The sequence below is a fragment of the Martes martes genome (genome assembly GCF_963455335.1).
Source record: "Martes martes genome assembly, chromosome: 3".
Lineage (NCBI taxonomy): Eukaryota > Metazoa > Chordata > Mammalia > Carnivora > Mustelidae > Martes > Martes martes.
The window spans coordinates 104742393-104814481 of record NC_137890.1 but is presented as its reverse complement, the minus strand read 5'-3'; the positions used below and the strand labels follow the sequence as shown (position 1 = coordinate 104814481).

At 36.4% G+C, this 72089-nt stretch overlaps 1 protein-coding gene across 2 annotated transcripts; it reads right to left on the bottom strand.

The window, feature by feature from the left end:
* Positions 1–18715: 18715 nt before the first annotated feature.
* HNMT (histamine N-methyltransferase) lies at positions 18716–62882 on the bottom strand. Of its 2 annotated transcripts, XM_080798820.1 has the most exons (7): positions 62812–62882; positions 62447–62593; positions 49895–49947; positions 29982–30089; positions 28822–28952; positions 25123–25216; positions 18716–19284 (listed from the first exon to the last, which is right to left on the bottom strand). In XM_080798820.1, the coding sequence occupies exons 2-7, from the start codon at positions 62581–62583 to the stop codon at positions 18929–18931; spliced, it is 879 nt and encodes a 292-aa protein (XP_080654946.1). In that variant the 5' UTR covers positions 62584–62593; positions 62812–62882; the 3' UTR covers positions 18716–18928. The 2 variants fall into 2 exon arrangements, with proteins under 2 accessions (XP_080654946.1, XP_080654947.1); XM_080798821.1 differs by lacking the exon at positions 62812–62882 and having other exon boundaries at positions 62447–62671.
* Between the last annotated feature and the right edge of the window lie 9207 nt (positions 62883–72089).

Sequence of the window (72089 nt, the reverse complement as noted above, 5' to 3'; positions counted from 1 at the left end):
GGGGTGAGGGGCAGAGGGAGAAGCAGACTCCCACCTGAGCAGAGAGCCTGAGGGGAGGCTCAATCCCAGAACCCTGGGATCATGACCTGAGCTGAAGGTAGATGTTTAACTGACTGAGCCACCCAAGTGCCCCAGGAGCTATCTTCTTTACTCAGTCTGCCAACTAAAATGCCAATCTGTTCCAAAAGCACCCTTACAGACATACTCAGAAATAACTTTTCACCATTTATCTGTGCATCTTTTAGCTGTCAAGTTGACACTAGAATTAACCATAACAAGAGCCTTAGAAGTAGTGGCAAATGAGGTATGAAGCAAGACATTTGAGAGGGATATCCTGAAAGACAAGTGAAGAAAGTGTTTGAAGAAAGGTGTCAAATACTACTAATAGATGGAATAAGTTGAGAACTGAGGGCTTACTATCATATCTAGCCATCTGGAGGTCACTAGTGATGCTGAAAGGAGAGTATCAGTGGAGTATTGGAGATAAAACACAGAGTGAGCTCAAGGGAAAATGAAATGACATGGCAATGAATGACAGAATAGAAAATAGAGGAGAGATACGTAATAGAAAATACCAGGAGAGTTTCTGTAAAGGGAAAGACAGAAATGAGTGGCAGCTAGAGAATGAAGTAGAGTTAGTTGAGAAGAATTTTTTTTGGTAGGAGAATAAATAGTAAGTTATTATGTTGATATGAAAGCTCTAATAGACAAGAGACAATCATGATTCATGGGGAAAAGTGGGGATAGATAATTGCTGCTGCGTGGTCTTTGAGCAGACTGGGGGAGTTGGTACCTCAGGCAGAAGTTAGCTAAGAGCATCGACTGTGCATCCATAGTACCAGCAGAGAAAAAAGAGTGTATGGCCACAGATAGAGGTAGGTGAGTAGATGTAGTAGGAATTTATACAATTCTATTCTGTTATTTTTTTTCTCAGTAAAATATGAGCCTGAGGAAGCCTCAAATCATTAAGTAGGAAAGGAGGATGGGGAAGAAGTTATCAGAGGTTTCAAGTATGAAGTAGTGCACTAGTAGATGGAAAATAAATGGATATGGAAATATAACTTCTAGTTAGTCTTAAGAGCCCACTTGAGATTAATGGTCATGAGTTTAAACTGAGGGCCTTTATCATGGTTTTATGCATTTCATTAGTCAGTTTCAGTTGCACAGTTGCATGCATAGAATAGGTAGAGAGTTGGATTTAACCAGGAATGTGTTTTGGCCTATGAGGAGGATACAGAGGGGCAAAGAAGTCATTAATATAAGCAAAGGAGGGATTATAATTATTGGTCACAGAATTAAGGCTGGATAAGAAGGGGAGTGAATCCAAGATGGGTCAGAAAAAGTGAAACAAAAGTTAAACATACCATGATGAGTTTTGCATCCTTGATAGGTTCAAAGGGAGACTGAAGAGAAGATCATGGAAGGAGTGATCTGGAAAGACAGCAGGTGGTGGTTAAAGAGTATGATGCTGGAAATAGATAATATGGAAGGGACGTAGTTCAGATGATGACAAAAAATGGTATAATCATGGAAAGAGAACATAGGAAGTTAGGAGGAGGTTAAGAAGCCAGGGTATCAGAAGGATCGTATTAACTTGGAAGGATGTTGAAATCACCAAGAAGCAATCGTGGTATAAAAGAAAATGACAATGAAGCAAAATAAAAAAATCTTCAAAAATTAAGAAGTGGCCTTAGTATGAGTTGATAACTATAGCGAGAAGGAGTGGTGTGTAGAAGCACCTGATCATTTGAGATTCAAAACTGTTTCCATGGAGAAAGAACAGAAAATAAACAAGAAGGAGCAGTAAGGTGGTAGGAGGGCACATTTCCCTCCTGCAATGCCAGTGTCTGAGAACACACAGAGGCTAATAGTTGTTATCTGAAAGGGCTATGGGGGAAGCGGTATTCTCAAGAAAGTCAGGACCTAGAGCATAAGTTGTCTTTCATTATAATGAACCAGGAGTTCTAGAGGTCATATTTGAAGAGGTTTAGGAACTGGGTGCAGATGGAAGACGTGATCAGAAAAGGATTCCATGGGGCACTTGAGTGGCTCAATCAGGTCTGTGTTCAGCTCTTGATTTTGGCTCAGATCATGATCTCGGGGTGGTGAGATAGAGTCCTGAGTAGGTTCTGTCCTTAGCATGGAGCTGGCTTAGGATTCTCTCTCTCTCCCTTTCATTCTGCTCCTTCCCCCTCACTCACATGAGCTCTCTTAAAAAAAAAAAAAAAAAAAAGACATGGGAACTTGGTCAGAGCAAGGAGAAGAAATCATTACTTACTAAAATCATAGGCAAGAGTAAAACACTTGATGTCCTTGTACTGTGTGGTTCCCCATGAGGAGAAAACTTGGAGGATATCATTGGATAAGACATATAGTAAGTTTTTACTTTCTCCTGAATTATCTACTTTTATTTTACTGAAAAGCTTGGGTTGGTAAGTGAAATAATACACATGACAATGGCCAAACTCTTTGAAAAACAAAGGTGCGATAGGAACGGAAATATTTGTTTTAAATTTTTGATTATAAGAAGGAAGGAATGAGCAGATGGCTCGTCATGCTTTCATTGGTTTTCAGGTTGGTTCCAAATGGTAAACTATTGCCTGGGCAAATATTTGGAATCAAAATGACCCTACTCCATTTGTTCAGAATATTTTAGTACTCTGTGTACTATGCAAGTCATGTTCACAATTATATAAGGACATAAAACTTGCTAGGAAAAAATCTGTGATTTATTAGAGCACTGGGATGAAGGTTGAAAAGAAAGCAAGTGAAGGAACAGATATCCATCACCAAATGGCAAAGATGCTAACAGAGGAAGAAAAGACTCTGAGTACATTGTGGAATTTGAAGTTTAGGTGGCAGAGCTTTTATCTAGGGATGGGCAAACTCTTTATGCTTCATTGTTGTAGAGACCAGGAGTATTTTTAAGTGAAAAGTGGATCTTGAATTATGGCTTTTGTTCTAAATAAAGGGAATATTGCTTAACTTTGATGGAACCAATACTCTTTGAGTAAATAATATTTTTAAAATTTTAGTTAAACTTGAAATGCCTGTATTTTGGAATAGTTCTTGAGAATAAAAGTAAGCTAAATGAGACATGACTGCAGAGCATCAGTCAAATTGGACCTAAAAAGAAAGAAAGAAAAAATATTGAAGCATGCATAGTTAATTAGTAGTACAAACTAAGTTTAGGAGGGTGGGAAGTGGCTCTCTCAATGCTCTAGTTTATTACTTGAGATTAGCTCAAAGACAAAAGTTGTATATCAAGGCTAGAGTGTTGCACAGCCTGTGCAATCAGGCCTGAGTCTGAAATCCCACTGTACCACTTGCCCAAGTATCAGTTTCTGCTGTAAAGTGGAAACACTAAAATCCCCTTCATGATTTGCAGAGATAAAATGAGATACATGTATTGCTTAGCATAGGGTCTGAAACACAGAAATAGGATTTTGCATATAGTCCTTCCCAGTAAATTTGCTAGGCAATGTATTGCACTGATATCACTTGAACTATTCAATTTTTCTTTCAAAGATGTTTGGGAATAAATTTAATAAAAGAACCCATTTGCTTTGTTTTTTTCCCACTTAATGACTAAGCAAAACTTTAGGCCTAGTGTCCCATGGGAAGCAGACTAGCTGGACCTAGATATTAGAGTTTCCCTTAAATAAAAAGAATATTTATTCCTTCTGGCTATGCTGTGGTAGATGCCTCTCTCTCTAATCAATTGCTATGTTTTGGCTATGATTTTTTTTTTTATTTGTCATGATTAGAACTTGGGCAAGTATAAATTAGTCCACCCCACTGCAAGCGAGTGGTCATTCCTGAAATAGAAATCTGTTAATCCCTTCATGTTATGACATATCCCAGAAAAGCCCTGGGTAGTGGGATAGGAGAGGACTCTCCAAGGAAAATGAAAAACATTGATGGGGTTCTTGAAGTTCCCTGCTCAAATGTGTCCTGTTCAAGAAATCTTCAGTTGTCTAGTAAGAATTAATTATTTTATATTCTCTCAAGTAATTTCTATTGCTTAAATTTGCAGTTATGTCTCCTGTGTCCTGTATTATATTTGTTCTCTTGTCAGTCTCTCTTAGCTGTTAGGAACCACTGTGAAAACTAGGCTGTCTGCTCACTCACTGCTTTCCTATAATACCTAGCATCCAGTCCTGTGCAGGTATCCAAACAAAGTCAGCCCCTGTCAATCATTCCCCCTCTACAGTAACCCCAAGACTTGAGAGTCTTAGTGACTGTGTTTGTAGCCATCGAAATGTTTAATTTGGGAATTGGGGAGGTTTTTTGGGTAACTGTAATTAAATAAAACCCCATTTTGAGGTAAGAAAGATTGAAGATTGTAGAATCAGTTACCCTATAATGAAGAAGGGCCTTCCTGGTCCTGCTGCCTTCCATCTCCTTGGTGGAGAAATGGCATAGACAGGTAAAACTGGCTTCCAAGCCGAAGGCACACCTATTTACATCATTGTGATTATTTATTTCAATATTACTTTTGATTCTCCAACACTTCTCTCCCTTCTCAATAATATTTTCTCACTGTTCCATGCAAATCCTTTTATTTTTCAAATTACTGATCCAAAGAGGGTAGGAGTGGGGGATCTTGCATGAAAAGAAAAATGAATTGGCATATATGATTATCTTGAAGACCTGACATTGAGTTTAGTTGTTACCCTACTAAAAATTAAATAATGTCTTTTTAAGGCACAAAACTAGGACTGCTGAAAACTCTGATTTTAAATACCCATAGGTATCTGGGCCAGATTTAAACATATTATTCTTAGTGGGAAATAATTGTATCTTACCGTCCCTTCAATACTATTGTGCATAAGCCAGCAGATCTCTGTTCTTTTTGATTGGAAAATGTAAATCATACTTAAGAATTGTTCCAAAAAGAGTCTTGAGCTGAGTCCTTGGATGCAAAGTTGCAGCTCACTGCAGATTCTGATACTTGAGTTACAACTCACTGAAAATCAGGGGTTTAAAATGGAAGCACTGACAAACCTTCAAGCCAGGGCAGCACAAATGGCGCCTCGATAATTTATAGTCTACAGGCAGCTCTTGGGTTTATTATCACAATGACAAATGCACTGTCATTGTTAATAGGATATTTCCCAGCAAGGACTTCTTGTTATGCAAGCCAGGTTCGGTATGTCATGCAGCATGATAGCAATAAAGTCTACAAGAATTTGTAATGAACTTCAATTACTAATAGATTATGGTTAATGGGAAATATGTGCAGTAAAGATATGGGTTTTTATATGCGCCTTCTGGTATTCTACAAGGCAATGATTTATGCTACAATTTATGTTAACATTTTCTGCTATGAAAAGGCCCAATTTGGTAGAAAGCCACTTCATCCATAACAAATATTCAAGATAATTTTGCACATATTATAAATGAAAGTATAAAATTAGATATTAATCTGTTTAATTTTAGCATTTTTATTTTTATTGAAAATGGAGACTTTTTTCTCTCCTGGGTAGTACTGTTGGTTAAAAATACTTGATATAAACTGAAAGCATGAGATATATTGATGTCTTTCAGTAAAATGTAACATTTTTATGTTAATTTCTTTGTTTAACTTCCTGCTGTCATTAAGGACCCAGTTAAGATATGATATATGCTGGTGTCTTGCTTATGTAAGTATTTTTAAATTAAGAGAACCCACAAGTATTCATGTTACATTAACATGAATTTATAATCCACCTCATGATTCCTCTCACTATGAAGATTGACAGCTGTGATGATAAATGTGGAAGTACATATATAAATGATTTATGTGTGTGTGTGTGTGTGGCATAAACACACAGACATACATACAATCTACATATATATATATAGACAAAAACAGACAAAACTGGAAAATGCAAACCATAGCTTAGCCAAGTATAGACCCCCAAAATGCAATAAAACTAAACTATAAAAAATTAAAGAGTTCACCAAAAGATTTTGAGTTAAGTGATAATGAATCTAAAATTATGAACATAGAGCAGGAACAGTCTTGGGAACCCACTAAAAACATTTTACATCTATGTGTGTGAGTGTATGTGTGTGTGTGTGTGTGTGTAAAAGCTAAGATGACTTTTTTTTTTATTTCTTTTCAGTGTAACAGAATTCATTGTTTATGCACAACATCCAGTGCTCCATGCAATACGTGCCCTCCGTAATACCCACCACTTGGCTCCCCCAACCTCCCCCCCCCACCCCTTCAAAACCCTCAGATTGTTTTTCAGAGTCCATAGTCTCTCATGAAAGATGAATTTTAAAAAAAGCTTGATCCTTAAACTCAGAATACATATTTTTAATGTTCTTTCTTTTCTTTTAATCCCTGAAATCATTATTTCCATAGGTCCTACATGATATCTTACAAATGGCAGTTACACACATAATGAATACATTTGTACTCACTATTGTCCTTACTTAAATAAATTTTGAACTGTGGTTTTTCCCTCTGACCCACTTCCGTGCTAAGAATGATGAGAGGCCTTAGTGTCCAAGAGTTAAGCTCTAGGACTCTGGAGAAGAGACCCAGCTCTGCTACTTCTTAGCTTAGACTGTGTGAAAGTCCATCTAAACTGATCAAACCTCAGGGTTTTCATCTGAAAAATTAGGTTAGTAAAGAATGCCTTTTTATTTTGAAAATTTTATGAAATAATATAAAAAAATTGCATAGTGCCTGACACATAATGAGTGCATAATTCATTTTAGAAGTTATTTTTATTTGTGTCAATTAGAGAAACACTGGTCTAGATATGTCAGTGAATGATTAAGATACTATAATTGTTGCTACCATTATTATTAATATTCCTTACAGACTTCCGTATCTTGTAGCTTTTGAGGATCTAGTGAGCCAGAGAATCACCCGGTTGGTTCACAAAAGGACAAATTTCTGGGCCACACACACAGATCTAGAGAAGGACCAAGACATTTGCATATCTAACAATCCTCCCAAGCGATTCTTCTGCCCACTGAAATTTTAAAAGCAGAGCATCGGTACAATTTACAGAATTTGTAGATGCTCATGTCTCTGTAACTTGTTGAAACAGAACTAAAATACCGTGAAGACTGACTAGATCATCTAGTAGGTGAGATTTGACATCATCCTGATTAAACATCTAGAATTCAAGTGATTGATAAAATATGTATACTTCTCGTCTTGATATTTTAGGCCTATTTGGGGAGAAAATGCTTTTCCCTCAAAAACACCCATCTACTCTCCTAGACCCAATATAACCTGTGTTGTATTTTTCAAAGTTTTTCTCTTAATTTCTCAATGTTCTTCTTGGTCTGCTTTACGAATTAGAAAAAAGATAGGGAAAACTTGGATTAGATTAACCTGTTTGTGTTAGGGTATTATTTTACTCCAAATAAGTTAGTATCATACAAAGAATGTTGTTTCTCGCTCATGTAACAGTCTAAGGGTCGGCACTACATACCCCCCTGTTGTGGTAACTCTGTTCCATCAAGACAGCTCCTTCTACCTATTGCTCTGAAATTCCCTATGGAATTGCTGCTTTTTCTGCACACTCTGAGATCACACACTACCACATCCACATTCTAGTCATCCAGAAGGAGAAAAAGTGGAAGAGGAGAACATAGCTCTTGCCTTGTCAGCATAACCCACAAACTGTGTTGCTTCTTCTCATATCCCATTGGCTAGAACTTAGTCATATGATTATATGCAGCTCAAAGAGCATATGGGAAATGCAGTCTTCATCTGGGGAGCCATGTACTTCATTAAGAATTAAACATTATGTTATCAGAGAAGAAGGGGAGTATTGCTATTGGGAAATAGTCTGCACATTACCTTACAATTCTCCAACCAACTGGAGTTACATAGACCTTACCGTTTGCCATTACTAAAAGTCTCTTTTGTTATGGATACTCAATAACTAATAATATGTTTACACAAGACCAGAATACTAGATCAATTCACTGGAATTTTTCTCCCCTTCCCAACTGGGCAGGCCAAAGTTATATAGGAGTTATATAGTAGTACATTGTAGGATCAAAGTTGACTAAGTCAAGCAAGTGCTATCTTTGTACCAGAGACACCGAGTGAGATCAGTCCCTGGGAAAAAGAATGAAAATTCAACAGCTAGGAGGTAACTTCTATAATGAAGCTTGTAGGGCTAGGAGAGAAAGGAACAGTGAATCAATAAGGATTAATATTAAGGGCAGCCAAGATGTGGTGGTTAAGAACATGGTCCCTGGGGCTCATCTGTGTGGATTGGAATTCTGGTTCCACAGGCTGTGAGAATATGCGAGACGTGATACAAGCAATTTACACCTCAGCTTCCTTCTTTGTGAAACTGGGATAAAAATAGTTACTAATTCATAAACTTGCTCGGAGGATTAGATTAAATAATGTAACACAGTGTGTAACTCCTCAATAAATATTAACTATTATTAACTTGGAGTCCTTAAAATTCTTTAAGGTCCGTTTTATTTAGCAAAGACTCTTTCTCTGTGATCAACACTTTTTCAAGCTGGAAATCCATAAATTAGACAGACCAAAGAAAACACAGGGAGCCAATATTTACTCCACCATTCCTAGGACACACAGATGGGAAACCCATGGGTTGTCAACCTTGCCCAAACAAATCTGTCCCATGAGGTTTCTTCTGAAGCAGTAAGCCCTGGCTCATTTCCTTGTCTCACTTTCTGGGTATTTTTTTTTTTTTAATAAGAAAGAAGTCCAAACTCTTCTCACAATCAGACCTGGAGAAATTAAAAAAAAACCAAACTAATAAAAATAGTAATAAACAAACCACAAAAACTGTAAAATACCTCCCATTAAAAGTCATTGTGAAGTAGATTAAACCTCTTGGAAAGCATGCAGAATGGTAGCAATATCTTGATAAATAAGCCAAGGCTGCAATGTGCTTGTGCTGATAATAAGTAGCATGGAAGAACTGTCTCTTCTACAAAACCCTGGGATTTATGTCCATTCCGCCTGCATCAGAAACTAGAGAATTAACTCATGAAATCCATCTATCAACACAGGTAGAAAGAGGAATCGCAGTACAGAAATGAAATTAGCATGAAATTAGTTAGCTGTAGGACATAAATAGGGGTACTGACATTTTCCTGCATCTTCTGTATCAAATGTCTTTGGAGAACTCACCAAGCTTGGACTGTAGTTGATGGCCCCTGTGATTTATTTCAACATTTTCTAACCTAGGCAGGTTGTTTGCAAAGTCCTTCAAGTATCATTAAGACAAATCAGGAAACAGATAATTCTTGAAGAGAAGAATATGATCATGGGAAGACACTGCTCATATAGAATATCCACAATGTTTCACTGCAGCCTCCAGAATAACGCATCACTGTATTTATTAATCCATTGCTACAGAGATTATGGCAATCTGACATGGAGCCCTAATGAATTTTTGGCACATTTAGAAATTGTGACTGTTGTTGCCCAGGGAGCCTCTTAAATCAACTCCCACCCCTTTACTGCAGTTGCCTTTTCACAGTGTATATCATGTTGAGAAATGGATTATACAACCGTAGCTTTAACTACCCTGCATTAGTAGATGGCATGCTATGGATGTGTATTACACGATGTATGAATCATAGGGAAGCTAGGATATGGATGACAGATAATTTAAACATGAAATCAGTGATGCCTGGGACCTGGTAGGAATAGAGGTAGAAAAATAAAGGCAAAAGTCAAGGCAAGTGGTTGGGAGAACCCAGGTATTCGGACTTGGTTAATACAAACTTACTCATGAAGCATAGTGTTTAGAAATCTGGAGTATTATTTTACCATTTTTTATACTACTCTTTGGCCCTCTGATGCTGCTTCCTCCCTTCCATAATAAGATCAATCCCCTTCTGTTTGCAAATGGACCTTTGAGAACAAAGGGAATCCTATGAATTCTTACTTTTTAAGACAAGCTACATCTAAGATAAAAGAGCATATTAACTTAATTTGCACACTGTACAGACACATAATGTGAAGTCAGAAGGTATAGAATCCAGCTTATACCCTGTTACAAACTTGCTTTGAGAACTGGGCTAAATCATTTAACTTATTAGTATCTCAGCATCCTTGCCTTCAAAAGGGATAATATCATCAGTCTTTCAAATTAAGTAATAATCAAATGAGATGTTATATGCTGTTCTATCTAGGACATCTGGGTGGCAAGAAGATACCCATGAGAACACATCAAGGAAAAGGGAATTTGTTTCCAGGATAGACCTAGACAGGGATTGGAAATGGCAAGGAGCATTACTTGAGACAGCCAAAGCTCATCTCCCATTCAAATGCCATGTAGTTCTATTGTCCTGGCATTTCTCCTTCCTGTATGTGTCCCATTCCTGTCTTTCAAACTAACATCCGAATGAGGGCCTCCCCCATGTGGCCCACAGTGACTACTCTGGATTGACTCTATCTTAAGACCTTTCATCTCAGCTGCTACAGAAAGCTTAGCCTCCTGAAGTTCCTTCAAATATGTTATGCTCGTTCCCACAACAGATTCTCTGTACTTGCATGTCCTTCCTGAAATGCTCTCCCAGCTCTTTGCATGGCATCCCTTGCACTTCATGTAAACCTCTTTTCAAATCTCATCCCTTTAAAGAGGACTTTCCTGACCATTCTAACTAATATTATACCCTCTGGTACTCTTTTCTCCTTTTCTACTTTTATTTTCTTAATAGTGCCTATCACTATCTGACATATATCTATTTTTCTGTCTGCCCTCCCACTAGAAATCAGGCCAGTGGCATTGGGAACTTTCTTTTCTTTACTGCAGTATTGCTCTTGCTTAGAACAATGCCTCACACAATAAATATTGGTTCAATGTATATTTCATGAATTAGTGATAGTACAAATGCCAAATCTCCCCAGATTCATAATTTCAAAAGCTTTTAAAGATTTTATTTATTTATTGGAGATAGAGCAAGAGAGAGAGCACAAGTAGGGGGGAAGGGCAGAGGGAGAGGGAGAAGTAGGTTGCCCACTGAGCAGGGAGCCCAACCAGGAGCTCCATCCCAGGGCCCTAAGCTCATGACCAGAGCTGAAGGCAGACACTTAACTGACTGAGCCACCCAGGTGCCCCTATAGTTTCAATTATTTTAAGAAAAGAATTAAAAGGACCTATTTCATATTTCTCAAGAGAAACCACTCCAATCAATTTTTGGCCAACCAGTGAGTTGCCTCCTTTTGTTAGTTGCCCACCCCTTGGTCTATTTAGACAGGGTTGAGATGGGGCCACTTCAGACCGTACAGAGCACAGGTAGTTACAGCATGGGACAGGCAGATATCCCAAGGTACGACTAGAGTGGCCCAACCCTGATGCACCTTGGGCTTCATGAAGCACCAGCTTGGCTCCAGTAGACAAAGAGAGCCCATCAACCTTTGGCTGGAAATGTCAAAGTTATGAATTATTAGATTGACTTCTCTAGGTACTAGCTCTCTGACTTCAGTCATAATTTTAATTTTAATTTTTTATCTTTTCTGCATTTTATGTTAAATTTTTATGAGCAATTAATAATAATCATTGCTAATATTTTTGAAATTCTCTGACTCTGCCATTTTATGAATATATTTATGTAGCTTAAGTCCTGGAATCCTTAGGACCGTCCTCTGAGGTAGATAGGATGATTATATTTATTTTGAAGGTAAAGAAGTGTGAGAATCGAGATAAAGTCAGTTACCTGAGATCTCTTAGTAACTAACATAACTGGGGTTTGAATCCAGAAGTCTGGTTCTGCTTTATCTAGCAAAACTTTATTTTATACATTCATTTCCCTGTGGGGTTTAGCAAGAAGTCCTTATTTTCTTAGAAATAACATTCTGATGGAATAAAACACATGTACCCCTTAAGAAGACAAAATATTCTGCATAAGCTATTCTTATTAAGCAAACATTTAAAATACATTAAATATACATTAAAGTATGTGCGATTTCACAGAATTAAGATCTAGTATTCTTTGTGATCTTTGAATCTGTTTTTATGGAGTTATGGAGATATACCAGAAGTCGTTACTTTTTTGTTTGTTTTTTTTTTTTTGGCCAGATTGGCAGAATTTTTTATTAAAAAATTGCCAATTTTTATAATAAGCAAATATCAGGGCCCTGTAATACTGTGCTCCACTTAATGTCTTCTCTGGATTTTAGCAATACTACCTAAAAACAAAATTAGAAAAGTGTCAGAAATACTTTAAATAAGTTAAGGTTTATACAAACACTAAGGGCAACCAACAATTTTACTGGGGTCTTGAGCTATGCTTGCAGTAAAAATATAAACACAGAGGTTAAAAAAAAAAAAAATATATATATATATATATATATATATAAACACATAGATACAAGATGAATGCTTGAGGGGCACCTGGGTGGCTCAGTGGTTTAAGCCGCTGCCTTCGGCTCAGGTCATGATCTCAGGGTCCTGGGATCGAGCCCCGCCTCGGGCTCTCTGCTCAGCACTGAGCCTGCTTCCCTTCCTCTCTCTCTCTGCCTGCCTCTCTGCCTACTTGTGATCTCTCTCTGTCAAATAAATAAATAAAATCTTTAAAAAAAAAAAAAAAAAAAAAAAGATGAATGCTTGAGAAAAAAAGAATTCTCTGAACACCCATTACTTAGGATCCATATGCATGGCGCCATTAAACACTGGGAAATGTATAATTTTGTATAAAACAACATTCCAAATTCATGTTACGGGCTTTTTTTCTGAATCAAAAGAACAAACTTGAAAAATCAGTAGTTTCATTCCTTGTACCTATGCAACTTTCCACTACTACCTAGTAGGTACTAATGGGGATCTTATTTTTGTAAAGTTTCAAGTGTTCCATTACATTAAAAAACTGAATCAGTGAGAATTTATTTATTTATTGGTTTGTTTGTTTGTTTGTTTTTAGTAAAGGATATTTATAGGGACAAGAAAAGCCATTTTTACAAATATCCATCTATGGAGTGCTAGTCTTTTCTATCTGTAAGTAGCATGTTAATTCTATTCTTGTTTTGTTTTGCACATGTGCCTTTCAGAGAAGGCCATCGTTTGCTCTACAGAGTCTTGGTTTCTATCCTTTTGGGGAAGTTGTTCAAGGTCGTCATGGCCCATATCCATCAATTATGCCTGCCTTACAGATTCCCTTTGTCAGTAGTACATATCAGTATGATTAATAGTTCAGGGTTCATATTCAGGAACCTGATTGGATAACTGTCGTTTCATTTGTTGTCACTGATAATTCAGAAAACACTGATGAAGTTGTCTAGGAAAAGAGGGCAATGCAAGCCAGTTTTACCCATAATGAACAATAAACCTTGGTCTTTTGTTAGCAAAAATAGGCTGTGCTCTCCAGTATACTTCCTGGATCTCATCTAGGAGATTAGGGAGAGGTATTAACTCTATAGGTATTTCCTGTAACATTAAGTAGTAGTTCTGCAATATGAAAGAGTGAATATCACACTATGTTGAAGGTTTTATAACTGGGATAATGAGGGTTCATGAGCTTTTCAGTAAAACCTAACTTTTATTCTGTACCTAAGAGAAAGTAGTAATTATTCACTTACTTTAAATATAGCTTTATTAGTTATAAATTATTGGACTTATTTAAAGAGATGTACTGTTTTTATAAGAATGATAGATGTTTGTCATTAAAAATAAAATAAAACACATTCAATAAGCCTTCAAAAATCCTCTGAAATCCTGTCCAAGGATGACTCTTAGTCTTAAGGGAGATTTTAGAGGAACATAAGAGACTCTAGAGTTTTTAAATTGATTCAGGGTTTTCTGGAAATTTGGTAAATGATACAAAGTGCATTTTAAGTCAGTGGAGATTTCTGCCCCCTCAAGAAAATTGTGTTGGTATAGCTACCTATCTTTTTGAGGGCAAACATTTTATTCTCATTTTAACTCCTTCCACTTATGTAAATTTTTATTAAGTTTTTAATTTTTAATCCCAATATAGTTAACATACAGTATTACATTAGGTTCAGGTGTACAGTATAGTAATTCATCAAATGTATACATTACTCAGTGTTCATGATGATAAGTGTACTCTTAATCCCCATCACCTATTTCACCCATCCCCTAACCCACCTCCCTTCTGGTAACCATCAGTTTGTTCTCTATAGTTAAGAGTCTGGTTCCTTTATTTGTCCCTCTCTTTTTTTTCCCTTTGTTCCTTTGTTTTGTTTCTTAAATTCCACATAAGAGTGAAATCATATAGTATTTGTCATTCTCTGACTGACTTATTTCACTTAGCATAATAGTGCTCTTTAGCTCCATCTACGTTGTTGCAAGTGGCAAGATTTCATTCTTTTTTATGGCCAGATAATATTTCATTATATATACTTAACACCTCTTCTTTATCCATTCATCAATTGATGGACACTTGTGATGCTTCCATATCTTGACTATTGTAAATAATGCTGCAGTAAACACAGGGGTGCATGTATCTCTTTGAATTAGTGTTCTTGTATTTTGGGGGTAAATGCCCTGTAGTGCAATTACTGGATTGTAGGGTAGTTCTGTTTTTAACTTTTTGAGGGAACTCCATAATGTCTTCCATAGTGGATACACCAGTTTGCACTCCCACCAACAGTGCACTACAGTTCCTTTTTCTCTATATCCTTGCCAACACTTGTTTTTTTTAGCCATTCTGACAGGTGTGAGAAATATCTCTTTATAGTTTTGATTTTTATTTCCCTCACGATGAGTGATGTTGAGCATCTTTTCATGTGTCTGTTGACCATCTGTATGTCTTCTTTGGAGAAATATATATTCATGTCATCTCATTTTTTAATTGAATTGCTGCTGTTGTTGTTTTTTTTTTTTTCTGGTGCAGAGTTATATAAGTTCTTTATATATATTGGATACTAATGCTTTATCAGATATCTGCATCAGATATGCAAATATCTTTTCTCATTCATTAGGATATCTTTAATCTTGTTGGTTGTTTCCAATCAATTTTGTTGTTAAGAAGCTTTTTATTTTAATGTAGTCTCAATAGTTAGCTTTTACTTTCATTTTCCTTGCCTCAGGAGACAGATCTAGAAAAAATGTTGCTACAGCTGATGTTGGAGAAATTACTGTCTGTGCTTTGTTTTAGGATATTTATAGTTTCAGGTCTCACGTTTAGGTTCTTAATCCATTTTGAGTTTATTTTTGTATACAGTGTAAGAAAGTGGTCCAGTTTCATTTTTTTTTTGTATGTTGCTGTCCAGTTTTCCCAGCACCATTTCTTGAACAAACTTTTTCCCATTGCATATTCCTGCCTCCTTTGTTGAAGATTAATTGACCATATACTTATGGGTTGATTTCTGGGTTTCCTACTCTGTTTCATTGATCTACATGTCTGTTTTTGTGCCAGTACCACACTGTTTTGATCACCATGCTTTGTAATATAACTTGGGGTCCAGAATTGTGATGCTTCCAGTTTGGTTTTTCTCTTTCGAGATTCCTTTGGCTATTTGGGGTCTTGTCTGGTTCCATACAAGTTTTAGAATTGTTCGTTCTGGTTGTTAGAAAAATGCTGTTGGTATTTTAACAGGGATTGCATTAAATATGTAGACTGCTTTGGGTACTATGGACAGTTTAACATTTGTTCTTCCAGTTCATGCACATGGAATGTCTTTCTGTTTCTTTGTGTTATCTTCAATTTCTTTCATCAAATGTTCTACAATTTTCAGAGTACAAGTCTTTCACCTCTTTGGTTAGGTATACTCCTAGGTATTTTATTGGTTTTGGTGTAATTGTAAATAGAATTAATTTCTCTTTCTGCTGCTTAATTATCACTTATAGAAATGCAATGGATTTTTGTACATTGATTTTGTATCCAGCAACTTTACTGAGTTCATTTATCAGTTCTAGTAGTTTTTTGGTGGAATCCTATATATATATTCATATATATATATATATTCATATTCATGATATCTTCAGCATTCCCTTTTAACATTGCTTGCTTGTAGGACTGGTTTGGTGGTCATGAATTCCTTTAGTTTTTGTCTGATAAATTTTTTATCCCTCCTTCTATTCTGAATGCTAGCATTTCTGGATAGAATATACTTGGCTGCACATTTTTCCCATTCAGCACTTTGCATATATGCCACTCCTTTCTGGCCTGAAAAGTTTCTGCTAAAAAAAATCAGCTGATAGTCTTATGGAGTTTCCCTTGTAAGTATTGTCTTCTTTCCTTTAGCTACTTTAATTTTTTCAAATCACTTCTTTTGCCATATTAATTACTGTGTTTCTTTGTGTGGGTCTTCTTGGTTTGATTTTATTGCAGGATCTCTGTACCTCCTAGATCTGGGTTTGTTTCCTTCCCCAGATTCAGGAACTTTCAGTGATTACTCCCTCAAATAAATTTTCTGCCCCCTTTTCTTTCTTCTTAGTGATCCCTATAATGCAAATGTTGTTATGCTTGATGGAGTCACTGAGTTCCCTAAGTCTATTCTCATTTTGCATATTTATTTTATTTTACCTCCTCAATTTGATTGCTTTCCATTATTGTCTTCCATATTGAGAATTTGTTATTCTCATTCCTCTAGCCTACTATTTATTCCATCTAGTGTATTTTAAATTCCATTTATTATGTTCTTAATCTGTGATTGGTACTTTTTTTTTTATCTCTTTGTTAAGGATCTCACCAATGCCCCCACTCATTTCCCAAGCACAGTGACTACCTTTATGATCATTACTTTAAATTCTCTATCAGGCATATTACTTATATTCATTTCACATAGGTCTCTTGCTGTGGTTTTGTCCTGTTCTTTCATTTGGAACACATTCCTCTGTCTCCATTTTGTCTAACCTTGTCTGTTTCTGTGTGTTAAGAAACTCAGCTGTCTCCCACTCTTGAAAGTAGTGGGTAAGGCACACACTTTTTTTTTTTTAATTTTTAGCGTAACAGTATTCATTGTTTTTGCACCACACCCAGTGCTCCATGCAATATGTGCCCTCCCTAATACCCACCACCTGGTTCCCCCAACCTCCCACCCCCTGCCCCTTCAAAACCCTCAGGTTGTTTTTCAGAGTCCATAGTCTCTCATGGTTCACCTCCCCTTCCAATTTCCGTCAACTCCCTTCTCCTCAGAAGGCACACACTTTTAATGAGGTGGCGCTGGTCCTCTTCCATAGGGTACATGCAATTGCTGTGAAGACCAGGCCTGGCCAGTGCAGTTTTAATAAGGTGTGTGTGGAGGTGAACTGTTGCTTGGAACAAGGCCCCACAAAACACCCGGGAGACTCAGCGTTGGCAAGTGTTATGCCAGTCTTCTAGGGGAGGGGACTGTAGTGCAGGCAAGTGCCTGGGGAGGGGCAGATCTGCTGATGTGGGAGGGCTTAGTGTAAGCAAGTTAGGTAAGGAGTGTAGACTTTGCCAGTTTCTGAAGGTGGTGAAGCATTTATGCTGAGGGGTGGGAGATGGAAATGGCAGCTCCTTTGTTTCTGGAGGAGTCTCTCAGGGAAATCTGTTTCTCTGGGACATGCTCTGAGATTAGTAAATAACTCTCCCTCCCATATGCCCTAGTCATTTTTCAAACTGCTGCTTCTATGCTGTATCTCCGTAAGCAATTTGTTGTGCTCTCTCTTTAAGGTCAGGGACACAGTTTCCTGCAGCACACTGGGCTCTCCCAGAGCAAAGCCTGCTAGTTTTTAAAAGTCATGCTTGTTGTAAGAACTCAAGAAATTCAGTCCCTCTTGCTTTCAAAGCCAAATATTATGGGGATTCTTCCTCTCCATGCAGGCTCCCTGGTGTGACAGTGTATTTCTCACCCTTCTCCCTGCCCCTGCTCCCTCCCAACTGCAGACAGCCAGGGCCCTTTTAGCTCCCCACCTCATCTTCACCTTTCCTATCCTCTTCCACATGGCCTCTTCTCTGCCTTTAGTTGTAGACTTTCTTCTGCCTGTCTTTGGGTGGTTTTCTGTTATTTATGCTGATTTGAGTGTTACCATGGGACTAGGTGAGCTTAGGGTCCTCTACTCTGCCATCTTCCCAGAATCCTACACTTACGTAAATTTCAAACATATGAAGATTTATTTTTTTAAAGTGAAACTATATTTTTATAATAAAATATGTAAAGATTCTAAAACTTTAAGAAGGCCTTTAAAAATGTGTCAGAAACCCAGAAGGGGAAAAAAAACCTGAAGATTTGACTGAATAAAATAGAAAAAAACTTCACTGTATCAAAAGCAACCCAAATACTATAAAATCAAAGACAAAAGGTAAACAATAAAGAGAAAACAAAGTAGAAGGAAATGGGATATATGACAAATAATTTTGTAATATCCTAAGGTGCTTACTTTTAGTAATCAATAAAAACAAGTTAGAAACTACTAGAGGAATATGCACAAATAATTCTTCACAGAAGGAGGAAAAAATAAACATATACTTTTTTCATATATATCAATACATATATACATTTGTAGTATTTAAAGAATCCATAGCATGTGTTTTATTAATATTTTAGGCAATTCCAGTACAATCAATAAATGGAAAGGATTTTCATGTCAATAAGCTAGTGAAACTTAGTTGTCTCATTTTTATAGCCTAGATGGTATTTAGCCTGATTTGGCTCTTGATATGGGGAAGGAATGGGATAAGAATAACAGTATCCTATATTATATGCATGGAAATCTGAGAATGTCTTGGAATTTTCTAGATTTTATATATGAGACAATGCTCTATTTATATTGGGATGTGTTTATAATTTTAATACAGAAATAAATGATCAACAGTATTCAAAATATAATTTTTTAAAAGATTTTACTTATTTATTTGACAGACAGAGATCACAAGCAGGCAGAGAGAGAGGAGGAAGCAGCCTCACTGCTGAGCAGAGAGCCCGATGTGGGGCTCCATCCCAGAACCCTGGGATCATGACCTGAGCCCAAGGCAGAGGCTTTAACCCACTGAGCCACCCAGGTGCCCCCAAAATATAATTTTTTGAATACATTTTCATGATTAATATTTATGCCTCAACCACTATGAAACTCAGACTATTATTAAAAAGAACCTTTCCCTCCTTCTTTACACTGAACTCAGACTCTTGCAGATCTTTCATAATTTCTGCTTTGAGATCAGGTGGTGCTGTTGTATTAAAGTTGCAGGTTTCTGTCAAAAAATCACAAAGCAGTTCTCCATTTTCATTGCCATCAATAAAACAATCAGATATGTCCATGGTGGACAGAAGGTCATAACACTCATACTTAATCCCCAGTTTATCCAGCATCTGAGTGAGGTCAGACGATGTGACATACTGACAGAGGTCATCCTGAGGTAAGCGGGATCCATACTTTTTCCACAGCTTGTTCCAGCCACTGATTCCTGTGTGATAAAACAAAGCTCATGCGTTTACTTATTCTTCTTTTCATTTCCCTTCTCTGCCAGGAAGTATACTACATGCTTAGAATAAAGCAGCCAATAGATAAATATTCTTGCCTTTGGGTAGCTTAATTTAAGAGGTACACAAGCGGGAAAGAAAGCTAAATATACAAGTAAATAAATCACATATCAGATGGTGCTAAGTACTAATGAAAAACAAATCAGAACAAGGAATAAGGAGGGTCAAAGAGTTGGATGGGTTGCTGTTTATATAAGGTGGTCACAGAAACTCTCGATAATAATGTGACATTTGAGCAGAGATATGTGAACAAGCCATGTAGATATGAGAGGGAAGACTACCTTAGGTAGAGAAAAGAGCAACTACAAAGGACCTGAGGCGAGAGCATGCTTGTCATGTTAAGAACTGGCCAGGAAACCAGTGAGATCTGAAATCAGTGAGCAAAGGGGAAAGTAGAAGAAGATAAGGTTGGATGAGTGGTGGAGGGAGTGGGTAGGGTACCATATCACATGGATTGAGATGGGAAGTCACTGTAGTGTTGTCTGAAAGAACTTTCTGGAACATATTCTGTATCTGCATTGTCCAATATGGTAGCCACTAACCATCTGTGGCTAAGGAACATTTGAACTGTGCCTAGTATGACCAAGGAAATGAATTTTAAGTTTTACTTCACTGCAATTGATTTACATATCGATTTCAGTAGTCAAATGTGGCTTTTATATTGAGCAATACAACATTAGAGTGACTTAACCTGATTTGTATTTTAATAAGGTTAATTGGCCACACAGATGAGAATAGACTGTAGGGCCATAAGGGTGGAAACAGGGAGAACAGTGAGGAGGTTATAACAATAATCTGGGTGACAGATGATGGTAAATTGGAGTAGCTAACTTTTGGAAGTGATGAGAAGTGGTTGGATTTCTTATATATTATGCTCATAGATACAGTGAGATTTGCCAACAATTTGGATTTGGGGTATGAGTGAAAACAGAGTCAGTGACCCAATGATTTTGGCCCAAGCACCTGAAAAGAGAGAATTGCCATTATGGGAAATGGGAAGAATGAGGGAGGAACAGTTTTAAATGTATCATCAGGTGTCAAGTTTTGTCCCCAGCTTTAGAAGATGTTTTAGCAATGTCTATTGTGTTTAATGGATAACTTGGCCCAGTGTAGAAGCTAAGAGATGCAGCCTCTGAGGGAGAGAGACACAGGTTGGAAGGTACTTCTGACACTTCATGAATAAGATGAGGTTTGTTTTTTAGTCTCTGAGAACCTCAGTTTTCTGATCCATAAAGTGGGGATAACTATATGTACCTCAAATGCAACTGCAAGTACTAAATGAGATAATTTAAGTGAATTGTTGTACAATGCTAAGCACATAGCAGATGGGTAATAAGTACTCACAAATAAATGAACATTATATGGAGTTGGTTTGATAATGTATTTTCACTGGTTGTAATCTTGAGACTATGAAAAAGCAAACTTGCTGTTTGGAAATCTATTATACTAATACCTCAACAGAAATAAGCATCTGTTTGTGGACCCTCTAATACCTGCATATAATAATGGGATGTCACATACCCAATTAATATTTATCAATTGATACAATGTAATAGAGGGCCTCTAAAGCCAACTGCCTAAGTATGAAGCCTGGCTTTTCCTCTGACTAGCTTTATGAAGCTTCCCCTCAGTTTTATCACCTGCAAAACAGGGATAAATACAGAATTTATAGCATAGAATTGGGGTAAGAAAAAGTAAAGGAACTAAGAACCATGACTGGCAAACAAAGTAAACAAACATTGTTCAAGTATTAGGAAATTAAGCTGGACTTGGCAAAGCAATGTAAGAGAGAACCTGTATTCCAGGATTAATAGTAAAGATTTCAAAGGCTTGAGGTTTTTGGGTTTCCAAACCTCTTTTACGGTCTAATAAAGTGACTGACTCTCCAGCATAATACACAAACAATAAATGCCCATACAGTTATGCATATAATTATTGGATGTTCAAAGAGCCCTGGCCCTCATCTATGGATTGGGCTAAAGTCTCCTGATTGAACTCAACAAAAGGGACTAACCGAGGAGAAAAAGGTAAAATTTAAATAGCTTAGATAACTGACATTCAACTAATATTTCAGAAGCGGGAGTAATAACCGCAGGGTACGCTCTAGAAGGTAAAATTGGAATGAAGCAGAAAAAAACAAAACCTCAGTCTAATGGGAAAAAAAATAGGGTCATGAGTCTATATTAAAAAATCTTTTATTACACAGATAGTGATTATCTGCCCAAATAAGAATACGCCTACAAATAAGACTTTATGAGAAAATAAATATTTCAATGGTTGAAAAGAGGCTCTATTATCATTATTATTTTTATTTTTAACCTGACAGAGAAAAAACATAACTAAACACTGATTGCAGAAATTTTACTGGTGTCAGTGTTGTGTGACTTGGTGCCATTTCTGAGCTGAGCAATTATACACTTTCTAACTGATGCATTATCATAATGGCTCTCGGTGGGCACAACATATGGTGTTACTTTTGTTTCTAACATGATAGAAACCAGATTTTTTTTCTCATTGTATTAAAAATAACACACCATGATTTGCCTCCTTCTTTAGTCAGGTAAGGAGAGGGATGAACAAAAACGTGGTGTCTCCTTCTGGCAAAACCCCCTTGACCAGAGAAGTTACATTTTAACTAGCCACTCTCAAAACTAATGCCTGGCTACTACATTTGGGGAAAGACATGCTACTACTGATATTTTAGTGTGAGACACTCATTTAAAAAAATCCACCTCTTTTGTCCTTATTTTTCTTCCTTTTCATCCCCAAATCAAGTCTTTTATCTTTATATAATCAAGAACTTCTGCTTGTTATAATTAAATGAATATTTACTGAGCTGGGCTAGTTCTGTAACTGATCCTTACAAACACAGAGAAAAGCCTCTCTTCCCTCAAGCAACACGTATTCTAACAGTAAATGCTGTCATTTAATTCTGATTTCAATTTCTTTTTCTTTTCCTAATGAGTTTCATTTGCCTACCCTTCATAGCTTTTCTCTGCCTATTTCAGCGTGGGTTTTGAGCATGTGTGTGTGTCTCTGTGAATGTTAATCTTCTTTATTGAGTCTTTTACTCCTGTTTATTAAACCTTTCTTCAAATCTCCAGAACTTTCTATGTTCTCTGATTCCATGTCCATCATGTAGTATGTTTTAGCCAAAATATGCTCTCTTTTTTTAGACACATTCAGAACTAGTAGTTTAGAATGCTATATGCCCCATGTGCCTCTGATAAGAAACTTAGCACACTGCTCCAAGTGTTTACATGCCTCAGTCCTCCACTACATAAGAGCTGCTCCAAAGCAGTGGAAAAGTAATGGAGATAGGAAATCAAAAATTGAACTGGAAGCAGAAGTTTGGGGCAAACAGTGATTGGCAACCATCAGGAGCATGTAAGCATGACTCCCAGGATCCTCAGCAGTCACGGGGCAAGGGATGAATGACCCAAGTTACTTGAGATCAGGGATCCCATCATTTTTCCTGGATTTCCAAGAATTATGAGTGATCCCCTAAGACTGGGGAATCTGGAGACATTCAGTTTATACTAAATTGATGACAATTTCAGTATATTGACAATTTTATTTACGTTTTCCTTTACTGAAAAGGAAACTATATTGAACAAGGTGGCTTATTTTTTATTACATATATTTAATTAATTTCCTTCCTTAATAACTCTTCTGATAGAGGCAATAAAGCTGTAACTTTTAGCCTAAGGAGAGAATTGGAAAGTCCAAAATAAAATGCCTAAATTTATCTTCTCCTTTTGTTAAGTGGTTCTTTAAGAAGAAATGTACGTATGATATTTTTCTTGTAGCTGCACAACTCTCTTCTAAGAAAAGTGCATGTGGTAAAGGCAAGGGGTCACTGGAGTCCCTTTAATAATTGGACATTTCTTATTTGTTCAATTCTTATGTGAAGGAACAATGTCTATGAACAGTGTTGTCCTCTTTGGGATACCTGTCTCCCATGCTGAATACAGTAATGAAGAGCGTTCTTTTTTACTGCATACAGAAAAAGTTATCTCCACCATCAAACTACCTTGACTGAATAATTTTGACTCAAAATACTTTTTAAGAAAAAGCTAACTGATATTTGAGTCTTTACTGCATTTCTTTGATTTTTACCTGTGAATGTATATATACAGAGTATATATGAAACATATATATGCATAGATGCAATATAATATAGGTATGATTATCTAGAAATAGCCCTTGAATAAACTAAGACTCACAGACCAAGTTCACACAGCTAGGAAATGCCTCAGCATTCTTGTTGCATGTATCATCATATATTTCACTGCACCTGTTTTTTTGAACATTTCTTGATGCCAATATACCATGGGTTTTATTAGTGTAATTCAAGAGATAGCCAGCAGAATACTATATTCATAAGGGTACTTAGCTAGTTCTCAGTTGTTTGTAGACTACTCATGTCACTTTCTAAACCTTAAGCTGGCTTTTTCCTCTTGGTAGAAATATAGAAAACTTCTTTCTGACACTGAAATACTTAACTTCTGAAATATTTAAGAATAAACCAAATATAAATAAGAGTGGATCTTCTATTGATATGAAATACATCCTAAAATCAAACATACTGACCTCTGGATGAATTGTTATTTCTATTAGTAATGCTTTTTCTTTATTATTGATATAGATTATCAAGAATAGACTGCCCTCATTGGTCACAACTAAGTTTTCTTTTGTATTCCTAAATGCAGTATAAGACACTTGGCTTTACCCAAGTGTCTTAATTTAGACAGAGGTTAATAAGAAGCATCCAGTTTACATGAGCCCTTCTAAATGGGAAGATAGAACTCTCCCACATGAGTATTTTTAATTAACCAGAGATAAAAATAGTATATCAAAATGTTCTTTAGGGAAGAGGTTGTATGCAGGAACTCTCATTTGCAAAACTCCCACATGAGTTCAAACCTAGAATTACAGGCAACAACCCTGTTTTCCATCCTTAAAGTCATTCCTCATATTTAAGAACTGATGAATTTTGTGACATACGGTTTTGAGTATGGGGTCTGGTATAAACTTAAGAAGATAGAGATTGTTGTATATCTAGAATCAATCTGCCTAGCACTGTGTAGACAATCCATGAAGATTACTAAATGAAAGAAGTAATGAATTAATGAACTCAACAATGTCAGTGTCTCATTTAACATGTTTACTTCTCTGTGTGGAACTTATTATATACTGGAAGCAACATGACATGATCAAATGCCCTCTTTTGAAAATAAGACAGTAATACAAAACAAGTGAACAATTTTTGGTAGTTATTTGAGAAAATCTACCATGAACAATATTGATAGGCTCTAGAAATGTAAATTATTCAAATATGAAGGTATCCCAAATATTTTTACCTTTATTTATGTATTAATAAACATCACAGAAGGGAAAGAAACATTCAAGAAACAAAAAGGAGGTAAATGGAAATATTTGCTATTTTTGGCCTCATTAAAAAAATTCTTATTAGTGGCATTTGCTCTACATTGTATAAAAAAGAATTTATATATAGACAACAAAGACACATTTTAGCAAGGGAAAGGAATAAATAGATATTTAATTTCACTAGACCCCCTAAATTGATAGCTGTTGTGAAGGACTTTCCTAATACTGTGTTAATTAATTGACTACGATTAGAAGCCAAGTCAAGAATTTCATAATGAAGACAAAATATTGCAGCTGCCTTCAAACACATATATCCAAGCACATAGGCACTATTACTGTTTTAAAATTCAGGGTTAATGTAAATAATTTACCTGACACAAGAATAATCAGCATCTTAGCATTGGTAGCTAAGAGACTATGGAAGAATTTCAGGGTAGCTGGGATATCTTTTACATAGTACAGCATCTAGAAATTAAAGAAAAGAGAAATTAGACACTTTTCTATGTCAATTTCTTTGTTACTTGGGTTAGGTATTCTTTAGAAAGGTTGATTTTCAAGTTGAGAGGTTTTTTTTTTTTTTTCATTTTATTTTAATTCTTTTCAATGTTCCAGAATTCATTGTTTATGCACCACACCCAGTGCTCCACGCAGTACTTGCCCTCCATAATACCCACCACCAGGCCACCCTCCCCTCCAAAACCCTCAGTTTGTTTCTCAGAGTCCACTGTCTCTCATGGTCCATCTCTCCCTCCGATTTCCCCCGACTCACTTCTCTCTTATCTCCCAATGTCCTCTGTGTTATTCCTTATGCTCCATAAGTAAGTGAAACTATATGATAATTGACTCTCTCTGCTTGACTTATTTCACTCAGCATAATCTCTTCCAGTCCCGTCCATGTTGATACAAAAGTTGGGTATTCATCCTTTCTGATAGAGGCATAATACTCCATTGTATATATGGACCATATCTTCTTTATCCATTCATCTGTTGAAGGGCATCTTGGCTCTTTCCACAATTCGGCGACTGTGGCCATTGCTGCTATGAACATTGGGGTACAGACAGCCCTTCTTTTCACTACATCAGTATCTTTGGGGGTAAATACCCAGTAGTGCATATGCAGGATCATAGGGAAGCTCTATTTTTAATTTCTTAAGGAATCTCCACACTGTTTTCCAAAGTGGCTGAACCAACTTGAATTCCCACCAACAGTGTAAGAGGGTTCCCCTTTCTCCACATTCTCTCCAACACATGTTGTTTACTGTCTTGTTAATTTTGGCCATTTTAACTGGTGTAAGGTGGTATCTCAATGTGGTTTTGATTTTAATCTCCCTGATTGCTAATGAGAGTTTTACTCAACAAAACACTTTAAGAAGAAGATATTCACAACAGACAAAAGACTGATATCCAAGATCTATAAAGAACTCCTCAAACTCAACACACACAAAACAGATAATCTTTTCAAAAAATGGGCAGAAGACATGAACAGACACTTCTCTAAAGAAGACATGCAAATGGCTAACAGACACATGAAAAAATGTTCACCATCATTAGCTATCAGGGAGATTCAAATCAAAACCACATTAAGTGGTTCCCACCTTATGCCGTTAGAATGGCCAAAATTAACAAGACTATGGTATTTGTTCAATTATAGCCAAGCAGTTTTAAATTTACTCTTTCTGGTTAAATAACAGAGACATTTACAGCTGGAGATACTTCGTCTCTACTCCACATTGGGACATTGATTCTATGCTTGCTCTATATTTTGTGAATTGTAGTTCTGGGAGAAGATGGTGCTGGCACCATAAAAACAGACCCCATTTCATGGAACGCTGCTTTAAAATTAAGCCCTTTGCACTAGCTTTACCATATGCTCACAGATGCTTTTTTTAAATCACAGAAAATATGGCAGTCTCTGATATTGACAGATTCTCTAGGAAAACAGACTGAATAAAGCATGAGGTTACATGCTTGGTCACAGGGTGTTGAGGGTCAACTCACCCCTTTTTAATAACTCTGAACCATTCTCTGATGAAATGCAGGGAGAGGTCTTTTCACTCAACACAGGTAGAGCCTAGAATTATACATTGGCTGTGGAAAATTTTCCCCAAGGCTTCCTTTGCATCCCTGGAATCTACCCCCACAGATACTTACTTCTTATATCTCATCTCCATCTCTCTTGGGCAAGAGTTTAATAGCCTATGTAGACGCCTATGATAGAATTTATTACATTAAGCAAACAACTTAAACTTTGCCCCTCTCACATGAATGAATGAAATAAAATGCTGGGGCACCTGGGTGGCTCAGTGGGTTAAGCCTCTGCCTTCAGTTCTGGTCATGGTCCCAGGGTCCTGGGATCGAGCCCCGCATTGGGCTCTCTGCTCAGCAGGGAGCCTGCTTCCCCCTCTCTCTCTACTTGCCTCTCTGCCTACTTGTGATATCTCCTTCTTTCCCTGTCAAATAAATAAATAAAATCTTAAAAAAAAAAAGAAATAAAAAGGAGCTGCACATGGCCTATGCTGCTTTGGGGCCATATTTAGTATCATGTATTCCATGCTGTTCATGACAGGGATAGATACCCAGATACATAATCCATAAGATGGCTAACAGTCTATGATGTAACCTGTCTAAAAAAGAGGAGGTGGGCCATAACAGATGTTCTGAAATTTGATCTAATAGATACTGAGATTCTTTGAAGTTGACTGTGAACATTAAGCTGAAAGAATGTCATGACAGTGTTAAGACTATAAGGAACAATGAAGAGACAAAGACATAACACGGGGAAAATGTGCGCTAGACAGGGAGGAAGGTAGAGAAATAGAACAGTAATGCAGAGGAAGTAGTGTTGCTCTAAGAAAGAAGGAAGATGCATGGAAATTTTGAGAGAAATAGAAGAATGATCTCTGAAGCTGCAACATTTTATAACAGGTAAAGAATGGGATCCAGAGCACAAGTGGAGGTACTGGTTTTTGATAAAAGGAGGCCTTTGTAATAAGATGAAAGAAAGAGATGGTGGGTACAGATGCAGCTGTGTTTATAAATTTGGAGGGTGAAAGATGACTTTCCATTTGATGATTTCTCTTTTTGCTATACAGTATGAAGTGAGGTCATCAGCTGGGAATGAGTGGTGGTGAAGGGGTTACAGGAAGTATAAGGAGAGACAGGGAGGTGTGAAATAGTTATATGAAGAGGGAGGAGATTAAGTCTGATAGAGAAACATTGTAGGCTTGATGGGCAATTTAAGTACTCCCTTATAGGTAAATGATTTTGTCAGCTAGGAGAACAGAGGTGTAGGATTGCTTAGATATACCAACATTAGAGTCATTTCTTCCTTTGATTTCTTAAAGGTTTATTCCTCTGGGATGACTGCCCTTGTGGACTATAGAAAGATGTCTCTTACTGTTATATTGGTATTTCTAAAATATACATCTTCTAATGGTAGACAACATCCAAAGTCTATACACCCATATGCTATCCAGAAATATCAGTGATTCTCATAAATCCATCCCCATAACATCTAATGAATGGTCACCCCCTCTCCAAGAAACCCTTTAGTATATTTCTAAGAAATATACTATCAGTGTTGGATCATGGAAATATATTCCTACTAAATGACTGACATAAGTAAACTTTATCAACCTAAGAATGATCTAACCTTCCCCTTCTGTCACATACACACTAACCAGGTCATCAAAGAAGGGAAAGGAAAGGATTCAGAAAAACTCTGGACATCGGTCCATCCAGACCATTAGAGCTGTGCTAAGATATGTCACTCTACTCTCCTCAAAACTGTCTATGAACTTCCAATCCTACAAAAATTAATTAAGCCAACACTGAAAAAAAAATCAGTAACAGAAGGTGTGGAGTATTAAAAAAACTGGCTTTTTGAATGCCACAGAGAATCTCTCAGTCCTATCAACATCTTTGTCCTCAATTTGGATGGATAATGTTCACTTGTAAAATCAGAAATCAGATTTTCATTTTTCTTCCTAAAGGTAGAATATTAGGTATTCTTCATACATATTTCTGAAAAAAAAATCTCCTGAGAATATATAACAATAAATATTTCTTACCTGAATCATATGAATAAAGTCCCACTTCTGAAATTCTTTTTTCTCCATGATTCTATTTTGATATTCAGATGATGTTTCCTTATGCCAAGCAAACTTTATGTTCTCGAGGTTTGATGTCTTGGCTACAAGCTCTAAAATACAGAAAAGAGATGGCACACCATCAATTTTAATTGCAAATGTAGAATCCATTTCCATTTCGAATTTTAATGCAATCAATGTTATATACATAACAGATATAAAGCACATTTTTCTTTTTTATGTAGCTCTGGAAGACCAGAGAGTTCATCCTGATTTTTTTCTAGTATTAAATGAAATTAGGGAGGAAAGAAAGAGTCAATAAGAAATAATTATGAGAACCCTGATCAGATATTGGTTGCATTTTATCAGTATTAATGAGAAATCAACTGGTGAATTTTATCAGTGGAAAACAAATAATATGTTTCTGTAACCCAGGAGTCAGCAGACCATGGTCCACGGACCATATCTGGCTCACTACCTATTTCTAGACTGCAAACTAAAAACATATACTATTGCACTTCCTGACTTTATGCCAGTTTTGCATATCTCATGCTATTAGATTTTTAAATGGTTGAAGGAAAAATCAAAAGAATAACATTTCATGAAATGTGAAAATGATATAAAAATCAAACCAGTATGTATAAATAAAGTGTTATTGGAACATATGAACACTCAGTTTGTCAGCATCATCTGTGACTGCCTTGGTGCTACAGTAGGAGAGTTGACTAATTGTGAGAGAGATCATGTGGCCTAAAAATATTTAGAGTGTGTATTTTTTCAGAGAGCTTTGCTGACTCCTGCTATATATAATCCATTAAACACAAACCGTTTAAGAGCAAGGATTCTGTTTAAATATTTCTGAATGAATTAATGACTCTGTCTCTAAGAATAAACACCAAAAATAATAGTTGATCACCAGGGAATAGAAGAATCAGTACAAAAAGAAATCTAATTATTCATTGTTCATATTTCTGAGGTGTTAGTCATGTCTTCCAAGAAAACAAATTAAATATGTTCTTTTCCCAATAAGCTTACAAAGAACATACCACAGTAACTATGTTGTTTATGAGTGAGGGGACAAATTTCGGATGATAAGCCTTTCAGGATAGGATTTGACATAGAGCACCATAGGTTACAGATACCTTTGTACTTGGCAATTTGCTCAGCACTTGGCTCAACAACTTCATTGTTGATATGAATTCCTGGATGTTGAATCTGCACTTTGGAAAGAATTTGAAGATCAATTTCACCTAGAAGACAAGCATATGGAACATATCTTGTAAGTCCAGTAAGAAATGATGAAGATAAATTTGATGTAATGTATTATCTGTCTTACTTGTACTAGGAAAACCCAACATAAATAAAGAATAATGTTCAACTATTGCCTTGCCACATTGTCTGATGCAGAACAGCTAGGTTATAAGTAGGAATAATAATACGACTTAAGGAGGGCTATGATTGTTATTCCTTCCTTCATACATATAACTTTTATTTATCATCTATTATCACATTTTTTTTTACTAAAGATTTTATTTATTTATTTGACAGAGAGGGATCACAAGTAGGCAGAGAGGCAGGCGGAGGGGTGGGGGGAAAGCAGGCTCCCTGCTGAGCAAGATCCTGATGCAGGACTCGATCCCAGGATGCTGAGATCATGACCCAAGCCAAAAGTAAGAGGCTTAACCAGAGCCACCCAGGTGCCCTATTACCATATTATGTTAAATCTAAGATGCCATTGATTATAGGACTCAGTCAACTCTTCTTTTTGTGTCACTAGATCAGAAAAACACTGTTGATTATAATTTTAAGATTCCATCAACTGAAAGATGTATCCCAAATTCAGAGATTAAATATATTTTTAAAAAAAATTTTTTTTTAAAACGCACCTGAGAATTGATAAACTAGGCTACACGAGAACCATATAAAAATATGTCAGAAGAAAAATATGTTAGGCATAAAAAAAAGATACAAAAAGATGTCAGACATCCACTTTCAAATACACCATGGTCTAGTGGAAAACACAGGCATGAAAGGAAACCTGTCGGGTTGAGCCATGGTGGGAAAAGGAAAGGAGATGGTGAGGAAAAGGATAGGAGGAGAGGTGAGAGAAATGGAAAGCCTTATGGAAGGAGACCATTCTTGAGCTCTGTGTTACTAGGTAAAGGGAAGTTAGCTCAGAGACTTCTGGGAGAATGAGGAATTGCAGGTAGACAGGACAGCAAGATAGAGACATGAAGTCAGGGAACAGAATGGTATATATGGATTACTGGCACTCAGAATTTTGGAATATACAATAAGTCAGGACCTCCTAGGAAAACTTGAGTCCAGTAGGTAAAATGGAGAGGAGGTTATAGCAAAATAGATATATATTCATTAATGCATGTACGAACAATTAATTGCATACTGTGTGTCCAGCACTGTACTAGGTTCTAGCAAATAATGATAGGAAGAGCACAGAGATACCTGTCCTGTTGAAAATTCAGCCTGTAAATGATTGAGTGAGAGAGATGGTGATGTTTGATGGATCTGAGTTCTAAACCTGTATTCTCCACTTACCAGGTGTATATAACTTTCAGGAATTTGTTTTACCTCTCCAAGCTGTACTCTCCTCATCAGAAAAATAGCAATAATGATAGTACATAATTTATTAACTGTGAAGGTTCAGTGAGGCAATGCATATAAAACTCAGTGTAAAATAGACGCCCAATAAACAGTAGCTGTTCATTAGTTTTATTGTTATCATTGAGTGCCTCTCTTTGAAAATATCTCCTCTGTCCCTATTGCTGATGCCTCCAACTTAAGTTCTGCACTTTCATTCTTTAAGGTTATGATGTTGACCTTTACTAAAATAGACCTATGTGCTGACTAGCCTATGAAAATGATGTTAGTTTTTAACATTTTGGTATATATGACATTAACAGAACCTCTACAAGGATAGATATGGTAGGCAACAAAAGCATAAGTTATAAGACTAGGAGGTCTGGAAGAAAGGAAATGAGGAAGATAAATCAGGAACAAAAGATGCTAGACTAGGAAAAAGGGCAGTCACACAGCACCATGAGAGCCCCAAGTATTGGCACTAGGAGTTGGTGGGGATGGGGAAGGGAAGGAGTGGGAAGGAAGCTGAAATGGAGGATAAAGGAGCCTATGTGACAATTTTATGGCCTCACCAACATGACACCTTTTATACTTTCTGTAGTAACTCTAGCTGCCACTTATTGGCCACCTACTATTTGTCAAACACTGTGCTTGGCACTTTACTTGGATCATCTCACTTAATCCTGACCACAAAGTTATCATAAATTCCCACAGTATTATTCCCATTCAGATAAGGTGATTAAAGTAATTTGACACTATTAATATGCCTGAAGTTTAAGGCACATTTTTCTGACTCTCAAGTGGTTGTTCTTCTAACCACTTCATACTAAGAAATAGAAGATACCAAATACTAGAAGGGCATAAGAAGGGTCCCCCCCCCCTTTTTTCCAGTAACTATTTTTGAATGATAAAAAAATAATAATTACTAGGGCAAAAGGCTGAGAAGAAAAGTTGTGGACTAATGAGAAATAGATTACAGCTCGTCCCAAAGGACCCGAGGCCAAAAATTCTATTTCTTCTCCTATCAACCTAGATACATACATTTTAAGACAAAGAGCACATGAGCAGGGAGGGGAGGGACAGGAAGAGAGGAAAACAGAGAATGTTAAGTAGGCTCCATACCCAGCTGACAGCCTGATCTGGCACTTGAGTTTGCAACCTTTGGACCATGACCAAGAGTCAGACACTTAACCAACTGAGCCACCTGGGCATTCCCAACCTAGTCATATATTTTAAACAAAAAAAAAAGTAATCATTTCTGAGGATCCCAAATCCAACATTTTAGAACTCAGAAGATTGTAGTAATTTTCCCCTTAGGGCTTTATGAGCTCTTCTCCTAAGATGGACCCCAACATTTTTGGTCTACCCAAATGGCAGGATGAATCTAGCACATCCCCAGGGTATATTCTTATATTGTTATTTTTCCAAGCAGCAGAATGTTCTACCACAGTCAGAGCCAGCCAGTCCCTCTTTTTAGGGCAATGATGGAGGACATAATATTAGAATAGCACCTGAGACAAAGAAACCATGGGTTTACCTAACAACATCTGGACTGTGAATCTATGTGTGGCCATAAAGTGTCTGTGAATTTTCTACTGGACCCCTAGCAGAAATGAATGAGCAATAAAAGGAGATAATGAAACTCTTTCATCAGGAATTAGCACATAGAATCCGTTTCTGTCTTCATGAGTTGAGTAACCACATTTCCTCTTTGCCAGGGGCAGTTCTACTTTTTGCTTGTTGTGCTGGTGTCCCATTTGGTTTTATTCTTGTCCTAAGTTTTTTTTTTTTAAATTTTTGACCAAATATCATTATTATTATTATTTTATTTTTACAAATAGTTTTTAATAACTATTTTATAAATTGACCAACATAATAAAAGCCTTTTGATAAATATTTTTTAAAATTATAATAATTTTAATTCTTTACCCACTCCCTACAACTCTCATGCTTTTAAAAAAAAAGATTTATTTATTTTAGGGAAGGGGGCACAGAGGGAAAGGGAGAGAGAGAATTCTCAAGCAGACTCCCCACTAAGTGTAGAGGCTGATGCGGGGCTTGATCCTAGGACCCTGAGATCATGACCTGAGCCAAAATTGAGAGTCTGATGTTCAACTCCTTATCCATCCAGATGCCCCCACAGCTCTCACTCTTAAAAGTATTCTGGATTTGACAATAAATAATTCCACCATGATGATGAGACACTTATTCTCTGGGCTATGTCTATTATTTATAATGGACTATATTATTTCTTATTATAATAGATTATATAGATAGATGACAGATAGACAGACAGACAGATAGTTGTAGAGATCACCCAAAATATAATACATTCCTTGTTCTCATTCCCTACATAGTTGGCTTCCTAGTATCTCTCAGAAATAGGAGACCTGTGTTTAAAAAAACGACTAATGTGAACATCTTCCTCAACAAAAAGAGAGTAATAAAGAGGTAGTTCAGATGTTCTATAGTATTATGTCCTATAGTCTGTCTTAAACATTTAGTATTTAGTTATAAATATATTTTTTAATACATTACCTATGTTCACTATCCATCCCGTCTCCCAAGACGTGCTCCTTCCTTCTTTCTCCTTCTCAGCCGTGTGTAAATTTCCTGCTAAATATTTCTTTAATTTTTCCCATTCCTATTAGCAATCCTTGTTCAGTCCCAATTATCTGTGTCTTGAAATTCTGCAAAAATATCCTAAAATTTCACCCTATCTCTGCTGAACTTTCTGTCCCCCAAAGCCATCACTACAACAATCATTCGAAACTCTAAGCTAAGCAAGCCCGTCACTTCCCTGCTTAAAACCTTCTGACTAATCAACTAGATGAAGTCCAAGCTCTTAAACTGAGCATAGACCACCCTGCCTGCTTCCTAATATCATCTCTCACAGCTTCATGTTTTGAAACTTTTGGCTCCAGGAACCTTGAATTTCTTGCATTTTTACCCTTCTTTCTCCCCCGCTGCCCTCCACATACACCATGCTCTTCTGTGCTTTTTGTCTTCTGCCAGGAATCCTTTCCCCTCATTTCCTTACATCATCTAACTCCAACACATCTTGAACTCTTCTACACATGACTAATTACCTTGGAAATCTTTCCCACCGAGCCTGGAAATAGCATCAAAATCCTTCAGACAGAAATGACCCATCAATTGACTGGAGTTGGCAACACAGACAAAACCTTGTGTTCTCTTCTGTAAATTATTGATTTACTTCACTTACTTTATTCACTGGAAAAGACTTGATTTCAACGAGTTTGTTAGAAAGTATCAAGGACTCTAAAATGCTAGATTGAATGACTGAGCAGGTTTGATCATCAATCACTGTAAAGCATGTGAGGAGTTATTGGAATTGTAGTACCATGAGCCAGCAATAAGAGATTCAAACAAACAAACAAAAACAAAAACAAATAAAAGAAAAAAAAAAAAAGAAGGGAAAAAAAAAAAGGAAGGGAATCATTTTTTCCTTCTCAACTGAACCCTCCTGAGTAGGAGCCCTAACATTAGGAATGTGTTCCACTATCAGACATTAAGCATACTAGAAATGCTTTTCAGAGAGCGCATAAGCCAAACTAACATGCCAAAAGAATGGGAGAAAGTAAACTAGAAATGAATCAATCAAATAATTCAGAAATTCTCAGCAAATTAAGAAGTAAATAAAAGAAATGTGGAAGCCAACACTTATATTGTGCATTGCAAGGCCTCCCAGAAATCCTAACTTTGAGATCCAAGAAAACAGCATTTATGCAGAAGAAGGCAATACATGTTTATCTCAAAGTCAGTCTCTTTTACATATGATCTCTTATTAGGCATTGTTTGATCATAATTCTGACAGTTGTATATTTATTTATAACATCTTAAATCTTCAGCTACATAAATGCCAACAGTTTTTGGGGTTAACTAAAGTCTTATTATGTGTTTCCCCTTAACGGTTTGGAACAAAATCTGCAGTTTCCTATATCAAATGGAAAAATTATAATGATTTAAAAACTATTTTTATATACTATCTTTTTGGAGTCTGTGCATTTTATGATGATGTAATTGATTTTCTCAGTTGGTTAATATGTAAAACTTGAGCAAAGTTGAGAAAATCCAAATGTGTCAAAATGTTATAGAGTACTTTGTTTTAATATACAGTGTTTAGAAAGATATGCACCAGTTTACAATCATTGGTTATCTCAGGTGGTGGAATTACAGGTTATTTCTCATCCACCCCCCGCTTTTTCTAAAATTTTCACTCCTGTGACCTTTTCATTCCAGAATTGAAAACACATACCTCCCACTCACTTTCATCCATTTTGCCCATACCCCCAACCCCCTTCCTTGGGCAATCACCATTTGTTCTCTATATATAGGAGTCTGTTTCTGCTTCACTTGTTTTTTTGTTTTTGTTTATATTCTATTTAAAAGTGAAATCATATGTTATTTGTCTTTCTCTGATTGACTTATTTCACTTAGCATAAACCATGTTGTTGCAAATGGCAATATTTTATTCTTTTTTATTTCTGAGTAATATTCCCGTGTTTGTGTTTGTGTGTGTGTGTGTGTGTGTGTGTGTGTGTGTGCATGTGTGCGTATGTGCACACACCACATCTTCTTTATTCATTCATCATTTGGTAGACACTTAGGTGGCTTCCAAATCGTCACTACTGTAAGTAATGCTGCAATGAACACAGGGATGCATATAGCTTTTCAAGTTACTGCTTTTGTTTTCTTTAGGTAAATACCTAGAAGTGTAATTACTGAACTATACGGTATTTCTGTTTTTAATTTTTTTGCGGAACCTCCATGCTGTTTCTCATAGTGGCTACACCAATGTACATTCCCACCAACAGTGCATGAAGGTTACTTTTCTCCACATCTTTGCCCAGATACTGGCCATTCTGACAGGTATGAGGTGATATCTCACTGGTGGTCTTGATTTTCAATTCCGTGATGATGAGTAATGTTGAGCATCTTTTTATGTGTTTGTTAGCCATCTGTATGTCTTCTTTGGAAAATTATCTATTCAAATCCTCTGCCCACTTTTAATTGGATTATTTGTTTTTTCTTGTGTTGAGTTAGGAGTTCTTTACATAGTTTGGATATTGACCACTCATCAGATACAGGATTTACAAATATCTTTCCCATTCAGTAGGTTGCCTTATTGTTTTGTTGATTGTCTCTTTCACTGTGCAAAACCTTTTTGTTTTGGCATAGTCACAATAGTTTATTTTTGCTTTTGTTTCCCTTGCCTGAGGAGACAGATCCAGAAAAATGTTTCTAAGGCCAATGTCAAAGAGATTACTGACAATATTTTGTTCTAGGAGTTTTAGGATTTCAGGTGTCACATTTAGGCCTTTAATCCATTTTGAATTTAATTTTGGGTATGGTGTAATATGGTGGGTCACCTTTTGTATGTAGCTATCCAGTTTTCCCAGAATCATTTATTTAAGAGATTGCCTTTTCCCCATTGTATATTCCCGCCTCATTTCCTGTAGATTAATTGACCATATAAGTGTAGGTTTATTTCTGGGCTCTCTATTCTGTTCCATTGATCTATGTGTCTATTTTTGTGCCAGTACCATACTGTTTAGATCACTGACTCCAGCTTTGCTCTTCTTTTTCAAACTTGCTTTGGCTATTTGGGGTCTTTACATCCAAATTTTAGAATAGTTTTTTCTAGTTGTTTGAAAAATGCTGTTGGTATTTTGATAGGGATTGCATTAAATGTGTAGATTGTTTTGGGTACTATGAGCATTTTAACAAAATTTCTTCTTCCAATCCATGAGCATGGAGTGTCTTTCTATTTCTTTGTATCATCTTCAATTTTCTTTCATCAGTGTTTTATAGTTTTCAGAGTATAAATATTTTACCTCTTTGATTAGGTTTTTCCTAGATATCTTACTATATTTGATGTAATTGTAAATGAGGTTGTTTTCTTAATTTCTCTTTCTGTTGTTTCGAGTGTACAGAAATGCAAAAGATTTTGTACACTTTTTTTTTTTGTATCCTGCAACTTTACTGATTTCATCTGATAAATGGAACTGAATTCCAGTAAGGTTGTTTTTGTTTTTTGTTTGTTTTTTTTTTTCGGTGGAGTCTTCAGGGTTTTCTATAGAGAGTATCATGTCACTTACAAATTGTGAAAGTTTAAGTTCTTTACTGATTTGGATGTCTTTTATTTCTCTTTGTTGTCTGATTGCTATGGCTAGGACTTCTAGTACTATGTTAAATAAAAGTGGTCAGGGTGGACATTCTTGTCTTATTTCTGACCTTAGGGCAAAAGCTCTCAGTTTTTCCCCACTGAGGAAGATATATAGCTTTTATTATGTTGAGGTGTGTTCCCTCTAAACCTACTTTATGGAGGGGTTTATCATGGATGGATGTTATACTTTGTCAAATGCTTTCTCTGTATCTATTGAAATAATCATATGGTTTTACCTTTTCTCTTATTGACGTTATGTATCACATTGATTGATTTGCAAATACCAAACAACCCTTGCTTCCCAGGAATAAATCATGCTTGATCGTGGTGAATGATTTTTTTAAATGTATTGTTGGATTGTTTGCTAGTATTTTGTTGAGGACTTTTGCATCTATGTTCATCAGAGATCTTGGCCTGTAGTTCTCCCTTTTAATGGTGTCTATCTGGTTTTGGTATCAGGGTTATGCTGGCCTCATTGAATGAATTTGGAAGTTTCCTTCCTCCTCCTCCTTCCTCTACCCCTTCCCCTCCCCCCTCCTCCTCCTCCTCCTTTTGAATAGTTTGAGAATAACAGATATTAATTCTTCTTCTTTTTTTATTTGGAGATAATTGTTAGCATTTTAAAAAATTTAATTAAATTTTTTTTCAGCGTTCCAAAATTCAAAATGATTGGTAGAGTTCACCTGTGAGGCCATGTGGTCCTGGACTTTTGTTTGCTGGCAGTTTTTAATTACTGATTCCATCCCTTTGCTGGTTATTGATCTGTTCAAATTTTCTATTTCTTCTTTTTTTGGTTTTGGTAGTTTATATGTTTCCAGGAATTTATCCATTTCTTGTAGGTCGTCCAGTATGTTATCATATAATTTTTCACGTTATTCTCTTATAATTGTTTGTATATGTGGGTGTTGGCTATTTCGTATCTCTCATTTGTGATTTTATTTGAGTCATTTTTATTTTTTCTTCATTAAGTACGGTGAGGAGTTGATCAATTTTATTGAATTTTTTCAAAGAAACAGCTCCTACTTTCATTGATCTGTCCTATTATGGTTTTAGTTTCTATATCATTTATTTCTGCTCTGATCTCCCTTCTGCTGGCTTTAGGTTTTGTTTGTTGTACTTTTTCTTGCTCCTTTTGCATAAAGTTAGGTTTTTGTTTGAAATTTTTCTTTCTTCTTGAGGTCAGCCTGAATTGTAATAAACTCCTCTAACAACTGTTTTTGCTGCATCCCAAATGTTTTAGACTGTTATGTTTTCATTTTAATTTGTTTCAATGTACTTTTTTATTTCTTCTTTGATTTCCTGGCTGACTGATTCATTGTTTAGTAGTACGTTATTTAACCTCCATGTATTTGTGGTCTTCCCAAATTTTTTCTTGAGGTTGACTTCTAGTTACATAGTGTTGTGGTCAGGAAAAAAATGCACAGAATGACCATGATCATCTTGAATTTTTTGAGGCTTATATTGTAACCTAATATGTGATCTGTTCTGCAGAATATTCTGTGTGCACTAGAAAATAATGTATATTCTGCTGTTTTAAGATGGCGTGTCCTGAATATATCTATTAAATCCATCTGTTCCAGTGTGTCATTCAAAACCATTGTTTCCTGGTTGATCTTCTGTTTAGATAATGTGTCCATTGATGTAAGTATTAAAGTCCCCTACTATTACTGTATTATCAATTAGTTCCTTTGTATTTGTTAGTAACTTTTATGTATATTGTGTTCCTATATTTTGCGTGCATAAATATTTAACAATTGTTACATTTTTGTTGGATGGCTCCCTTTATTATTATATATTGTCTCTGTCTCTTCTTAGAGTCTTTGTTTTCAAGTTATTTGTCTGATATAAGCATTGCTATTCTGGCTTTCTTTTGACACCCATTTGCATGATAAATCCCCTCCTTTTCAATCTTCAGGTGTCCTTAGGTCTAAAATGAGTCTCATAGGCAGCATATAGATGGGTCTTATTTTTTTATCCATTTTGTCACCCTACATCTTTTGATTAGGGCATTTAGTCCATTTACATTCAAAATAATTATTGATAGGTATGAATTTATTGTCATTTTATTTGTTTTATGGTTGTTTTGATATTTCCTCTGATCCTTTGTTCTCTTTTTCTCTTTCATGGTGTGCTGATTTTCTTCAGTGATATATTTGGATTTCTTTCTCTATATTCTTTACATATTTATCAGTGGTTTTTAATATATTGTTACCACTAGGTTTGCATATAACCTCTTCTGCATATAGCAATCTTTATTAAGTTGATGGTCATTTAGGTTTGAACCCATTCTTTACTCTTCTCCTCCCCATGCTGTAGGTATACATTGCCATATTTTGCATTCTTTTACTTTGTGAGTTGACTGATTTTTTTACAGAAATATTCATTCTTACTGCTTTTGTGTTTCCTGCCTTTATACTGTCACTTTTGGTCTCCTGTTTCTGCTCAGAGTCCCTTTTCCTATTTCTTGCAGACTGGTTCAGTGGTCATGAACTCCTTTAATTTTTGTTTGTCTGGGAAACTCTTTATCTCTCCATGTATTCTGAATAGTACCCCTGCTTGATACAGTATTCTTGGCTGCAGATACTTCCCATTAGCACTGTGACTAGCACTGTGACTCCCTTCTGGCTTGTTAAGAAAGGAGTTGGCTTGAAAAATCTCCTGCTAGCCCTATGGGTTTTCCCTTGCATGTTATTGTCTTCTTTTGTCTTGCTGCTTTAAAAATTTTTTTCCTTATCATTATATTTTGCCAATTTAATTACAATATATCTTGGTATGCATCTGCCTTTGTTGATTTTGGTGAGAGTTCTCTGTGCTCTTGGATCTGAATATATTTCCTTTCCCAGATTATGGATGTTTTCAGTTATTATTTCTTTGCATAAATTCTCTGCCCCCTTCTCTCCTTTTTCCTGTGTTATTTTCTGTCAAACAAAATATGCTGATCTTAATTTAGAAAGTTAAATGAAAATTAATTTCTTAAAATCCCCTTCATACAAATCTCCTTCCTTTGTACCACCCCATTCCTCAAATCAGCCACAACTATAAAATGACTTTGTTTCTCTTTTGGGGCTATGTTTAATCTTTATTTAATTTTATAGTCAGATATTTCTGTGGTTGGGATATCTTGATTTCATATGAGCCATATTTTAAATGCATCATATCTGTATTTAAAGGGATATATATATATTTGAAATCCCTGAAAGTGGAACTTAGAAAAAGTTCAAAAACAAGGAAAGGGGGGCGGGGATCTCATCTTCTAGACAACCTATCTCCATTCCCTGAACTTCAATGATATATTTAATCAGATAGCAGAGGAGTGTTACATTCTTGCTTGAAATCCAAGGTCAGCTGATTAAATATAGAAAAAAAATAATTTGAAAAGGAAAACTTAAAGGTTATGGATAGACAAAACTGAGCTCAAATTTAGTATTTTCCAGAATTATCTTATATAAATTTATTAATATCGCTGCCCTTTAAAGTACATATGTGTAAATTAGGGATAATGTGGTCTATGCTATTGTAAAGGACACTATATGGAGAGTGCACTATATGGAGATCTTTTACTTCAGTTCATGATTATATAGTAATTGCTCAATAAATTGAAACTATTATACATTAATTCAATGAATATTTTTCAGCACCTATTAAATGCCAAGTCCTAATCACTGGAGATATAGCAATGAATAATACAGACAAAAATACTCAACTGGTATGAATAGTGGTAAGTCTCATGGAGAAAACCAAGGCAAAAGGAGCAAGGGGGAGCCATGGAGGAGAGTTTGTGAATCTCAACTGGTTGGTCAAGTAGGCTTCATGTAAAAAGTGACATTTAAGAGAAAGTTTAAGGAGATGGGGAATGAGGGAATGAAGTTTTACCCTTCTAAATGAGCAGCTACATAATAAAATGACAACTTGTAAGAGCAGTCATCATGTATTTGTATTGTCTAGATTGTTCTTCTTAGTTATCTTAAATCAAATGAAACACAAATCCCAGCTTGAGAACCCTAGAGTTTCCCAAAATGAGAAAATCTTCAGGTCAAGAAAATGGAGGATTAAAGACTGGAGATACCACTTGCCATTTGATTTCCTTCTATTCTTGCTTCGTTTCTCATATTGAAATGCATGTGTATTCTTTAGATTAATAGCACAAAAAAATTTATTCTATTACATGTTGTATTAAGATTATTATCTTCTTTGTTCTCTCTACTAGAATATCAAGCAAAAAAAAATTGTATGGAGAAAAATTGCCCAGATAACTCTGTGCTTAGTGATGAAAAACAATTTCAGCTATGGGTTTGTAACCAGAGCAAGAGCAATCTGATGTTGAGCTGCAGTGGGAAAGATAGAAGATTCTTGACAAGATCACCTCATCTCTCTCTCTCTCTCTCTTTCCTTGGGTGCCTCAGGATTGAGGCAATTCTGTCAGTATAGAAATATGAGATAGAATATTAAAATAGCTGTAGGGTCTCAGGAAGGGAATTATAAATATAAATTCTGAGTCAAAAGGGCATTGCCATTTGTTTTCGTGTGTCTTCTGGCTGTTAGCCCAGGAATAAAACTGCCTGAATACTTTGCAACTGAAGGAGGCCTAAGAAGAGCCATGCTACCAAAATGTATGAAGTACAGCTTAGAAAAAATGTCCCAAAAGGTGCTGAACACTGAAACGTAGAGATATTTGATAGAAAATTCACATAAAAGACTGAATTTTGCCTTAACTTTTAATTTATAAATCCTAAATGTACAGATACTTGACAGCTACTTCAACACGTACATAGAAAGAAGTAAAGTCTATCCATACCATATTGTAATGACTAAAAGTTACACTGATTTACCCTTAGTGAAGTGCTAACTTTCTCTTAACCTTTCTTCCTCATGCCCAAAGACAGGACTTATAAGATTAAACTACTTAAACTGGAGAAGGTAGTCTGAGATAATCATACAGATGGTATGATTTCATCAACACTGTCATGCATGCATGCTCTCTCATACCTCTCTGTCTTTCAAATAAACTTCACAGGCACTTATGTGAGCCTGCAATATTAATAATCATTAAAACACAAATTTTTCTTGTTGAGGAAAATTATTAGTCATTTATACCCTCATATGAATAGAGTCTAAGGGCCTGCTACCCTCATGGAATAAAAAACAGGAAACTGTATTACCAAGTGTCTCTAGGAAGAGACAGTGGACAATTACCATCCTTTTGGCCACCATCACCCTCATCATAATGACTAACATGTACTTGGATCAGGCATGGAAGAATCTGTGTCCTCTGGAAAAAACCTCTGCTAAGCTATAACACAGATAATATGGTTCTTAAAATATTTGTACAGGTATAATGCTATTGCCAGTGAGTCATAAATGGCCAAAGGAAAATTGTCCTAAAAACATACATGTGGGAGCAGTACTTTGGGCATCAGCCACATAGCTAAAGTTGCTGTCAGAAGTCAATGAGTATACTCTTTACCATCATCTCTCATCAACTATAAGATTATAGTTTTAATTGGGCTTACTTTTCCTGTTCCTGGTTATCAAATGTATACCACAGAAAACTTGAGAAAAAGATATGAAGTAAAATATCAAATGAATAGCTCACTACCAGAGAAAACAAAAATTAACATTTTAGCTTATTTCCTGCTTATGCTCTTCCTTTTTTACTTTCAAATAATTTCCTTTAGTCTACCCAGGCAAGATCATTATGTATATGAACTATTTTGATTTTCTTACTTGAGAGTTAAATCATGAATATATCAAAATATACTTAAATGTGTTATTTATGGTGGCAACACTATATTCTCTAAAATGGGATAATTGTTTTAATTATCTTTGATACTATAATATAAATGTATATAAACTTATACATTTATATGTGAAAAAAATATATGAATACATATTTATATGTAAATATATTTTAATATATAGTTAGTTGGTATACAGTTAATTTTTTTCTATTATGAAGAACCTAACAACAAACCCTGACTTTTTGTGCAAAAGTCTTGATTTTTTTTTTCAGATTAATTCCAAGAACCAGAACTCATGGTTAGAATAAGCCTCTTGGGCTTTGGTGGTATTAAAAATAAAAAACAAAACAAAACAAAAGACAAGGCCTAAGGACAAGAGTGCCAGATGTTGAGAAAGGATGCAGGCTGAAGAACTGTAACACATTCTTAGAGACCTCCTCACTGGGCAAGATCAGTCTAAATGCTGGAGCACTTGGAGATGGGGGGCAGGGGACAGGGGTACGGGGTGGGAGCAGACATGTCCAGGACCCCGTGAGGAGGGGCTGAAGCAGCAGCTGGGGGCTGTGGTGAGACAGCAAGGGAGTGGCTATGTATTAAGCATGTCAGTATTTTTATGGCCAGAATGAACAGGTCTTTCTGTATTTGATGAATATCAGAACTTTTTTTTGATACATTACTTCAAGAAAATTTCATTTCATGCCTTTACCTTTTATACACAAAAGCTTCCATATCACTGTAATCTCATTAGTATTACATAATGGCTTTTTAAAATCTTGTCGAGTTGTTCTCAGTGAAAATTTGAACTTTTCTTCAAATAGGTTGCTTATTTTCATATTAAATATTATTAGCTAATCAAATACTTTTTCATCACTTCTATAAGTTTGTTGTTGTTGACAGAAACAAAGCTACAGAAGACCCTGGGCATTGATCCCAATCTCTGTAATCCTCAAGCCCCTTTATTAGGTTCACCATCTGCAAAATGAAGATGACAACAGACCCCCTACACTGGGTTGCATGGGTATGTATATTAAATCACAAAGTTTTATTCAATAGTAAATGTCAAGTGGAAGCCTATTCACTAATTAAAGAGATTGTCCCAAACTGTCACAAAAACTGACAAGATACAAATTTTTCCTTCAGCAAAATTGAAGAAACCACATGCTAAGGAGTTCCAAGTACATTGCAGATACTCAAACTGTGAATAAAAAGCTCACATGTTAACAGAAAAAGAATGTGGATCTATCACATTGCTTTTTATCTGTTTTACCTATATCAGGCCATTACTGCATTCTTATGAATTCTAAGGCTGAACAACTGAGTTTATTTGCCTTTCTAAGTATACAGTCATTTAATCTACAAATAATGGTAGTTTTGTCTTCACTCTGCTCATTATCCTGTTTTCTTGTTTCAAGCCTTATTGAATTACCCAAAACAATCTTGTTTACTCTGGTTTTAATGACAATGGTTCCAATGCTGTAGCAATATGCTTGCTTCTCTCAAATTGGTAATGTAGTTATTGTTAATAATGCTTCCATTTCACTTGAAAGTTTTAAATACAATGTGGTAAACTATTTTGTTAAAATTATATGTAGTTTTAATAATATGGTTATGAATGCCTTTAACAAAATATCTGAGGCCCCAAACTATGATTATCCAAAGCAGACAGTCCTAAGTTCTATAAATCAGTTAATCAGTAGAGTCCATATCATAGAATATCCACTAGTATGCTGCACTTAAGTAAAATAGTACTTACTCATTTCAACTTATAAGCATTACAGATTAAAATTATGTGCATGTCTAGAAGTCCCATTTAAACTCCACTTCCTCAGTATAGCCAAACATGATGTTAGCCATACCACTCTGGAGAAATGTCTACCACTTTCTAGAAGGTTACTCATGAAACCATAGATTTTTTGGACCAAAAGCACCTTTAATGGCCCCAGCATCCAAGAAATCAGTACCTAAGTCCTTTCCACAGCATGTCTGAGCAATATTTTCTAGCCTATGCTTACTCCTAGAGTCACAGATAACACCTTATCTCAAGATGTGTACTTTCATTCTGGACAAGTTTGGTCAGTGAATTTTAATATTGACTCAAGAAATCTTTCTCTCTTACAACCATTGGTTCTTTAGGGGGTAGATATTCTGTAATTTGATCAACAGGAAATATCTGAAGATGGGAACAACCACATTCAATCCCCACCCCTGCCCCCCCACCCAGGGCTTAAAAAAAAAGAAAATCCCCTCATTTTCTGTATTTCTCCAGTCATTCCCAGTTTGCTGATATAAATGGTTGGCTTACTCTGGATGACTGAAAAACGTTAACCTTTAGTTCCTACCACCTCCTGGCTTCTAAACTTGACACACTGGCTTTTTCTGTTCCTGCCCTAATTACATTTCCTTCCCTTCTATCCAACTAGCTTAGAAAATAAAACTTCTGTGTCACCTTAACATGCCATTATGAACAGAGACAGAGTTAATATCTAAAAGATTAGATTTTCAAATAGCTGGTTATTACTAAGTACCTAATATCTCGTTTTCCAAGTCAATAATTAACTTTTATATTTGTTTCGTAAAATCTGTTGAACTGGACTAATGTCAAGAGACCTGCCTTTTGTTCTGCTTTGGTGATTCTCGGGCTTCTTATTTGTAAAATGAGATGTTGATGGTTTCTAAACTCTTTTCTATTTTTTAACCTCAGTAGGAATGCTGATGTCTGTGTGTTGTTGTAGAACAAGAAAATTACCTAATTGCTCTCAACATTATGTCAACAAAATTATTACAAAAAAGATGTCATGAGAGGTTTCATACTACCTGTATTTCATATGTGAGTTGCTTCAGTTGATCAAAGATTATCTATGGGGCACCTGGGGGCTCAGTTGGTTAAGCTTCTGACTCTTGATTTCAGCTCAGTTCATAATCTCAGGGTCCTAGGATTGAGCTTTGCGTGGGGCTCTGTGCTTAGCAGGGAGTCTGCTTGAGGATTCTCTCTCTCCCTCTCCCTCTATCCTTCTCCTGCTCTCTCTCTATAAAATAAATAAATCTTAAAAAATTATCTGTAAATGTATATACCATTATATATATTAAGGCAGTTGAGTCAGTACATAAAAGGTTAATAAAAATAGAAGTAAAAAGATTGGATAAAATGAAATTATTTGTTATCATCTTATCTAATCCTTATAAAGCTTTCTGGCATTTGAACATCAGGACTGAATAGTACAGCAGATTTTCCTTTAAGCAGAGCCCAGAGCAAGGAGAACACATTGCCCATTACAGCCTTCTGGAACATTTTTCCAGGCATAAATGTATGCAGTGTAAATTACTAGCATTCTCCTTTACCAAAAAGAATATTTTTTTCTTCATGTACTATCTACCATAAAGACAATATTCATTAAAAATCAAATAATAATGAAACTCCACTGAGTGGCTCAAGCATCAGTATCAAGAGTGAACCAAAAAAACATATTCTATGAGACTTAGAATACAATGCAATTGTTCTCAGTATCTAAAAACAATTGCTAAAATGAACAAGGTATGAGTACTTCAAGACCTTGAATAAAAGCAAATCCGGTTGCTTTGTGTTTCATTGAAGCATGTCACCAACCTCTACAGAAGAGAAGCAGGAGACAGAAAGGGTGCATAGTACTCCCCTGCCCATGTTTCTGAAAAGAAAACCAAATAGGCTGACAAAGAGCATGAGTATTAAGTGATAAAAGCAGCAATTTCATTTAGAGAGGTTTTTAGTTTCTTTGCTTTTACTTGTTTTTTTCATTGTAGTGGGGAGAAGTGGTAGCACCAGTATGTATGTAGAGAAAATATTTACACCAAAGATATGCACAAGATAGTCTGCAGGTATCTGGGCAAGCAGGAAGAGAACATTTACACATTGAAACCAGACAGGTCTGTAAGCTAAGAAGGAAGTAGAATCTTGTATGATACAATATGGGAGCTGAGCACAAGTACTAGACAGGGCTAATGGCCTTGTTTGCCATGGACTGAAGTTCAGTGACTGACTTGAAAGGATACTGATGTCAAAGGATAATGCAAAACTCTCAGGTATCCTTTAGATTGTAGAACATGTGGAGAGACCATTTCTCTAAAAGATAGGAAGTTCCTCATTGTATAGTAATATACTGTTCTTCTGCCCAGTGCTTGCAGTTAGGCAATGATAGGTTATCAAATAAACATGTCCCAGTTGGTATGTGAGCACTCGAACTAACTAAATGGGGTCCTCGCACTATAAAGCAGTGCTTTTTCATGCCAGGAACATCTAGACCTAGGAATTAAAAAAACAAAAAAAACAAAAACAAAACAAAACAAAAAAAAACAGTTTTCATTTCATATAGCTTATTTGCTTAAGCAGAGAATGTTAAGTATCTATAGCTTGAATTTCCCTTGGAGTTTTTCTTATATTTCTGATCAATTTCTTATGAAGAGTAACCTTAAAGGGCACCCATATTCTCTCCCCAAGGCAGAGCCTGTTATTAATACAATGTTAGGGCTCAGTCAGAAAAATTCCAAGTGTTGCTTCCTTTGTTTTGATAAGTTCTCTATATTAGCTCCTATGTGCACCTCTGTGTTAGGAATCACTGTGCAGGCCAAATGTTCCTTTCTCTAGATAGCTTATAAGCATCTGGATAAATTTACATTAGAAATTCAATTAACTTTATATTAAAAGGTCAATTAACTTGGCCATGATAGAGATTGTTTTTAATTACTTTTCCTTGTAGGGCTTCTCTTCTTGTCCAAGCACAAGTGGCACTATCAAATGATAGTCTCACTGCCTGTTGGGTGCCTGAAATTCATATGCAAAACTCACTGGAAAGAACTGTCTTGGTTAAATGAATTTACTTTTATAATCCTTAGGACTTAGAATATCAATAAGCAATGATAGGATATTTTCACTTAAACAATCTCTAAAATATTGTTCATGACCGTATCCTTCATTATTTGTCCTTGCTGCTTTCTATTTTCTTGGTAGAAGATGGTAATAAATAAAAATTATTTAAATAGTTAGCCCTCATTACATCATATCACAGTATATTGTATGAAAAATGAATAAATGACTACATTAAAATCAAATGATTCTAATTCCATTAGAGGGCTCTTAGTTCTCTTTGTGTTCACATGGGTCACAATTTAACTTATTCATGTGTCACTAGAGCACTTATACTTGAGAAACCCAAGAGATCACCACTTGACACTATATAACATGTTGTAGTGTAGTGTTTACTTCTTACCAGGAGGCAACCAATACTAAGCCATCACTTAATCAAAAGAAAATAATAAAAGAAACAAAGGAAGAAAGGTATAAATATATAAGTAATATATATAACTATACTTTACATATGAATATATTAACTCAGATCTCCAGCAACTTAAAAATAAAACAAACACTATTCAAGAGTTATGAGAGGAAGTCTGCAAATGAAATTTTTTGTTTTATTTTTGAAGAAGGGACCAGCCTGTACCTTACAGGAGTGGTAACAGTGTGCTAAGCATGATATAAACTTTATCTGTATAGTTCTCACTACAACCGTATGAGGTAGAATTCATTGTTTCCATTTTACTGAAGAGTAAACAGAAGCTCTAATGGCAGAGTCAGAAACTGCACCCACATCAATCTGCCTTTTCAGACATCCATTTTCTCCTAGGATACAAGGACAGATCTAAGAGTAGTGAGACCATGAAATGCTTGTAAAAGTGGATTTGGGAGTGTGTTGGAGGGCAGTTTGGGAACTGAATCCAAGGAAGGGAAAGGTTTTGGCCAGTGCAACTCAAAGAGTGGGGCCATAAGAGTATAAATTAACTATGTCATTAAACATATTTTCCCCCCATGTTGATAGTTTCTCAATGAAGGGAGCTGTGCACTGATTTACATTCTAGTGCATGCTTCTTTATCTCCTCCTGAACCATTAACAGTTTGCAAACCAGCAAGCAGTCTATGGACCACACATAGGTGGCACAAGCGTAAGGAATATCCTGTAAAATTTTCCTTTACTGTGAACAATTAAATGATTTTGGATAAAAGTTACCTTTAAATTTACTCTATGTGTTTTTCCATTTATAAAAAAGTATAAAAAAGCCACATCAGGGCACGTGGGTGGCTCAGTCAGATAAGCATCTGCCTTCAGCTCAGGCCACGATTCCGGGGTCCTGGGATTGAGCCCCATATCAGGCTCCCTGCTCAGTGGGGAGTCTGCTTCTCCCTCTATAGCTCCCCCTGCTCATGCTTGCAATCTCTCTTTCTCATTCCCTCTCTCTGTCAAATAAATAAAATCTTAAAAAAATATATAAAAAGCTACATTTTATCCATATTTCTATACTAATGAAGGCTTAAGTCTCAAGTGTTATAAAATTATGGGGGCCCTTAATCTTAGTTGAAGTGATACTACTCTTACTAGTTTTAATAAGCCAATCTCTTCCAAAAGCAAAGAAAAATAGTTATCTTAAAGAACGAAAAATATTGCTATCAAACAGCATGATGTTTGGAGTGAAATACAAATTTTTAAAAATGTGTTATTCATACCTGCACCTCCGCCAATGCTTAGAATCTTAATTTCTGATTTTCTATCACCAATCCTGAAAAAAAAATTATGCCATTTAAGAAAAATGTGCTATGTGCTTTGTAAAATCTGATTATTGAATCTAGTTGAAGAGAATAAACTAAAATTATAATGAGCAAAAACTAGGTCAACATGAAAGGTCACACTCATGTCAGTGGTTACACTGCTGTGTTTAGAAATCTTTAGAAAATATGTTCTACTCATTAATGACTTTGAACTGTGAGACTTTTGAAAAGAGCACTATAAACATTTCAGAGACAGGAAATGCCATTTGTTTAGAGATTGTATGGAGAAAAAAAAACAGATAAAGTGGGTCTTTGAGTCTAGTGATCTAATAAGCCATCCATTATAGATAGGAGGAAGGCTAAGGTGATTCATAGTGTATATATGCCCTTCTTCTTTCTTGATAACTTCCTTTCAATGAACAAATGTTTTTAAACATTTATTGTGTGTCCATATTTAGCATTAGGGATATAAAAATGAACAAAACACTGTTTTGTTCTTAAGTTAAAATGTGAAATAATACAGCCCAGTATTAAGAGAAGGGAAAGATGGCAAAGTAGGAGGATCCTAAACTGATCTCCTCCCACAGACACACTGAGGCCACAATGACATATAATACAACTCACAGCGAAAACAACCTGAAGACTAGAAGAAGGAGATTTTACACAGCTAAAGACATAAAGAAGCCATATCAAGAAGGGTAGGAGGGGTAGAGGTGTGGGAGGAACCAAACCCGCAGCATGGCAACTACAGGCTGGAGGGATATCAAAGGCAAGGAGATCCTTCCTAAGGTGTGAGGGGGTGAAACCTCACCTGACGCACCCCATGTTACAGGAACCTATACCAGGAAGACAAGCCTTCAGAAAATCTGGCTTTGAAAAATCAGCAGGAATTAACTCCAGGAGAGCCAGGCCATAGAAAACTGAGACTCTGCTCCTAAAAGGTCAGCACACAGTATCACTCAATCAGAGACCCAGTACAGAGACAGAGGTTTGAAAAGTACCTGGACATATAGGAAGAAATGTATTGGCTAATCTCAATGTTTGTGCTGGAGGGTAGAAGCTTTCTCCAGGAATGGAAGTTTTGGCAGGCCTCATTTTTCTTGCCCTTTTTCAGTCTAACTAGCTAGATGTTGGTAGGAGCCAATGTTGCCACTCTCCATCTACTGCTTGCTCTTCCTGGCAAACCCCTGCAGACCTGGCCCAGCAGGCAGCCCTCCAAAGCAGGTCCTACACCACCACACCCAGAAGACAACCCCACCTGGGACCAGTGCCCCACAAAAGTGATTTCTTCACTGAGGATACTGAGGGGCAGCCCCACCCACCAGCAAACCTGCAGTAATTGTGGCTAAGCCTCTCTGAAAGCTGTGTTGGGAGCTCACACCACTGACCAGCAAGTGCACAGAAGCTATAGCTTGGTCTGTCAGCCAGCCAGGCTATGGGCCATCTCTGGCCATCATTGTGATCACAGTAGTTGCAATCTGATCACAACAGGAGGGTACAGAAAGCCCACACAAGGGACATCCCTGGAGCACCTGGTTCTGGAGAATGGGGGCATTGCATTACTGGGCCCCATAGAATGCCTTCTACATAAGACCACTACTTTCAAGACCATGAGATATAGCTGACCAACTAATGCACAGAAATAAACAGAGTATCAAAGAAAATTAGAAGACACAGGAATATATTCCAAACAAAGAACAAGACAAAATATCAGAAAAAGAACTAAACAAAACAGATAAGCAGGTACCTGATGAAGAAATGAGAGTAATGTTTATAAAGGTGCTCACCAGATTTGGAAGAGGAGTGGATGAACTCTATGAGAACTTCAGTGAAAACACAGAAAATGGAAAAAAGAACCAATCAAAGCTAAAGAACACAATAACTGAAATGGAAAATATACTAGAGGGAATCAACAGCACATTAGAGGATGCAGAAGAACAGAGCAGCAATCTGGAAGTCAGGATAATGGAAAGCACCCAAGCTGAACACCAAAAAGAAAAATTTTCAAAAAATGAGGATAGGTTAAGGGACCTCTGTACATCAGGAGTACTAACATTTGTATTATAGGGGTGCCAGAAGGAAAGGAAGGGGCAGAAAACTTACTCAAAGAAATAATTGCTGAAAACTTCACCAACCTGTGGGAGGAAGTAGTTTCAGGAATAACAGAGAGCCCCAAACAAGATGAACCAGAGGAGGTCTACACAAAGATACATAATAATTAAAATGCCAAAACTTAAAGATAAGATGAAAATCTTAAAAGCAGCAAGAGAAAAGAAAGCACTCATATACAGAGGAAATCCCACAATGCTATAACCTGATTTTTCACCAGAAGTTTTCCAGGCCAGAAGATAGTGGCAAGATATATTCAATGTGCTGAAAGAAAAGAAGCCTACAACCAGGAGTATTCTACCGGCAAGATTAACATCCAGAATTGAAGGAGAGATAGTTTCCCAAACAAACAGAAATTAAAGGAGTTCATCACTAAAACAGACTCACAAGAAATGTTAAAGGGACTTCTTTATGTGGAAAAGAGAAAGCCATAACTAGAAATAAAAAAATTATGAAGGAAAAAAATTCACTGGTAAAAATCAAATAAAGCTAGGATGAAGGATAAAACATAAAGGTAGTGAAATAAATTCTATCTACAAAAATTAGTTAAGAATTACACAGAATAAAAAGTTATAAAATATGATATCATATACATAAAACATGGAACAGAAGTAAAAATGTTTTTATTTTAGAATGTGTTTGAATGTAAGCAACCATAAACTTACTATAGACTGTTATATACATAAAATGTTATATGTGAACTTCATAGTAACCAACCACACACACACACACACAAAACCTATAGTAGATACACAAAAAGTAAAGAGAAAGGAATCCAAGCTTTACACTAAAGAAAGTCATCAAATCACCTGGCAATAGAGCAAGAGCAAAACAAAAGAGAAGAGCTACAAAAACAATTATTAGCAATTGTAAATATTTATTCACCCAAAAGAGAGGCACCTAAATATATAAATCAAATATTATCAGACATAAAGAAGTAACAGTAATACAATAATAGTAGGGGACTTTCATCCCATTTACATCAATAGATAGATCATCCTGGCAGAAAATTAATAAGCAAACAGTGGCTTTGAACAATACATTAGAACAGATGGACTTAACAGATACATACAGAACATTCTATTCAAAAACAGCAGAATACACATTTTTTTCAATTGCACATAGACATTCTCTAAGACAGATCACATTAGCTTACAAAACTTGTATCAATAAACTTAAGAGAAGTGAAATTATATCAAACTTCAGAAAAGATCACAATATGAAACTAGAAATCAATTACAAGGGAAAAAAATGGGGGGAAATGGAGGCTAAACAGCACACTACTAAAAAACCAATGGGTCAACTAAAAAAAAAATCAAAGAGAAAATTAAAAAAAAAATACCTGGAGACAAATAAAACTTGAAACACAGCAGTGCAAAATGTTTGGGATGCAACAAATGCAATTCTAAAAGGGAAGTTGACAGTGATACAGGTCTACCTAAGAAACAAGAAAAATCTCAAATAAACAATCAAATCATACACCTAAAGGACTGGAAGAAGAATAAATGAAGCTTGAAGTTAGTAGAATGAAGGCAATAATAAATATCAGAGAGGAAATAAATGAAATCAAGACTTAAAAAACAATTGGAAAGATCAGTGAAACCAAGATCTGGTTCTCTGAAAAGTTAAACAATTCATAAACCTTTAGTCAGATTCATTAAGAAAAGTGGAGAGAGGACTCAAATAAAATCATAAATGAAAGAAAAGTTACAACTGACACCACAGAAATACAAAGGATTATAAGAAACTACTCTGAAAAATTATATGTAAACAAATTATACACTGAGAAATAGAAGAAATGGATAAATTCCTAGAAAAATATAACCTTCTAAGACTGAATCAAGAATAAACAGAAAAATCTTAACAGGCAGATTACTATTGACAAAATTGAATCAGTAATCAAAAAACTTCCAACAAACAAAAATCCAGGACTAGATGGATTCACAGGAGAATTCTACCAAATATTTAAAGAAGAATTAATACCTATTATTCCCCAAACTATTCCAAAAAATGGAAGAGGAAGTAATGCTTCCCAATTCATTCTGTGGGGCCAGCATTGCCCTGATAACCAAAATGAGATAAAAATACTAATTTTTTTTTAATTACAGACCAGTATCCAACATAGATGCATAAATTCTCAACAAAATGTTAGCAAACCAAATTCAACAACACATTAAAAGAATCACTCACCACAGTCAAATAGGATTTATACTGGGATACAAGGATGATTCAATATCTGCTAATCAATCAGTGTGATATACCACATTAACAAAAGGAAGGACAAAAATCATATGATCATCTCATTAGATGCAAAAAAGCATTTGACAAAATTGAACATCTATTCATGTTAAAAACTCTGAACAGAGTGGGCTTAAAGGAAACATACCTTAACATAACAAAGGCCATACAGGAAAAACCCACAGCTAGCATTATACTCTGGTGTAAAGTTGAAAGCTTTTCTTCTAAGGTCAGGAACAAGACAAGGATGTCCACTCTTACCACTTTTGTTCAACATAGTACTAAAGTCCTAGCCACAGCAATCAGACAAGAAAAAGAAAAGACATCCATGTTGGTAAGGAAAAAGTTAAACTGTCACTCTTTACAGATATGATATTTTATGTACAAAACCCTAAAGATGCACTAAAAAACTATTAGAAGTATGAAATCAATTCAATAAAGTTGCACAATCCAAAATTAATAAAAATCTGTTCCATTTCTGTACACTAGTAACAAACTAGCAGAAAGAGAAATAAGAAAGCAATCCTATTTACAATTGCATTAAAAAAGAATAAAATATCTCAGAATAAATTTAAACAAGGAGGTGAAGCATTTATCCTCTGAAAACTATAAGACACTGATGAAAGAAATTAAAGGAACAGAAATAAATGAAAAGATATACCATGCTCATGGATTGGAAGAATTAAAATTGTTAAAATGTCCATACGACCTAAAGCAATATACAGATTTAATACAATTTCGCTCGAAATACCAATAGCATTTTTCACAGAACTAGAACAGATAATCTTTAAATTTGTAGGGAACCACAAAAGACCTCAAATAGCCAAAGAAATCTTAAGAAAAAAACAACAAAGCTAGAGGTATCACAATCCCAGATTTCAAACTATATTACAAAGTGATAATAATCAAAAGTATATGCTACTAGCACAAAAACAGACACATAGATCAATCGAATGGAATAGTAAGCCCAGAAATAAATGCATGCTTATATTCTCAATTAACCTATGACAAACGAGTCAAGAATATACAATGAGAGGGTTTCTGGGTGGCTTAGTTGATTAAGCATCTGACTCCTGGTTTTAGCTCAGGTCATAATCTCATGGGTCATGAAATTTTGCTCCATGTCAGGCTCCATGCTCAGCGGAGAGTCTACTGGAAAGATTCTCTCTCTGCCTGTCCCCCACTCACTCATGCTCTCTCACTCTAAAACAAACAAATAACTCTTAAAATAGAACAAGTGAAGGACAGTCTCTTCAATAAATGTTACTGGAAAAACTGGATAGCTACATGCAAAATCATGAAACTGGATCACATTCTCATACCATAAGGAAAAATAAACTCAAAATGGATTAAAGACCTGAATTTAAGACACAAAACTATAAAAATCCTAAAAGAAAACATAGGCAGTAATCTCTTGGACATTAGCCTTCGCAAGATATTTCATCTGTCTCCTCGGACAAGGGAAACAAAGAGCAAAAATAAACAGTTGGGAGTACATCCAAACTAAAAGGCTTTTGCATGGCAAAGAAACCACCAACAAAACAAAAGGCAACCTAGTGAATGGGAGTAGATATTTGCCAATGACATATCCCATAAAGGGTTAACATCTAAAATATATAACGAATGCCTACAACTCAACAGAAAAAAAGAAAGAAAGAAAGAAAGAAAGAAAGAAAGAAAGAAAGAAAGTCCAATTAAAAATCTTAGAGGAGGGGCGCCTGGGTGGCTCAGTGGGTTAAGCCTCTGCCTTCGGCTCAGGTCATGATCCCAGGGTCCTGGGATCGAGCCTTGCATCGGGATCTCTGCTCAGCAGGGAGCCCGCTTCCCCACCTCTCTCTGCCTACCTCTCTGCCTACTGTCAAATAAATAATAAAATCTTAAAAAAAAAAAAATCTTAGAGGACCTAAATAGACATTTTTCCCAAGAGGATATACAGATGACCAACAGATACATGAAAAGATGCTTAACATCACGAAATGTCAGGGCACTGTAAATGATAACCTTATTGAGATACTACTTCACAACAGTCAGAATGGGTAGTATCAAAAAGACAAAAAATAGCAAGTGTCAGTGAGGATGTGAACAAAGGGGAACATTGGTGCACCGCTGGTCAGAATGTAAAATGGTTCAGCCACTATGGAAAACAGTATGGAAACAGTATGGAAAACAGATTCCTAAAAAATTAAGAATAAAAATACCACACAATTTAGCAATTCCACTTTTGGGTATTTACCCAAAGAGAAGGAAAACACTAAATAAAGATATATGCTCCCCTATGTTTATTGAACCATTATTTACAAAAGCCAAAATATGGAAGCAACCTAAGTATGAATGGATGAATGGAGAAATATGTGATATATATACACAATGGAATATTACTCAGCCATTTAAAAAATGAGATCTTGCCATTTGTGACAACATGGATGGACTTAGAGGGTATTCTAAGTGAAATAAAGCAGATGGAGTAAGATAAATGCCTTATGATTTCACATATATGTCAGATCTAAAAAACAAAACTAACAAATAGGCATCATCAGCAACAACAACAACAAAACAGAAGCAGACTCATAAATATAGAAAATAAACGTGGTTGCCAGAGGGAGGGGAGTGAGGTGATGGGTGAAATAGGCATGGGGTTTAAAGGATACAAACGACCAGTTATAAAATAAATAAGCAAGGGAATGCATGGGAATATAGTCAATAATACTGTAATAATATATGGTGACAAATGGTAATTATACTTACTGTGGTAAGCATTTTGTAATGTGTATGATTTTGGAATCACTACATTGTGTACCTGAAACAATACTGCATATGAACTATACTTCAATTAAAACTAAAGAAAAAAATAGAGCTCAGTATTATGGTTCTAGTACTGGAAATGGAATGGGGTTGATTTACTGGGAGGTAACAGTAGGACTTGCTTTTGATTGATGCTAATAAAAGGGAAGGGGGTATTATGACTGACTAATTTCCAGCTTGGGTGACTGCATATGGTGAAAAAAAAGAAGCTGGAGAATATAGTTTGAAGGCAAGTTTGTGTTTTGTCAGGGTGCTTTGTTTTTTGTTTTTTGTTTTTTTAATCGGAATTCTACAAACATTTGGATATGCAAGATTTAAGTTGAGTGGGAGACAGATCGGGTCAATGATGTATTCTGGAGAGTTAGCATCATAAAGTTACGGTCTAACTAGGAGACTGGATTCTATCACCCAAGCATACTGCAGAGAATTAGACAAGAAGTAGGATAATGATGTAATGCCAACTTTTAAAAGTCACTGGATTATGGGGAACACACAAAGGGGACAAAGAAGAAAACAGTAAAGCTTAGAGAGGATAGAATTAGAGAAAGAGAAAGCCATTAGTAGTGTTAACAGTAGCAGAGTGTACTACCAAAAAATAAAGGAGGAATCATCTCCATTGAATTTGGCAATATGAGTATCTTTGATAATAGTTTTAAAAAGAATGTTGAGGGCAGAAGTCAGATGGCAGTGAGATTAAAAGTGAGCTGAATAAAGAGAAATAAGATCTAGAGATTGTTGTACTATAATAAAAGTGTAAGAATGGAAAGGGAAAACAGGAACCAAGAGTGGTATTTATGTGGACTCTAGCTTTGCAGCTGCTTTTTTTCCCCCTCATGTGAGAGAGCCTGGACAGAGTAGTAGAACAAAAACAGATTGAAGCAAAGTTCACAAAGGATAGATTCAAGGACACCTATGAATGAATTGCCTTCCTTAGTTCTAATTATCTTCCCACTCATGATCATAGTCCTAATACACCCATCCCTATCTATGGTCTTGGTTAATTCTTAAAACTGCTTTATATCTGTAGATAGCATATTGAAGCCATGGAGCACAGCACCAAGGTTGAAGTCATAGCCTACTGATATATTACCTTAAGCAAGTTATTTAATTTCTCTGCATCTTTACCTCCTATGAAATAGGATAATAATACCACCTACTATATAGAATTGTAATAATAGTATCTAGTTTAAGGAACAGTTGTGCGGATTAAGTGATTTAATTCACATAAATCTCTTAGAAATGTGTCTGCACATGACAAGCACTCAACATATATTAGCAATTGTTATTGCTAATTGTCCAGCAATTGTCAAGCAATTGTCCAGTCACAACTAAGTGATTTCACTCTTTGAATCTTCACAATTTTTCTATGAATTAGATACTATTATGAACCTATTTCACACATTATGATGAATAATTATTGAAAACTTACTATTTTCCAGCCAGGGATCTAACTGTATAACATATAGGGGTGCCTGGGTGGCTCAGTCATTAAGCGTCTGCCTTCAGCTCAGGTCATGATTCCCCAGTCCTGGGATTGAGCCTGGCATTGGGCTCCCTGCTCAGTGGAGGCCTGCTTCTCCCTCTCCCACTCCCCCTGCTTGTGTTCCCTCTCTCGCTGAGTCTCTTTCTATCAAATAAATAAGTAAAATCTAAAAAAAAAAAAATGTATAACATATAACAACAGCAACACAATTTATTATTTACAGCAATATACTGGAACTCTCCCCACCCCACAGTTTGCATCCAGATAGGGATTGTTTCTCCAAGGAAACAAACCATCTTGGTGATTAACTTACAATACTGACATCCGAGAATCTCTCAGTAAACAACTGAATTCACATCCAATTCCTACAGTGAGTCACCCACTCAAACTTCACTTACATACACAAAAAGGATCTGAACACCTTTTTAGTGTCTCACTATTGATTGGATGGATAATCAAATCACATCAGGTGGCTAGGGAGTTCCCCTAACATAAGAGGGACCAAAAGAAACAGAAAAAGAGCACTCAGAAGAAAGCAGGGAGCAGAGGAAAATTTTATAATAGATAAAATAGGTATTACACCTGTGAAAGATGAACAGGCTATAAAAAAGAACATTTTTGAAAATTAAAACTATAATAGTAAAAAAATTAATAGAAAGGCTATAAGATAAAATTGTAAAAATTGTATATGTAAGAAAATTAGGGAATTAATTCAGGAGATCTGGTGTTTGATGAATATAAATTCCAGAAAGAAAATCAGAGAGAAGGGATGATAAAATAATACCAAATTTGCCTGAGATGAAAGATCTGAATCTTGATTGAAGTGGCCCAGGGACTGCCCACAAAAATGTGTGAAAAAGGAATGCCAGGGTGGCTCAGTCGGTTAAGCGTCTGCCTTCAACTCAGATCATGATCCCAGGGTCCTGGGATCGACTCCTGATTTGGACTCCCTGTTCAGTGGGGAGTCTGCTTCTCCCTCTGCCTGCTGCTCCCCCTGCTGTCCTCTCTCTCTGACAAATAAAATCTTAAAAATAAAATGTGTGAAAAAGTCCCACACTACAACTCATCTTAAAATTTTAGAATACTAAACAGAACATCCTTAAAACTTCTAAGTAGGGAAAACAAAAACAAAACAAACAAAAAAAAGGTCACAAGCCAAACAAGAACAATTTGAAGGACATTGGATTTCTCAATAGAAACTCTAGTTGCTAAAAGAAAACGAAAAAATACCTTTAAATTTCTGATATAATATTTCAGGATAGCAATTGCTATCTAATAAAGATGACCATAGATTGAAGGTACTTTTAAACATAACAAAATCTCAAAGAAGTTTACTTTTCATGCACTCTTTCTTGGGAAGCCTTAAAGGACAAGAAGAAGAAGTGGGGTGGGGGGTGGGGTTGGATGAGGCTGAGGATGATAAAAGTCTAAAGAAATCAAGAAAAGAATGACAGGAGATCCAGAATCGGGGAATTCAGTACTGCAGAGAGGAGAAGAGAATTTCTAGAAGGTGAAATAAATTCTATCAATAATTGTACAGCAGATCACCAGCAAATCACCAGAGTGGAAAAGATGAAGAGAGTTCCAGAAAAGATGTTCCCATGGGGAAAAATTAACAGATGACTTGATTTGTTGGATTATATTGAGAGAAGATTAATCCTTCTGCTTGGGTTACAAGTAGTGACAGGTATATTGAAAACTAAGAAAAGAAACTAAAATCAAAACAATAGTTAACTCTAGGAAAAAAAACAAAAAGTACCTGAAAGGAAATGTGATTGTAGTTTAATGCTTTAAGGGCGAAAGGCAACAAACACAGGGATAAACACCCATGTAAAGGGCTAAAGACCATTTTCAGAAATCTACCCGGGTTGAAATCTTTGACAGATTTCCTCCACCTGCCTCCATGCTTTCTATAGGAGAATTTCTTGCCTTCCCCCGCTCAGTACTTGAACTTTACACTTGGCACTGCCTCTCTTCAAATGCTGTTGTGATTCAGGAAGTCTCTTTAGCATAAACCATGGGGAAGGAACTATTAACTAGAAGGTCTGAGAAGCCTGCTGGGGGCAGTGAAGGGAATGAGAGAACACTCTCTGGGCACAAATGCAGGAGAAAGGGTAAAGCCAGCTGAGTCATTAAATAATTATTATATAATTATATAATTATAATTATTATAATCATTCAATTATGTATAATATGTACATAGGCAAAATGATATAAACATTCAAATTATTGAACCCAAAATTTTGACATAAATATACTGACATGACAGGGAAGGAAATGTATGTGTTTATTTAGCTATTTTAATACAGTAAAATTAAGAATAAGAAGAATAACGTGTTATTTAGAATTAGGAAAGAAAATTTCATAAGAAACAATTAAAATACTTCAAAATGTTGAAAGTGGTTGCTTCTGAGATGGGAGGAATAGGGCTAGGAACCAGTTTTTTGTTTTTTGTTTTTCTACCACTGCAGTGCTAATTTAGTTATGCTTTTGAAAGTTCTTCAGTCTTTCACAGATTCTACATTCAATACTTCTAAGCAGACTGTGGACACCATGAAGATAGGGGTCATCATTCATTATGTTATATCCATTCACAGTGCCTCTTCAAACCACTGATGACTGAAGAAAACCAAGGGTCTGGATAAGCTACGGACATGAACACAGACCTTTAGTACAGCAAAAGAATTCAGAAATTAACTTATAATCTTTAATTTTAGAAATGAACAAAAAGACCCAAAGAAGTAAATTATTAGTTCCTAGATAAGAAGTTACCTGTATTTGAGGTATGCTTTGATTTTGGCATCATTGTTCTAATACTTACTAATTATTAATAAATTATATAACACTCTATTTAAAAAAAATTAAAAACTGAACCGTGAAAAATATAAAGGGAAATGGAATTTCACACACATCCAACAATGCCTGCTTTCATCAGGCAGAGGTACTGTCCAGGTGAAAGAATTTCAGGCCCACAATAGAGAAATCCAGCAAAAGATAAAATATCAGTTTTCTTTGCTGTTGCAAATTGGATCCACAGTCAGTCATTTCTTCCCAGTTTTCTATCATTATTTCCTGAAGCAGAGTAAGTTACAGCAATCCACCCCCAGATAGGTGATTTGATTATCTTTAGCATGTGGAATCTTTTACTCTCATAATGCTTATCAGCTCTGGCACAAATTGAACACATTAATCACCAAAAAAAAAAAAAAAAAAAAAAAAAGGTCTGCAAGAAGGATAGGAACTAGTGAGGTTCACTGATAATGGGAAAATGGTTTGTTTTTTTTTTTTTTTTAAAGAACCACATTGCTAATATTAAGTTGAAAGGAAAAGACAGTGTTTTTTTTTGTTTTGTTTTTTGTTTTTTTTTTGAGAATGATAACTTTAAGAATGGATAAGGAAGTGAATTTAAATGGATATTAGGAGAACCCAGAAGCACCCATTCCTCAATCCACAGGGGTAAACAGTATTTGGTAATTATTTATATTTTATTCTAATCAAAAGAATACTAAATTCTGCATTTGGTACTTTTTTGAAACGCGAAATCTGGAGGAGGGCTGAAAAATCTGAGCTCAAAGATTTGCATCTTTTCCCAAATGAACATGGATGTGTGCCTTCAAATGGTTAACGCTTATCTCCGCGCAGCTGGAAATACTGCACAAATCGGAGCCTTTGAACATGGAAAGCGAGCATCTAACTAAAGCACGGCAGGAGAAGGGGCGCAGGGGTGGGGGGGGGGCGAGGAGGGCTGGGTGGAAGCTGCTATCAGTAGCTCCTTCTTATCCCCTCGCCCAGCCTGCAGGGCTGGGCTCGACCCATCTATCATTGCACACAAGGAGCCGGAGGCTTGTCTTTTTGACAAAAACGTCCTTTTTTGTTACCTTGCTATTATTCCTGGCAGCTTCTTGTCCATGAATTCCTGCATGCACTGGTGTTCCGTGGAACTGTTGAGAAACCTCCGAAAAGATTCAACGTATCGGTTGTGGTCAGAAAACAAGCTCCTCATGGAAGATGCCATGTTTGCTTTTCTGATGGAAGACAGAGAAGGAAGTTTAACTTCCCCTCCTTTTCTTCCCAGTTCCCTATTTTTTCTCCTCAACACCACCCTCTCCCTCCTACCCTCCCTCCCCCGCAAAAAAAAAAAAAAAGAAAAAGAGAAAAACAAACAACAACAACAACAAAAAAAACAAAACAAACAAACAAAAAACCCTAAAACAAAAACAAAACAACACAAGACAAAACCCACCAAAACCTGCTTTGAATTTAACAGGCACTGAAGGCTGGTGTGCAAATCTCATTATTACGTCAGTCATTTGTACAGGACTTTTGCGGCTACTTTAACCCTTACACTGTTGTTTTGTAAGAAAGGGAGGTGGGAAAGTAAAGCAATAAATCCACTGTTACAACTTGTTTGTTAACGCCTGAAGTTCAGAAAGCCGAAAACACAGACTGGATTCTAATCATATCCTGTTTGTGAGCAGCAGCCAGACATAAATTCCAAGTGGTACAGTGGCGGCTTTAAGGGCGAAAGGCAACAAACACAGGGATAAACACCCATGTAAAGGGCTAAAGACCATTTTCAGAAATCTACCCGGGTTGAAATCTTTGACAGATTTCCTCCACCTGCCTCCATGCTTTCTATAGGAGAATTTCTTGCCTTCCCCCCGCTCAGTACTTGAACTTTACACTTGGCACTGCCTCTCTTCAAATGCTGTTGTGATTCAGGAAGTCTCTTTAGCATAAACCATGGGGAAGGAACTATTAACTAGAAGGTCTGAGAAGCCTGCTGGGGGCAGTGAAGGGAATGAGAGAACACTCTCTGGGCACAAATGCAGGAGAAAGGGTAAAGCCAGCTGAGTCTGTAGGAATTCCCCAAGTGCTTATGAGCATTGGATCTTAGATACCTAGGGTTGGATGAGCTTCTGGTGGCCCAGCGTTGTCACCAAAGACCCAAAGTGTTAGAATATCCACATGCTGGACTTTTTACCTGGGACATGGTGTTTAAAAAGACCACTCCCAGGGCACCTGGGTGACTCAGTCAGTTAAGCGTTTGTCTTGGCTCAGGTCATGATCCCAAGGTCCTGGAAACCAGCCCAGAATCACGCTCCTTGTTTAGCAGGGAATCTACTTCCCTATCTCCTTTGGCTCCCCTCTCCTCTTCCCTGATTGTGGGCTCTCTCTCTCTCTCTCTCTCAAACTCTTTCAAAATAAATGAATAAAATCTTAAAAAAAAAAAAAAAAGAAAGAAAGAAAGAAAAAAAATCACTCTTCCAGCTTAGGATGTTAATAACAGTATAAGAATTAATGAGGTTATAAGAATTAATATTATAAGGTTATAAGAATTAATGAGTTAGTTCCTATACATCTCTTAGAAGTGTGTCTGCCTAAGCCACTCCTGTGCTCTGATTCAGTTCCAAAACTGCCCTCCAAGCATTCAACACTCCCAAACTCTCTTTTATAAGCACTTTGTGGTCACACTACTCTTGGAGCTGTGCCTTTACCTTAGGAGAAAATGGGAAATCTGGAAAAGCAGATTGATGTGGGTGTAGTGTGAAACTGTGTGACCTTGGCTGAAAGAGAACCTTCTGTTTGCTCATCAGTAAAATGGGAACAATGAATTAAATCTCATGGGGTTGTAGTGAGAATTCTCCTGGATTCTTTTATATCATGATTAGCACATTGTTACTGCTCATGTAAGGGGCAGGCTAGTCCCCTCTGTAATAAGAAAACAACAAAAGTTGCCATTTTACTTACAGACACTGAAAGCTGAGTTTCATATCATTTTCACATGTCATGAAATACTATTCTTCTTTGGATTTTCTCCAGTCATTGAAAGAAGTAACAGTTATTCTTAGCTCATGCGCTGGGTGAAAAGCAAGATGCTGGGCTGGATTTGGCCCACCGGCCCTAACTTAGCTCCTGGGACTACATATAGACAGACAGACATATGTTCCTTAACTCGTGCGTCTATCCACCCAGCCTGGTTCTTCCTCCAGCTGACTCTCACAAGCTTCTGGTTCTTCATTACGATCTCCCACTCTTCCCTTTAGATCTAATCCAAGTCATTCATTCACATATTCATCTCCTGAACAAATATTTAGTAAGGGGATACTGTGTGATACTTGGTTGTGAAGAAATGGCATTGACCTTACCTTCAAAAGTTCCTACTAAAACCTACTTCTGACTAAAACTCACTCTTCTCCTGAGACTATCACCTGGCCCATTGCCAAATCTTCCTCAACAATCTGCTCTTCATTCATGTCTCATTTGGGATTTCTTCCCTCTTCTCATTGCCTTTATCCTACTTGAGATTCTCTTTTTTCACCTACTGCGCCATTTCCATACTGACCTCCCGATCTTAGGAGTCACACAGATCCTATCCAATTGTATCGCCACTGCCAAATTCAGTCTTCTAAAGCATGGTAATGATAAAATCACTCCTCTCCCCTTACATGTGTACTGTCTCTCCACCACTACCCAAGTTAAGTCCAAAGCTCATTCTTTGACTCTCCCACCCCAAATCATCCAGATTTGTGTTTCATTTTCCTTTAAGCCTTGCTAGTGCATGCCTTCAAACTGTGCTACTTCTCTGGATATATCCCTGTGCTTTCCTGCCCACAGCTTCTCCATGCAGTAGCCCCTCCTTGACTAATGCCCTGCTTCTTCTTTTACCCAACCCACCAAAAATGTTCCCACTCCTCACGTGCTACCACTTCCATGAAGCCTTCCATATTTGCCTGGAAAGGCTTAGCACTGTGCTCTTAGTTTCTGAGCCTCTTACAACTTTGATAGCATTTGTCCTTGTGTTATGGTCTGTTAATGCACCTGCCTTCTCTCCCTCGAAAGTCCCTATGTGATTGCCAGCTAATAAAGACAGACTGAGTCACAACTGTGCACAGTAGGCTTTCAGTTATTTTAAAAGATTAAAATTGTGCTTGATCACTTTCAGTATTGAGATACTCTCCACTGTCAGATACTCTTCATCCTTTACATGACTGGTTCTACCTGTTAATAATAAAACTGTAATTCCACTTACTGAGTTCTTATTATGGGCCCAGAGTTGTACAGGTCTTTTCTATTTTAGTGTAGGATTTTTACTTTGCAGTAGCTCTGTGGGCTTGCCTATATGACAGATGAGAAAACTGAGATCCCAAGAGGTTGGGTCCTTTGCTCAAGGATGCCTAGTAAGGAAGGGGCAGGACTGGGAATATAACTCTCCTCTGTCAGATCCCCAAACCAGGCTGTTGCAAACTCTATGTTCAGTCCAAATCTGCCTCCTTATAACTTGTACATGGTATTCCTGTGTCTGGCTACTTAATCTACATGGAATGATTCTAATTTCTTCCCCATACAATACCTATTGAAAAATTTGAAATTGGCTCATAGGATAGCCCTACTCCTAAAGGTATCTCTTTGTAATTCCATAATTCTTAGTCTATTTGGACTGCTATCACAAAAATGTTATACACTAAGTAGCTTAAAAAGCAAGCATTTATTTCTCAGAATTCTGCATATCTGAGTCTAAGTATGTGTTTCTCATATATGACATTCCAGTCAAAATCTGCGGGTGGTGGCAGATTCGGGATCTGGGGAAGGCTCATTTTCTGGTTCTTAAACAGACATCTTCTAACTGCCTCTTCACATGTCAGAAAGGGCAAGGACGTTCTCTGGAATCTTTTATAAGAGCACCGATCCTGTTCATGAGGGCTCTATACTCATGACCTAATCACTCTTCAAAGGCCCCCACCTCCTAATACCATAACGTTGGGGGTTAAGGTTTCAACATATGATTTGGTGAGTACTCAGATACTTGGTCCATGACAGTTACTAATTATTTCATTTCCAATATAGCTTTATATAATCCATTATGCTAGTTTCTTCTTTTGGACATACTTGTTTGTCAAGGATTCTTTAAAAAATTGGTGTCTGCAAATAAACACAATATCCCCAAAATTGCCTAACCGGTACAGATTGTTAGGGTCCAGGTTAGACTAAACTAATATTTCCCAATGATGTTCTGCCCAACCCAAGTTCTTTCAGATGTTACTTGCTGCTTTACCAAAAAAAAAAAAAAAAAAAAAAAAAATGGGTTCAGTAGATTTCTCTGATAGTCATAATGCATACTAACATATTAAATCTTCATAAAACCTTTGCCACATGTCCTGTTGAAATGCAGATATGCCATATCTATGGCATTTTGGCATTTCTCTTATTAGTCTTTCAGCCCCTCCACAAAAAGGAAAATCTTGTTGCTTTCAGTGTGACTTGCACTTGGCTAAATGCTGGTTTCAGCAATCCCAACTTCCTTTCTACAATTACAAATAGACTATCTGTTTCATAATCCATAATGAATCTGGAATGCCCCTGGGGATTAAAACATCTAGCAGGCTCTTGGAATTACTAAATTTTATGAATCCTCTTTCCCCCTCTTTCTTAAAAATTGGGGCAACAATCTAGCAATCTATCATTTGCTGTGACTTCTCGAAGGTTACTGACAATAACATCATTATTGCTCTTATAAATTATTTCAGTACATTGGGATGTGATTCTTCTAGGCTTTGAAAGATTGTCGTAGTTCGAGTTCTTAGGTGTTTTTGTACCTCTTTGGGGCTTCTGTCCTCTATCACCTACCATATATTATGCTGTTACTGTGTCAAAGTGCCTTTCACACATTATCTCATAATACTCTTAATCCTCTGGAATGGAACGATTGCTATCATCAAGCAAGACTCAAAACAAATAAGTTGTATGAAATCATGTAATGCATGAGAAAAGAATCTGGATTCAAATTCATTTTGTTTAACTCCATAGACCATTTCTTAAAAAATTATATCACACTATTTCTTACCACTCTGTACCTTTTCAACTTGATTATTTTCCATGTTCGAGAACTCTGGAACAATGACAACAAAAAGATAGAGTAACTCTGTATTCTTCCTGTCATCAAGTAATATAATATTATCCACACTAGGTCAAAAAGCAAACGGTATCCCTTATTTACTTTTTTTAAAATTATTTTTTAAAATTTTTTATTTGAGTATAGTTGACATGCAATGTTACATTAGTTTTAGGTGTACAGCATAGTGATTTGACAAGTTTATACATTATGCTGTGTTCACCACAAGTGTAGCTGCCATCTGTCCTGATATATCACTACTAATGGAGGATAGTGGCAAGTAAGGCAGGCAGGGGCAAAGGACCCCCATCCTAAGAGGAAACTACCTTTAAAAGGAAAAGGAACCCGTCCTGTCACTCTATATCATCCTGGAAGGATACTTCCATCCTTTCCCACATGAACAACTACCTGATAGGTAGATAAGCAGTGGACAAAAACTGAATTGGGTGACAGGTACAGGGAGGCTTAATCAGATTAAAACAGCCTGCCAACATTCTCCTAAAAACCCCTAGACTTAGAAGCCCTAAGGGGAACCACCTCAGGCCCCCTCCCTCTTCAGGAGCTTTGTACTATCTCTCAGTAAACTTTGCTGCCCACCATTCTTCTCCTGGTCTACCTCTTCATTCTTCAAAACCACCTGACCAAGAACCACAGGCATTGAAGGAAAAGAAATCCTGAAACACTGTTACAATATCATTGACTATATTCCTTATGGTGTGCATTTTATTCCTGTGATTTATTCTTGCCAAACTGGAAGCATGTATCTTCCCCTTCCCTTCACCTATTTTTTGAAACTCCACACCCCTCCCTTCTGGAAACCATCAGTTAGTTCTCTGTATTTATAGGTATGATTCTGTTTTTTGTTTATTTCCCTTTATTCGTATGGCTTTGTATGTGCTATACCAAAAAACAAACAAGTAAATAAAAGAGGAAGAAACAGTAGCAAAATGCCAATGGTGTGAAAATGTTGGGGTTTGGGAACAAACAGTCAAGAAAGAATTCCTGAGTCATCTTTGGTGCAAAAAGTGTGGTTTTATTAAAGAATGGGGACAGGACCCATGGGCAGAAAGAGATGCCCTGAGGTCGGGAGGAGTGGCTGATTATATACTTTCAAGTTGGGAGGCAGTTAGGGATAGCACAGTCTCTAAGGAATTTGAAAACAAGGTTTCTAGGATCTTGAGGGGCTAGCTATCGTTAGGATAAGGTCATTTACTACTGTCTTGTAAAACCTTACAGTCCTGAGACCCTTCAGAGGTATATCAGTGGGTCGTATATTTGGGGCATGATTACAAACATTTATCTTTGGGGGATAGAGAGGAAGGAAGTTTCCAAAGCGATTTTTAATAGGATTCTAGAGGCTGGGCTAGTGTCAAGCTGAAGTTGCCTTTTTGCTTTTAGCTAAGTATTACCATCGAAGTAGCTAAGCTCCTTGAGGAAGATTACTTGAGATAACTCAAGTACTTGTCAATGGACTGCAAAGGAAATTATTTTTTTTCCTTTGTTCTCCACATCATTCTCCCCTGAATAATTTTGACCCTTAAATCTTCAAGGTTGTTGAGAGTGGAAGGTCTCATCTTCTAGAACTTCTTCCTGCTGAATAGGGGCATAGAGATGTCCCTGTCTATGGGTCAACATTGATCAGTCAGGGACTTATATGTATAGGAGTTATGAAAGACAGAGGCAGCTGAATCCAAGGGAGACCACATATAAAAAATTTCCCTCAGTACAAAGGATCACCTGTTGGGTTGAAGATGTGGCAGTGATGGAGTCTGGGCACCAGACGGAGAAAGAGGGGAGAAAACAGCAAAACATTATTAGAGTAACAAAAAGAAAAAGAAACACAGATCAGAGTCAGTTGACAAAAAACCTCTTCCAATCTAGGAGTTTAAACAATCATTAAAGGAAAAAGAGAGACTTTTTAAAGCACCTACCCACTTTTGGGTGGGTATTCATAGAACCCTGGCACATGTTGGGGTCATCTGAGGTATATACACAACACTCTAGTTTAATAAAGCATAGGTTCCTCCTTGAGCTGCAGTCAGGATATCAGGGACCATTTGGTTTTAGAGGGTCACCTTCTGAATTTGTGCATGATTACATGTCTAGCTTAGTTCAAGGTAGTCACTGTATGCCTGGCTAAGGCCTCTATTTGCAATTTTATATCATAAGAGGCAGCTCCTGGGACAAATACGGCTAAGAGATAAAACCACCAAGATGTCCTCTTCATTTGATGTTTAGCTTTAGCAATATCCTAATTATGAGGATTCACTGGCAAGTGAGAGAACACTTGTCTGAGTATATGGGTATCCCCAAGTGTAACACCCAATACAATCATAAAGAAAGAGGGTTGTCCATTATTTACACAAGTCTATAGTTAATCTTATGGAGCAGTTGCACTTTGGATTTTAAGGAGTGATTTTGTTATTCAAGCCACACAGAATTGGTCAAGGTGCTACTTGAGTTACACAATTGTTGGGGAGGAAATTCATCCCATTTTTCCAGTTGTTCAAATAGTCATATTCTCATGGGATCCTGTTACTATCCCCACAAAATAACAAACATGAAAACTGTCTATACATGAGCTATCATGGCAATTTCTCTGAAATTTACCTCAAGTTGTCTAGCTTAGGCAAACAACAAATACTCAAAGTTAATCAGAACTAGAATTTAACATCCTTAAAATGCATTGCTGAAACATAATTTTTCTCTCTAGAATCACCCTTGTTTCCAGAGATAGCCAAATTGAAACAAATCCACTTGTAAAACAAGCCCAATTTTTAACATAGTTGGCCTAATTAGTTACATGAGCTCAGCAAGAATTGTAATTGGCCATATAGATCTTTCAAAATTTGCTTTGCTGGAACTCTTCATAAGGAATCTAGATTGAACTTTTAGTAGTGTCTTTAGACCAGAAACCAAGCTAAATATTTGCCATGAGACATGACTGCAATACCTGTAGATTTGGGTGAATTCATCATCTCAAGGTTCCCAAAGCATCCTGACACTCCTGCACCTGCCAGGAAGTGACATCTTTCTTTACTTGGTAAAGCTGCTGGGAACTCGGTAAGCAAAGTATCAGGCCAAGATTTCTGAAGGTCTTTGTGGCTTTGTGTTTCACAACGCAACCTCAATTCCTTAAAGCTGTCTGTTCATATCTGAGTCTATGTCTGTGTTTCTCATATATGACATTCCAGTCAAACTTCGGTAAAATAACCAATGTCTCCAATGGTGTCCTATTACAAGGAGAACAGATTCTTTTTTTTTTAAATTTTTTATTTTAATAAACATATAATGTATTTTTATCCCCAGGGGTACAGGTCTGTGAATCGCCAGGTTTACACATTTCACAGCACTCATCATAGCACATACCCTCCCCAATGTCCATTTCCCCACCACCCTCTCCCCTCCCCCCTCCCCCCAGCAACCCTCAGTCTGTTTCTTGAGATTGAGTCTTTTATGGTTTGTCTCCCTCCCAATCCCATCTTTTCATTTTTTCTTTTCCTACCTCCCCCCAACCCCCCCTGCCTTGCATCTCCACTTCCTCATATCAAAGAGATCATATGATAGTTGTCTTTCTCCGATTGACTTATTTCGCTAAGCATGATACCCTCTAGTTCCATCCACGTCGTCGCAAATGGCAAGATTTCATGTCTTTTGATGACTGCATAGTATTCCATTGTGTATATATACCACATCTTCTTTATCCATTCATCTGTTGATGGACATCTAGGCTCTTTCCACAGTTTGGCTATTGTGGACATTGCTGCTATAAACATTTGGGTGCACGTGCCCCTTCGGAGCACCACGTTTGTATCTTTAGGATATATACCCAGTAGTGCAATTGCTGGGTCGTAGGGTAGCTCTATTTTCAGTTTTTTGAGGAACCTCCACACAAGGAGAACAGATTCTTATTGAACTTAATGCAAACAACTATGATTGCCATGAAAGAAAGAATACTTACAGAGACTTTTTGAACTTCAGAGGACTCAGGTAGAGAGAAATGTTTAACACTTTAATTCATTCAAGGAATATTTTATCACATTTCTGTAAGTCATAGATATCTTAAGAGAAAGTTTCTTTAATCTGGAAAAACAAACATTAGAGAACCAGCAGTGTTTCAAACAAGAGTCACAAAACTATAATCCTCTTCTTTGGTTCATTTAGTCCCATGTTACTAATTCTTATTCAGTTTGAATGTAGCTTTTTATTTAGTTCTGAAATTCTTACCCATTTCTTCGAGTTTTACGATCTCAAAGATGCCAAATACCTGTATTTGTCCTAAAGTCCTTTTAATGAATCTTCTTAAAGATGAAACACATTTCACAAGAGCATCAGAACAGTCATAAATAACAAAAACTCAGAAATGGACACTGTTAATGATCTGATATAGAGTTCATTATGATGTAGCTGACAAGAAAATTCAGTTATTTCTGTGACACATAACACTTCAATAATCAGAATATTGACTGATGATCTTATACCAGAAAGTGACTTACCAAACAAGCAAGCTTAATTAGTCAAAGACTTTGTTTATAATTTAAATCTTGGGGGAAGTTTGTTAAAACCTTAGAAAATTTTAAAGCAATTCATAAGGAGGGGTTACAGATCATTTAAAACCTGATAAAAAT

What these genes read in the sequence shown, in the direction of transcription:
- HNMT (XM_080798820.1), bottom strand. Translation starts at nt 62,583, where the DNA reads ATGGCATCTTCCATGAGGAGCTTGTTTTCTGACCACAACCGATACGTT. An exon ending in CTGCCAGGAATAATAGCAAG is followed by an intron (nt 49,948 to 62,446) that starts GTAACAAAAAAG and finishes TTTTTTTTTCAG; the next exon opens with GATTGGTGATAGAAAATCAG. An exon ending in AAGCATTGGCGGAGGTGCAG is followed by an intron (nt 30,090 to 49,894) that starts GTATGAATAACA and finishes CTTGTCTTCTAG; the next exon opens with GTGAAATTGATCTTCAAATT.